This window comes from Olea europaea, unplaced genomic scaffold, assembly GCF_002742605.1.
Source record: "Olea europaea var. sylvestris unplaced genomic scaffold, O_europaea_v1 scaffold93, whole genome shotgun sequence".
NCBI classification, from domain to species: domain Eukaryota; kingdom Viridiplantae; phylum Streptophyta; class Magnoliopsida; order Lamiales; family Oleaceae; genus Olea; species Olea europaea.
Genome location: NW_019267788.1, coordinates 663,498 through 735,586, shown reverse-complemented (window position 1 = coordinate 735,586; position 72,089 = coordinate 663,498).

Here is a 72,089-nt window from a genome sequence, read left to right as displayed (position 1 = left end):
TCTTCCTCTTCGCCCAAGGAAAGCTGGCCAATCGGTCAAATAAAGCTCAATCCCAACAGAGGTAATGTGTTACGGTCTCACTACTTCTAGAATCTAGAGGTAGTCAAGATGGTACTAAGTAGAAAGAAGCAACTTCAAGGTAGGGGCCTTCACAGCTTGATGTGTTACAGGCCTTGGAAATGACATTCTCAATGATTATGAGTTGTTCCCATTTTTCAAAGAAAAGGATTAGGAAAGGATGAATGACTTTAGCGGCTTGTCTCATTCCGCATCCGTGCTTGACTTATGTAGTTCACAATGTAGAGAAAGTAAAAGCATTGAACTATTTTTGAGCCAGCCAAAAGTACTGGCAGGAACTGCCATTCTAACTCTTCTTGGGGGATTCCATCCACAAACATAAACTTTATAGCTGACCCAGCATCGAAGGTGTGTAGCGCACTATTCTCTTTCAGTAAAGTAGTGTACACCGCCAACAAAGACAAGCAATACTGGGTCTTCAAGGAAGAAGTTCAGTCCCTTCACCTCCGTACAAGTTCCGGCTAGGATGATTGGGAAAGATCAAACCAATTTGAACCGCTCACATCACAAACCTTCTCCATAGTCTAATTCTTGCCCACCGTCTTGTGCTATTAGATGAAGAGAGGTATGATTTCAGGGACCATCTTCTGACCCTACCCTAGCCCAGCGCCGAATCCTTACTTCTTCTTGCTAGAAAATGGGAAGACTACTTCTTGGACTGTGGTCGACACCAGAGAAAACGGCGTATCATCAGTGGTCTATTAATATAGATGTAGTCGATAATGAAGAGTAGAAAGTGATACCTGAAACCCAGTCTCAGAAGGTTCAATCCTATGATCTTGGCTCGAGCCTTTCCGCTCCAACATAGCATACGGGGGGATGAAATCAATACAAGTAGTGGGGATGCCAGCCAATCAACCCCCTTTTCATCGATCTTTCTCATTCTCCTGCCTTTAGGTAAGTACTTAACCCTTCGAACTATTAGGACGGATTGGCGAACTCGATCTTGAAATGTATCTGCTAAGGCGTTTTTGGTGATCTCGACCGGGGACGACTAGATCGAAGGAGGAGAGGGGGAATACTTGATCGCATTAAATGAAACCTAACTCACAAGAACAGAGGCCAAGTCTCTAGAAGCTAATCCCGCTACCCCCTTCTGTAACCAAGAAGCCTTCTCTCATTGACAACCCTGATACTACACATGTGTCATAGTCCATAAATTTTGGGTCCCAGTTAGTAGTTCTCCCTTAAGCTTAAGACAAACTTTTGGCATGAAGCCCTTCATAGAATTTCTTATATGATTACATCATTACTAAGAAAGGTTCTTTCGTTATGATATATGTGGAATCATTAAGATTGTATATGGATTACTTATGAATTAGAATGTGATATGTGATATTGAGATCAACCATAAAGTACCCATGATTATATACTTCTTCTAGTTTACAGAGGGTCGTTGACCGTGTTTTATCCTACACGAAGGGGTCTTGACCTGACATTGGTCTTGACCGTGTACATATAGTTCACAGAAGGACCTTGACCGTGTTCTAAAATTGATTACCAGAGGTTTTGAGACAGACTTTTGTTCACGGAGGGTGCCAAAGGCCCGAGGCGAAAGTGCTCAGCCCTTCAGGGCGGATTACATATTTTAGTCAGAGAGTACATTTTTGGTGGACTACGTGTAATGTGATGAGATGATGATATGGATTTTAGTTGATTAGAATATCATTACTATTAGGTGATATCTTTTAGCATTATGAGGTGTCTCATATCTTGATTATTATTACCTATTGCTATACTTTGAACTGCTAAATGATATGAATTCGACTTTCGATAGATATGTATAAATGATGAAGGACAACTATTTTAGAAATTTTCCACTCACTGAGTTATCGACTCATATATTTTTTTTTATCAGGTAGCAATCGAGTTTGGGAAACTTTGAAGAGCCTGTTGATTTAAGAGTCATCACCACATGACCTTTTTAGATTAGTTGTGTTCATTGAGTTGAGCATTAGAAAATATTATTTCTTGCCCATTGTATTAATCTTTTTTCATAAGTATCTTATCTTGGATCATAATTAGTAGTGACTCATAGTCAGCCTTAGTGATGGATTTGACATCTAGTCGGCATCTATCATTCGCGTGCGTCACGTATCGAATCCACTTGGGTGATTCGTGACTCGCCCAGCATAAGAGTTCAATTCTTAGTATGAGTTTGAACTCTTAATGGGGGTTCAACCAAGCTATTACCTAGGTAGAATGATGTAGAGTGATGGGCTAGGTTTGCTTGCTGTGTAAAAATATTTGGAACCTTGTTGGATAAGGCTGTACGACGAACTTCGTGTATTAAAATACAAAAATCATAACAAAGTGTATTTTGATAAAAGACAAGTGATGTTGACCTTCTTGTAATTGTAAATTGTAAAAATTCTCTGATTAATGATCTGAACATTTGAAGACGAGGAGCCACATGGCTTGAATTCTGGTTTTCGAGAATTTGATTTGTTGAGGCTTGACTTGTTCGGTACTTGAACTTCAAGGTTTAAACTTGAACTTAATTTGATTCAAAGAAGACTTTAATCTTTTTGGATTTGGCTTGAACCCGTTTGATTCGAAGAAGATTTTTATCTTCTTTGGTTTTATTGGATTTAGGTTTGAGAGGATTTCTTCCCTTCTTCCGGCTTTGGAATTTCTTTAACACTTCGTGATTGTGTTCTTTGCTTCTTGCTTTCACCTCCTCCCTTATAGACCATTGGTTTTGTTTTCTTGGGGAAAATTCGTACTAATATTGGTAATCACTCAATTAAAATGAATAATTGAGTAATTATGATTTTATTTATTTATTTATTTAAAATGTGATATGGGCCTTTGAGTTTTATAGATATTAGTAGACTTAAAATTTAATTTGATTAATTGTTTAAATCGATTAAATTCATTTTATTTATTTATTATTTTTTTATGCCTATAAATGCTCCCTCAAGATTTATTTATTCATTATGAAATAAATTAATAAATCTTATTTTCTAATTTCTTGGTTTTTTTTTAATTTAGGATTTGATTCGAATTCAAACTTTTCGTTAGTAAATTAATACAGATGAAATATTTGAAAACAAAATGTGAATTTGATGAAATTCTTATCCTTCAAATTTTAGAATAAGAATTATTTTATGTCGAATTTCGCTTATTTATTTATTTTATATGACACATAACAAATTTGATTTGAATATTCTTTTTACGTTTCATGGTAAATTAGGCTTGAGTAAAGTCCAATACTTGCTTATTTATATGATTGAATTATGAGATTTGGAAATAAGTCTATTAAATCTTGTAAACAGAGATAAACATTTTTTTTAATTTATTATTATTATTTTTTCATTTCTCTCTCTCTCTCTCTCTCTCTCTCTAATTTTATTTTAATAACAGTTTCGGTCGCCAAGCGAAATTCGTTGGTAGAAACAATAATTAATTGTTTCTATTGGCAGAAATGATTTCTGCCATGCGTTTATATATATATTATTTTATTTTTAATTCTCCTTGGTTTTTGCACCAAAAGGGAAACCATACCAAACAATTGTTTGGTCTCTTTGGTTTCTGCCAAGACCAAATTATATATGTACTTTTTTGTGTCTTTTATTTATTTATTTTTTTTTTTTTTTACAAAACCAAATAGATTTGTTAAATTTGTGTTTGGTTTCTCTCAAATTGGGACTTTTTTTTTTTTTTTTATGTCTTGGTTTTCACAAAACCAAATAGAGTCAGAATTGCAGAGACCAAACAAATATGTGTTTTGTTTTTGTTTTTGTCAATCAGCAGAAACCTATTTTTTTTTTTTTTTTTTTTTACACGTGACTTTATCTTCTGTTTTTTTTTTCCTTTGCCTTTTTTTTTTCTGGTTCCTTTTTCTTTTAATTGTCTTTTTATTTCGATCCATTTTTTGTTGATTATTGTCGTTTTGACAAAGTTGAAACTAACATTTTTCATTTTTTTTTCAGGGATTCAAATTTTTGGAACGAATCAAGGATTTTGACATTCGAGATTTCCTTTGTGTAGAGGTTAAATTTTTGTGCCGCAATTATTTCAAAATTGCAGAACTTTTTGCGCACATTGAGGACCAAAGGCTGCCACTTTCACTGTCCAATGCATTTTTGTTGGTGACCAAGGACCTGTTCCTTTGACCGTTCAAGGTATTTTGTGTTAAGGACCAAGGACCTGTTCCTTTGATCGTCCTGAAAGCCTAAGGATAACTAACCAAGAGGGGGGGGGGGGGGAAATGGTTATATAAACTTTTTCGAAAATTAATTCTAGATTTCAACCAATACAAAAGTAAATGAATCAATTAATTAAATAGCCATAAACACGATAAAAAGCGAAGAACTATATAAGGATTTGAGTAATAAACAAATGTAAAAACTATAAGTAAAAGGGAAGAGAAGCCAAACAATATGTTGTGGAGGTTCGATCCAATGCAATGATCTACGTCCCTCGTTACAAAGCTGTCCGACACGAGCAAGGTCTTTTTCACTATATTGATTGACATAACGTTGAACTTTATGAGACCCACATAAGGAGCATTGATCCTTTATAACGTTGAACTTTCCGGGACCTTAACACGACCTACACTATTGAGCTTTATGAGACTTCAATATGACCCACATAATGACTTACAATAAGGAGCACCAATCGTTATACAACGTTGAGCTTTATGGGACCTCAACACGACCTACAACCAGAAACAAGAGAATGAAATGTTACATGTGGAAAACTTCTCTCTTAATAAATGATATTAACCCTGTCGACTTTCTTTTTTTCTTTTTTCGGAATCATGGTCTAAGTTCAAATATGACTTTTTCAAAAATCAAACTTATTTTCTTTTGTTTAAAACATTTATGCAAGTGGTAGTGAAAATAATTTTTTTTTTCACAAAATGATTTTGCATCATGAAAATGTTTCCGTGCATATTAAATGTTTGAGCTATAATAGATGCGAAATATAAAAGTGTCTTACCTTTACATTTGAGTTCAAAAACACATCTATATCTAATGTCTTCAATTTCTTCTTCCAACGTGATTTTTGATGCAAATATTCGATTTCCATCACCATGTTCGTCAATCTCCAGTTTGCTTCCATGTTGATTTTCAAGCGCCATAATCGTTTGTCCATGTGCGTGATTCTTGATCTTGATTCTTGTGCCTTCATTCGTTACTAATTCCGCGATAATTACTATCAACACTCAAATTCAACTTGTTAGAATTAAAAACAATTTGTTTGTGATAATCAAAAAGAGAAGTCAACCATTAGGTCAACAATCTCTCCCCTTTTTGATTATGACAAACAAGATGATTTACAATACAAATATTAAACAAATTGAATTGGGCAAAGAACATAAAGTTTGAATATTGCAAGTATATTCCTCCTATTGATTTCACTTATGTTCTCCCTATCAACATGCATATAAGTTTTCCCTTACAATGTTCCCCCCTATTTTGCATAATAGTCTAACTATCTTCCAGCTTTTGGCATAAGCAAAAAGGATATAACATTTAAGATCAAAACCATGACAATAGGAAACATTTAGATATCACATACATTCCCCCTATCCTTTAAACATGTATTTTCCCTATCTTTTATAAGAGAAGTAATGCTTTTCAAATTTTATCTTAAAAGGGTAGCATATAGGGAGTATGTTATATACGATCAAAACTTTAAGTCAACAATTAGAAAATAGTATAATATTCCCCCTAAATTAATCACAAGGTGCCAAATATTTGCAAGTTAAAATAAGAGGATAATCATCACTTTATAGTAAAAATATGAGTGACGGCATTAGTGATGAAATGACGAAAGTATAATCATTTGGATAAAATTTTTGCACATAGAGTCAATCATACAAAAACATTTAGTATCAATTTAGCCACATACTTCAAATTCATTGATAATTCCCAAATTTAGTGTTTAAGAATTTGCAACCAAACAATTTTAAGTAAGCAATTTCCATTTAGCATAATTCTAATCATTTCTTGCAATTTGTGATTCTTCCTTTCTACAACACCATCTTGTCAAGGAGTTCTAGGAGCCAAGAAGTAATGTTTATGGCCATAAAATTTGCAAAAATTACCAAAATCAATATTATCAAAATTCTTCACCATGATCACTTCAAACATATAGTAGTGCATCCCTTTCCATTTTGAACCTTTTTTATAAATATATTTAAATGATTCAAAGTTTCATGCTTTAGGTTCAAAAATAAGATTCAAGAAATCTAGAATAGATTTGAGTTTGTGATTCTAGATTGTCCAAAATGATTCATGTGAAGAAATTGAACATGTTTTATAGTCGAAGATTATTGCTTAAATTAGAAGAAACTCTCACTTGTTTGACATGCCACAAATTTTCTTTTTCTCAAATTATAAATATGGCATATCTTTAATAAAAACAATTTTTGGAAATATTTGAAAATTGGTCCATGACCCAATCTTATGCCACAGTCAATTATCTTTTAAATTTGATAAACATTTTTTCACTTTCAAATTACATAAACATCCTTATTTTAGCTTCCTATAAACATTAGCATCCTCAATAAGCATTTGGAAGAATCAAGTTTTGATATGATAAAATTTATCACACAACTGACTAAAAATTAAAAGGATTATGTTTAATGTTATCTACTAAGGGGACATTTTTCAATAAAGGTAGATAGGTGATGACATATAATTTCAATTTTGCTATTATAGAGACAAAAAGAAACACTTTATCAACACATAAACATATAGCCACATATTTCAAATTAACCAAAAATTTTCTAACCTCTTTGAACATGTGGAGATCTATCAAAAGCTAGAGGCTTAGTAAAACTATTGGTCAATTGATTTTCCACAAGCTAGTAAATTAAGGTGGGTGCATTCGGATGCCAAAGACCTAATGTCCTAGTGACACTAAGTATCCAAAAATCCATTTTTGGTACAAATATGCTATGCTTTATCGGGTCATTTAGAGTGTTTATTCACTCCAATTCTTTCATTTTGAGAATATAGCATGTTCCCAATCATGTGTTCAAACATCCACTAGCTTAAGACGGTTTGCTCTATATTTTCTTGGTACCTACAAAACATAATTCATTTTTTTTGTTCTTTGGTACCCATATAACTTTGGGTCTTTGATTGTTAGTGTTTGTGGACTTTTGAATCCACTTGTAGTTGCCTTCAAAATGCAACCTCTTTTTAAATAAGAAATTAAAAGATATATGTCCATTTTTATTGCAAAAATTACATGTCACATTTGAAATAGGAAAAGTAGAAGCTTTAACAAAGAAATTTTCAAAGGACTTTTGTTTTAAATATGGTTTGTATCCAATTCCTCCTTCATCAAAAACACATTTCTGTTCACCAAGCATTAAATTAAAAATTTTCTTGCCTCGAGTAAATTTGTGAACAATTTGAGTCAAATCTAAAATCTTTTCATTTAAAGAAGAATTTTCCTTAATTAATGAATCCCAATTGACTTTTTCTTTTTAAAAATTATTTTGAGTTTCTAAAAGTTTCTTTACCTCTTTTTCCAATAAAGAGTTTTTCTTTTTGAGAGTAGAGTGTTTGAGAACAACTTTTTCAAATTCTTCAACAAGTTCATCAAATGAGGTAGATAATTCATCATATAAAGAATTGTCATTTGTGTTTACCTCATTTTCGATGGCCATAGAGCACATGTTGGCAACTTCTTCTTGATTATCATTTTCTTTGAAATCATCATCATCGCTCTCATCCCATGTTGCTTCAAGTGCTTTCTTTTTGATAAATATATTCTTTTCGTCACCCTTTTCTTCTTTCTTTTTGAATTGACGATTGTTGTAAAAACTTTCCTTGACAAAAAGAACTAGATCATCAAGTTCTTCATCATTTATATTTTCGCTTGAAGTGCCTTTATCAACTATGGATTTGAAAGCAACTTGGCACCTTTCCTCTTCTTTGCTTTTCATAGTTTTCTCCTTGGTTTCGGCATTGTTGAGCTCATAGATCATCAATGTTCCATATAGTTCTTCCAAATGATATGTGTTGATATCTTTTATCCTCTTCATTATATTCCTCTCTAGGTTTCGAAATTATTTGATCCGGTATACCATCAACTTTAATAATTCTTTTAGGCACATAAGGACCAAATTCAATAACTTCTCAAATATTATAATCTATTGACTGAATAAATATAGTTATTCTAGTCTTTCAATAAAATATAATTAGTACCATAAAAAAGAGGAGGATGATTTGTAGATTTCCCCTGAAGATTTTGAAAAATGTGGTTAGCCATTACTTAAGATTGTTAAATCTTTAATTTCGAAGTGAGTACCTTGCTCTGATACCAATTGAAAGCCCAAGGATAGTTAACCAAGAGAGGGCTGAATTTGTTATATAAACTATTTCGAAAATTAATTCTAGATTTCAACCAATACAAAATTAAATGAATCAATTAATCAAATAGCCACAAACACGATAACAAGCAAAGAAAAGCATAAGGATTTGAGTAATAAACAAATGTATTAATTATAAGTAAAAGGGAAGAGAAGCCACACGATATGTTGTGGAGGTTCGATCCAATGCAATAATATATGTCCCCCGTTATCAATCTCTCCGACACTAGCAATGTTTTTTTCACTATATTGATTGATTTATGGTGCAATCCAACCTTCTACAAAGCTTTTGATGACTTACAAACAAGGAGCATCGATCATTTACAACATTGAGCTTTTCGGGACCTCAACACGACCCAAACTATTGAGCTTTGCGGGACCTCAATATGACCCACACGGTGACTTACAACAAGGAGCATCAATCCTTATACAACGTTGAGCTTTACAGGACCTCAACACGATCCACAACCAAAAACAAGAGAGTGAAATATTACAAGTGAAAAACTTCTCTCTTAATAAATGATATTGACACAATTAAGTATCAAGAGAGAAGTAGGCTCAATGCTTCAATAAATTGCAAAGAGTATATCTCAAGTGTGGGTTGAAAACCTTTGATGAATATGATAATTAAAAGTTAGATTCAATCAATCAAAGTTTTCAATAAGAAGATTATGAAGAAATAAATGTAATGTAAATTCAAATAATCTTCTTCAAGAAATATATCTTTTTCAATGAATAATTGTAACAAGTTAAGTATTATGAGAGAGATAAGAAAATTTGATGAATATGAAGATTATACAAATTTGATTCAATTCAATCAAAGTTGTTAATATGAAGAAGTAGAGAATTTATGCAATATAAGTACAAAGCCTTCTTTACAAATACCTTCTTCCAGTAGATATCTCTCTTTGAAGATTAGTATAAATAAGTTAAGCACAAAGAGATATGGAAAAACTTTGATGAAAGGATGACTCAATAAATTTAATTTAATAATCAAAGTTTTTGTTGTGAAGAAATAAATGAAATGAAAATAAAAGTTAAGCTTCAAAGAAAATTTTTCAGAATTATAACTCATAAGAAAACTCTCTTCATTGTTGTTAAAATGAATACAAAATGAAGTGGTATTTATAGGAATCAAAAAGCTTTCCAAAGATTAAAAATTTGTCCTTCCGGACGCATCTTACCGGATGACCAACTAGCCGTTGTGCGTAACACTAAAAAATCTGATCGTTGGCATACTGAACCATCCGATAGGGTCAACCGGACGCCCAGTTGACCATTGAAATTTTTTATTTTTTTTATTTTTAGAATCATGGTCTAAGTTCAAATATGACTTTTTCAAAAATCAAATTTATTTTCTTTTATTAAAAACATTTTATGCAAGTGGTAGTGAAACTAATTTTTTGTGGAAAAAATGATTTTGTATCATGAAAATGTTTTCGTGCATAAAAATTGTTTGAACTATAATCGATGTGAAATATAAAAGTATTTTACCTTTACATTTGAGTTCAAAAATGCATCTATATCTAATGTCTTCAATTTCTCTTCCAACGTGATTTTTGACGCGAATGCTCAATTTCCACCACCATGTTCGTCAATCTCCAATGTGCTTCTATGTTGATATTCAAGCGCCAAAATTGTTTGTCCATGTGCATGATTCTTGATCTCGATTCTCGTGCCTCATTCGTTGTTAATTCCACGATAATTACTATCAACACTCAAATTCAATTTGTTAGAATTAAATGCAATTTGTTTGTGATAATCAAAAAGAGAAGTCAACCATTAGGTCAACACATCCAAGGCATTTTGTGTTAAGGACCAAGGATATGTTCCTTCGACCATCCGAAACACTTTGTGTTTTGGACCAAGGAGTGGCTCCTTTAACTATCCAAGGCACCTTGTGTTGAGGATCAAAGGCTGGCTCCTTCGACTTTTTGTGCACATTGAGGACTAAAGACTGCCACTTCCATCATCTAATGGACATTGTAGGAGACCAAGGGCCTGTTCTTTTGACTGTCCAAGATACTTTGTGTTGAGGATCAATGAATTGCTCATTCGATCGTCTAAGGCATTTTGTGTTAAAGACCAAGGACCTGTTCCTTCGGCCATCCAAGGCAGTTTGTGTTTGGGATCAAGGACTGGCTCCTTCGACTGTCCAAGGCATTTTGTGTTAAGGACCAAGGGTTGGCTCCTTCGACCGTCCAAGGAACATTGTGTTAAGGACCAAGGACTGGTTCCTTCGACTGTCCAAGGCACTTTGTGTTAAGGAATAAGGACTGGCTCCCTTGGTTTCCAAGGTATTTTTTTTGTAGAGGCCGCTTACGTATTTGGGAGACTTGTGATTTTAGACGATTAACCAATTTAAGAGATTTACTATTCCCTTTTTAGCTAATTTTTTTTTTTTGCAGGCATGGTTGGAACAGGTTCTAATGATAAAATGTACTCTGATAAACACAAAATTGTTGAGCTTAAAAATCAAGGCAAAAGTTATCTGTGTTTCAAAAATACTAATGTGAGATACCATGCCCAGATTGGCCTATATGGTGAACTTAAGTTTAGCATCCATAAGCCAACAATAGGTCCTTCTCCTAACCTTCTGGAGCCATTACGGGAGTTTCATATGCCCACCATTAGTGAATGTTACGAGAGTTTGGACACTGGCAAGTCTAACTACTCTAGTAGTCATCTTCCCTTTCTGTATCTTCCGCCTCATCATTCCCAGAGCACGGAGTACATCTCAAAGGCTATAATTTGTGAGAGGATTGACAATAAAGAAATACGATGGAAAAGTATGCTAGCCAATCGAGGATAGATTTCTTTTCTTCCAAAATTCTAGGAGTGGTCTTTACGGGTCCAAAAACTTTTGCTCAGGAGGAATTTTTGCGAGTTAGCTTTTGCAGTCGATTCTGTTACAAAATATTACCATGGCCCAAACTCTATCTATAGAGCTCTTTGTAAGGTTTGGTGTCTGGAGACCAATACCTTTGTGACTGCTAATGGTGAAAATTTTCATTTCTCTTTGGGACATCCACGATCTAAGTGGGCTTTCGATCATGGGTCATTACTATGAGGAAGTAGTCCCATGCCTTTCAGAGTTGATGGATCATCTTCCCAAGTTTTTTCTGTATCTCTTTAATGTTTTCGGATTGATCGCCAATGCGAATGAATTAGATTGGGTTACTCATGAAAATTGGATTGATTTTTGGTTTCACGAGAATGGTTGTGTCCAAAGTCCTTGACAACAAAAAAAATTATAAGAGTACTACTAATTTAAATCCATTCAAGAGGCATCATCAAAGAGCGTCGAAGGAAATTTGAAGGCCTATGGTGGTAGACAAGCCGAGAGACATTAGTCGTAGGGATCAACGTCATTGGAGCAATTTGTCAGTATATTTGTCTATGGAAGAAGAAGAGGAATTCGAGATAGCAACTTATCTCTTAGCTTTGTTATTTTGTTCTTCTACCTAGGGATGAATATATAAGAGTTGGGACTTTTAAAGCATCTTCCAGGATGGCAAGCGGGAACACTTATAGCCTGGTTCTACCTATATTAGCGACCATTTATAGTGGACTTACACGAACATCTAACTATCAAACAAACTCGGACCTAGGCTCAATTTAACATTAATTTCTTGGACATTTTCTTTATGCTTGTGCGACAACTTATTTTATCCAAGGTGTTTATGCTCATGTGGACAAGAGTTATTCTTGTTCTATAATTCAAAAATATTATGCCACTCTGAATGCTTTTCAATCTTGGGAGAAAAATGTTGTTGATTGTCGGGATCTTATCTGTGGAACGATAGACACCAATGACTTTTGCTGGAGTCCCTTACCCTCATCGTCTCATCCTGATGTACATGTGGATGACCAATCGAGATCTGTGGATACTTCAGAATTCATGATGAGTATTTGATCTGAATTTATTTCTTATCACTATGAAAATTCATCTTTCATTCTTGAGGCATATAATCCTCATAGGTTTGCAAGACAATTTAGCTTTAGACAGAAACTTTTTGGCTCACCAAGAAAGTTGGACATTATCCCCAATGTAGGTGACATGTATCACATTTGATTTTCTTTGACTCGAACGAAAAGTGGCATTGTATTTCATATTCCAGAGTATGTGAGTGATACATATCAAAATGTTGATTTGAGTACCAGGCTTGGTAGAATAGCCAAGTGTTGCCACTTTTGACCATAGTCCAAGTGCAGCTCTTATTTTCTAGTGAGAGTTGTGACTTTGTTCTTGGCCCGAGTCCGAACAAGGTTACAGCTGGATGGTTAGACCCTCCAAATGTTGCTCCTGAAAAGGTGTCTCGAAAAAGGGAACCGAACCATCAAAATGAAAGAGGTATTAAGAGAATTAAAATTATAATTTTCTCAGCAAAGATTGCGGCCACATCTAAGCCTGCTGATAAGATGCTTGAAGCGATTTTGATTCCAAATCATGGTAGTCCTGGAGATTGAGCATCTCAAGTACTAGGAAAAACTTTAACTCTAGAATATGAAAGTTCTAGAGATCAGTTATAGTTGTTTTTTCTTTCTTTTAACGTAATGCATGTATTTGATTTCCTATCACAATCTTCAATTTCAGGCTCCTCTATCTCAAATATGCAAATCAAAAGACCGATAGAACCAAGACCGCTTCAAGCTATTCCGAGTCCTTCAAAAGGTATAGTTGGAGCTTTTCACATTAATATCAGCCTCGAGAACACACCATTAGATGGTGGATTTTTAGACGTGTCGCCTAGGACACGAAATCCAAGTATGTTCTTTGTTTTCATTTGCTGCACTCTTTTTTCACTTTTTTTTTAATCATAGTTCATTTTTTGTAGGTTTTCCGAGCATACCAGAAGGACTAAATTTCTCCATTAATCCAAACTTTTTACAAGTTCAGACTGGCGAGAATGATGGGTGAATTGATGCACTTCAAGGAATAGATGATATTCATGATTCTCATGACCCTCCTTACAAATATCTGAGCACCATCAAGGAAGGTACTTTGGTGCTTATCATGGATAATTTTAATACTGAAGATGAAGTGAATTTAGGGATTGTGAGAGCTAACATTTCAGAGATGAATTAAGGAGTCCCTATCATTCCATCTTCGTTAGCTTTAGTCAGTATCTCGCCTTCACAGGCAAATAATCATCAAGCCACCTGAGTCTGTTCTTTCATGTATGGTTCTCCGTCTAAAATTATCCAAAAGTCTCCTTATCGGAAGGCTGCTCTGTAAGAAGCCATAACTAATTACCTTCAAAAATGTTTTAAGGACGTCTTAAAGTATGAATTCTCCAACATTCGATCTTGTGGGATGAAAATAATTTAATTCTTCAAAATGTGATTACCAACTTATTCCAGATAGACCTAGGGCCTTTGATGAAGTGCATGGATGTGTTTCTGAAAGAAGCTGACTCTTACTTATCTGAAAGAAAGAAACACTTGGATTGTCCAACCGTTGAAGAACAGGCTGAGTAGTTGAAACTTTTGGAACATTCAACTGGAAGTAGAGGATTCCACGTGTTCTTCGTTGGAAGAAAAAATTAGTCAGTTATCCTTTGAGCTAGATAGACTCCGTGATGAACTTCAAGCCCATCAAGAATAAAAGAGTATGCTTGGAACTACAAAGGTTGCATTGGAAAATTACAGACAAAAGATGTCACTAGCATAGCATCCATTGACCATAAAAGGTTGACATTTAAAGATAGTTTCCCGCAAGTGATCAATGGCGAGTGATCTTATGAAGTCAAGACTTTCTGATTTTTTTTTAAAACCATATTTTATGAATTTTACCTTGCTATTTTTGTTTTGGATGAACTTTTCTTTTTCATGTTTTTTTTTTTTTTGCAGAAAGTGGTAAACAAATTGAATGAATTTATTAGTTGTGACTGAACTTGAATTTATAAATTATTCAAGTTGCCTACGTATCCAACGGATCAAGTCGAACGTAGTTCATTACAATATCACAATTTTTTTACAAAGAAAAATTTTAAAAAATAAAGAATTTCAGGCGTAAAAATACTTAAGAAAAATTTCATTGATATGCTCGATTTGCAATCCATCTTTATCGATATCTTGTATGCTCCATTAGTGAATGCATGAGTAACAAGAAAATGAACCATCCCATTTAGGCTGAAACTTGCCCCCTATTTTTCTTGTGATTATGATCGGCTTGCGCACAGAAAGTATCAGATCTCCAACCTGAAATGATCTTGGTTGCACTTTTTTGTTGAAGGGCTTCGTCATTCGAGCTTGATAGCACTCCAGGTGCATTTTTGCTTCTAAACTCTTTTCATTCAAAGTTTCTAGCTCTTCCAATCAAAGACAGTCATTTTCTTTAGTTGCAAACCTTCTTGGATGGTAATTTGAAGTGACAGGATTTGACACTCCAAAGGAAGTACATCTTTCACCTTGTATACAAAAGCATTAGAAGTTACTTGTGTTGGAATATTATAAGTAGTTCGATAAGCCCATAAAACTTCATCGATTCTCTCATGTAAATCTTTTTTTAATTTGGAGACAACCTTTTTTAACAGACAGCATAGTGTTTTGTTGAACGTCTCTATGAATCGGTTAGTTACTACATTGTACATGGACGAGTTGTACTGTTTGAACCCAAACTTTGCACATAAATTGTCTATGTGACTATTGCAGAATGGTTTACCATTATTAGTTATGATGTGCTGTGGAACACCATATCAATAAATGATTTGGATACGGATGAAATCAAGGAAATTTTCTTTCTTTACTTCCTTCAATGGTATGACTTTGGCCCATTTAGAGAAATAGGTAATCCCGATGAGAATGTATGCATGCCCTACTGAAAACTTTGGAGTTATAGGTCCAATTACATCAAGACCCATGTATCAAATGGCCATGATGGTTTTAGAGGTTGATGGATGAAATTCGCATGGACTTGGCAAGCTTCACAATTTCTTGCATAATCCATGGTGCCTTGTACCACAGTTGGCCAGTAATACCCCATCTTCTTTATTCAAAAATGGAGTTTGGTTCTAGACTAATGGGCACCACAAATTCTAGAGTAGGCTTCTTCCACGACATGTGCTGCTTTATCATTACTTAAGCTTCGAAGGAAAATTTCATCAAATGATTATTGATAAAGTGTTCCCTTATAAAAGACAAAGCGGAAGGCATGCCTCTTAATTTTAGTTTTCCGCCGTGGATTATCTAGTAGCTTTTGATGTTGAAGGAAATTGATTATTAGCTGTCTCCAATCTTCTCTTTCCTTATCTTTGACTGTTTCGACACTATTCTTCTCTTTCGAATTACTGGATAGTAACGACGGAAGTACCCATCTTCGAGCAATAGATATAGAGTGGGAGAAATCTTCATCTGACCTAGCTAAAAAAGAGGCCAAATTAGCTAAGGCATTAGATTCCATTTTTTCATATCTCGGGACGAATTTAATTTTTACCAAATCAAATCGTCTCATAAGCATTGAGGCATATTCATGATGTGGCTTCAAGTGTGAATTACAGACTTCATACTCAGTTAAAAGGTCGTTGATTATAAATTTAGAATCTCCAAAGACTTTCAGCTGGTAGATATCAATATCTAACGCTATCTCTAAGCCAAGGATAAGGGCTTGATATTCCGCCATTTTGTTTGAACATTTCTCTGTTAAGGTAAAAGAGTAGGGCATGACGAGATCATGGAAAGTGACAAAGACTACTCTTACTCTAGCACTATAACTTCGGGCTGCCCCGTCAAAGTATAGCATTTATGATGGTATGACTTCGACGAATAGAACTTCTTCATTGGGAAGATCTTCCTGAAGTTTCCATTCAATAGGAATTGGATGGTCAGCAAGGAAATCTGCTAAAACTTATCATTTAATGACCTTTTATGGAATGAATTTGATATCGAACTCAGAAAACAGGCAGTGCCCATTTTCTAATCCTTCCAAAAAGAATTGGCCTGGACATTTTGTACTTCAATGGATCAATATTTGAAATAAGATTGATTGTGTATGATAGTATATAATGTCTTAACTTTTTAGCTGTGAATATTAATGCAAGACTATTTTTTCAATAGGTGAATAATTCATTTCAGTGCCTACCAGTGTCCGGTTTAAGTAATAGAGCACATTTTATTTTCTTTCATCGTTGATTTGGATAAGAAGTGCTCCTAGAGAATATTCTTGTGTTGCAACATAAAGAGTCAACGACTTCCCTGAGACTGGAGCTGTGAGTATCAGTAGACGAGACAAATATTGTTTAATGCTTTGAAAAGCATTTCAACAAGTGTCGTCCCACTCAAATTGTACATTTTTCTTCACAAATTTGTTGAATAGATGATAGCGTCCGACAATGTTAGAGATAAATCTTCGAATGTATATAAGTTTTCCTTGAAGTCTTTTCAACTCACGTACATTTCTTGACTCTGGCATGTTGATTATGACGTCAATTTTTTATTAATCTATTTAAATGCCCTAGTGTCGAACAACAAAGTCAAGATATTTTTTAGAGGTGACTCCAACTGCACATTTCAACGGATTCATCTTTAGTTGATGTCTTCGAAGTCTTTTGAAAACATCTTGTAAATCTTGTAAACGATCGTCACGTCTCTTTGTTTTAACAACAAGGTATCAATATAGCATTCCATGTTCTTATGCAGCACGTTATAAAAAATCTTTTGCATTATCCGCTGGTAGGTTCCTCACATCTTTTAATCCAAAAGGCATAACTTTATAACAATATATGCCTTTAGGAGTACGAAATGATGTAAGCTCCTCATCTTTTGGCTATATCCAGAAAATTCGTCCATAAAAGATAAGACTTCATAGCGGTAGTTGCATCCACCATCAACTCTATTATCGGAAGTGAAAAATCATCTTTAAGGCATGCTTGATTCAGATCCTGAAAATTAAAGCAAATTTGTAATTGCCCATTTTCTTTTTGATAGGAACAATGTTCACGATCCACGTTCGGTATATCACTTCGCGTATAAATCCAACTTTAATAAGTTTGTTGACTTCCACTTCAATTTGAGGGATTAGTTTCAGTCGAAATCTTCTCTGAGGCTGCTTGATTGGTTGAACTCCATGTCTTATTGCAAGACAATGCACCGCAACCCTAGGATCTAATCCCGACATTTTCTTGTAAGACCATGCAAACATGTCTTTGTATTCTTGAAGCAAATTAATGTACTTGGATTCCTCTTTTTGATTGAGGAGGGCATTTACAAATATTGATCTTAAGTCTTTTTGGGTCCCCAAATTCAATTCTTTCAAATCATTTACAGTGGCTTGCTCCCTTCTTCAAATATAGGTCGGGCAGGTTCAGGTTCAGGTTCATCAGTTGTGGCAGGACTTTCGAACTCGGAGTCTGAGTCGGGAGCTACATCAAAGCCTATGTGATTGACAGAGACTTCTTCCTTATGTTCATTACCCTTTAGGGATAAGCGAACTTTTTGATGTCTTTGTCTTCTTCTTGACCGTTGTAGTTTTGAAATTGGATTAGAAGTTTTAATTCCAAGTCGAGAAAATGCAGATTATTTTTGGGATGACATCTGGGGAGCTTGTGCATTCCTATCAATTTGGGTAGAAGAAAAAGGATCTTTACCTAACCTTTGGAAGATAAAGGCTTTACCTTTTATGTCGATCGTTGTGGAGGGTTCTCCTTTTAACCTTTTAAACACCGAAACTCTGGCATTTTCAATTTCAATTCGATCGAACACTGAAGGTCTCGACTGGTCTGATTTTTGATTTACAACTTCATAAATTTGAATCATGATGAGGTTTAAGGAAACCTTCTTGACATTAATCTTTCTAGGTAGATTGGGATTATATCCCAAACCATACTTGGGTTGGGACACCAGGGCTCCATCAAAATTAGATGGGACATGTCCTCTTGAAAGGACAGCATCAAGATCACCTAATTTTCGAGGCTCTTCCTTTTCAAATCAGGCATTTTCAAACAACTTTTTGACTTGAGGATTGTACATCCTTTGAAAGTCTATTTTGATTCAGTAGCATCTTCTTGTTTGGACGAGCTAGAAATATAAAGCTTTGATATATCTGGAATGGATGTCAAAGCTTTTGATGTAGGATTATGTTCCATCGGGACCGCCATGAGTTGATGTGGCCGAAGCAATTTTGGAATACTAGGTATTAGAGAAGTTAAACTTTTTTCAATACCTCAATATCGGTTAATTCTATTTGAGTTTTTTTGTCTCTAAAAAATCCTTCGAATATAAATTTTGACTTGCCTTTGACAAGTTGATGAGATTGAGAGGCACTAGACATATCATGATCATCTACAACTTCTTTGACTTTGAATCCAGACATGGTCAACCCTGGAGAATTACACTCTTCATCTTCCATGTAAAATTTGGCATTAATGAAATGAGATTCTTCTTCAAGGAATGATTTAGACTCAGCTACCAAGCATTTGACTTCTTCGTCTCGGCTATATTAAAGCATTGGTGCCAAGTGAAAAGTACCACTCCAGTTTCATGTAGCCAAACACATCTAAAGGGTAACTCGTATGATGTTTTAGCATCAATGACATAGAAGAAAGATGAAGAAATTAACTGCTTTAGATGAATCATGTCAATGGCTCGCTAACCTTTTTGATTGAATCATTGAATCGTGATTTTACTTCTGGACAGATCACCAACATTAATTTTAATTTTCTTCATTATTTTGACAGGCATAATTTTCACAACAGATCCACAATTGATCATTACGCGATTTATCCTACATTCTCGATTGTAACCACTAACATATAGTGGTCTATTACGTAGATAAGAACCCAGCTGTAAATCTTCATCGTCGAATGTTATGCCGGCCATACAATTTTGAGGAGTTGTGGATCCAATATGTTCTAAGACTTTGCCTTCGTATTCTTCCAGATTGATTAATACTGCGATCAAAACCATTCAATCATCGAAAGGAAGGCTAAGCAACTCTGCCAAACTCGTGTTGGCTGGAATACTCTTGAGTCGTGAGATAGTATTTTTCTATTTTGAACTCTGTCTTGATGCATTCTTCATCTCATTTTTCTTCTCCACATCGATAACATTGGAGGTAAAAAATATCTTGTTAAAGAAACCCTTGGGAAAATAATCTCCCAAGGTTGGCAGTTTGAAAGGAATGCATGAAGTAGCTCCTACCGGATTGATTTAGTGAATCCTCTTGACTTGACTTCATACTTTCTTTTTTGGTTGTTCTTTGGTCTTGATTTCTTGTTATAAATATTAGAACTTGGGGTTTGTGGAGCCTTTCGACGACATTTTTTCACAACGGTCCATACTCCCTGATCTTCTTCTAGCATTTCTTCCTTATTGAGTTGAATTTTTGAAAAGGCATAGAACGTGACATTTTACCTATTTTGTTTGACATTCTGTATTTCTCTTAGTTATGAAGGTGAACCAGTCATCACTGATTTCATCTTTAGGCTCTGAATTAGAATCCTAAACATCCAAGTCACCTATCATAATTTCATAAAAGGTTGGACGATTGGGTGCATTTGGTCCATCCATCCCTGGATAGACATGACTGATGATGATTTCTTTGTCTACCTTAAACTCCACTGGGATGGTTCATTCTAGACGCTGAGGTCTAGATTCCTCAATCGAGGATTTATAGGCTTCATGTATATAAAAAAATGTTTCTTTCTTCCTTACAATGGAAATTGGATCAAATGATCCAAGTGAAACCATCGAGTAGACGGCTATTGGATTTTTTCTGGTTTCAAGTTTGATCTTATTTTCTTTGTCTAGTTGAACAATAAGATCTTTCAACACACAGCATTTTTTCACTGGGTGGCTAATGATTCTGTGAAATTTATAGTATTTAGGATGATCGATGTTACCAGCTTCCTCGTGTCTTTTTGGTACTGAAAGTTCAATTATCTTCTGTTCAAGGAGCTAATCTAGAATTTCAGAAACTTCATAATCTGAGAATAGGCGCTCTTTTCCTTCAAGTTCTTTCAAAGTCACATGACCTTTGCTTTGGACTTGTCCTTTGTTAGGTCTAAATTCTAGCTTTGGTTTTGGGTTCGAGCTCGATCCCTGGAAGACTATCTTTGCAGGAATAATAGAAATTGCCATAGCCTCTTTATTTTGACTTGCCTTGATGTCCTTCTTTATTTCCTTCATAAGATTTTTCTTGTCACGTGGATCACTTGACAAGTAACTCCCATGCCTTGCAATTTGGAACTTCAGATCATGAACACATGTCACTAATTCTTCAAATGAGTGAAGCATATTTGCCTGAAGATTATAGAGCAATCCCCAATGCATGCCTTGTACACATATGTTGATGGATGATGCCTTGCTTATTCATTCTTTGCAATTAAGCATGAGGTTCCTCTAATGTTCAAAGCACTCCACAACAGACTCTTCCTTACTCTGCTTTGTTCGAGCAAGCTCTGAAAGGCCGACTATTCGTCGAGTACTATAGAAGCATCCCAACTATCAATTGATCGCGCTGGTAAGCCTATGTACCATTCAAACATGAAAACCTTGAGCGAGCATACAAATTGCTTCACCATAGTGTCATTTTAAGTGCCTGCATTGTTATACATCTCAATAAAATGAGCAGCATGTTGCTTTGGATTGCTTTTTCCATCAAAACACTAAAATTTTGGAGGTTAGTAATCGAGTGGCATCTTCAGTTCGTTGATTCAATGACTATAGGGCTTGGCATACACCAGTGAAGATTGAAACAAACTACCATACTAATCATGAATGGTGTCCGCAATCATATGTTGAAGTTGTTGAATAGATAGATAGCCAACGGAGAGTTGAGTGGTGTCATGCAACACGTTTTGAACAACTGTCCGATCATACATATCTTGTTTCTATTGGTGCTCTTGGACTTCTAACTCTTTGGCTTTAGAAGACCCTAAATTTTTCTGGTCTTCTTTAACCGGCAAATTTTGCAACTCTAGCCTGTGCATGAGCTCAACAATCTATGCATCTTTGTCTTCTAATGACTTTGTTAATTTTTCAATGGCTAAAGCCATTTGTTGGATTCAATCATCAGAGCTCGATGCCTCTTCTGTGACTATCACTGGCTCAAGTGATTCTTCATATGAAGTATTATCTTCCCACCTTTGCTGAGAAGTGGCGCAAGAGGATCCATACAAGGATCTAGCATTGGAAATGGAGCCGAACGAGAATTTTTTGCTGAATTCATGGTCTTTTCTATCGAATGAGAGTTTGGCTTTTTGAAGACAATTTTCATTTTGCCTTTGTTGGAGAATTTCTTTAATGGTGGGACCAGCTGAGTTTTCTTAGTTTTTGTTTGGGGCCTGATCGCATAGAAAAGTTCGGTAAGTGTCTCTTTAAGATTAGTCATAGTTTGTTTCGCTTTTTCGCTTGCCATTGCTGACGTAAAGTTGAAACTTGAAGATTTTGAGATCAAACGATGGGAGGACAAGAAGGTCCCATTAGGCGTGCCAAGAAATTTGTACGATAAATTTCATGTATTAAAATACAGAAATCGTTACAAATTGTATTTTGATAAAATACAAGTGATGTTGACCTTCTTGTGATTGCAAAATTGTAAAAATCCTCGGATTAAGGATCTAAATATTTCAATACGAGGGGCCACATGGCTTGAATCCTGATTTTCGAGAATTTGATTTGTTGAGGCTTGACTTGCTCAGTACTTGAATTTCGAGGCGTGAACTTGAACTTAATTTGATTTAAAGAAGACTTTAATCTTCTTAGACTTAGCTTGAATCCGTTTAACTCTAAGAAAATTTTGATCTTCTTGGGGTTCACCGAATCTAGGTTTGAGAGGATTCTTCCCTTTTTACGACCATGAAATTTTTTCAACACTTCGTGATTGCGTTCTCTGCTTTTTTCTTGCTTCTTGCTTTCATCCCTCCTTTATGGACCATTGGTCCTATTTATAGGGGAAAATTCGTACTAATTTTGGTAATCACTCAATTAAAATGAATAATTGAGTAATTATGATTTTATTCATTTAAAATGTGATATGGGCCTTTGGGTTTTATGGACCTTAGTAGGCTTAAAAATTAATTGAAATAATTGTTTAAATTGACCCAATTCATTTTATTTATTTATGTCTACAAAGGCGTAACAATCTAACATGGTAACCAGATTTAATTAGTTTTTTCTTGCCTATAAAGTGCACGAAGTACATAATAGGTGCTGCAAAAGTCGGACGCGCCTAACAAACTGATGACACTGTCGAGTTTTGTGTTGAGGGTAGTGTTAGTTAGATCTTGGCGGTATGCCTTTGCCTTTTCCACAATTTTTCTAGAGCCAAGTGATTCCCTTATTATCTCAAGGCTAAGTATGTGGGATCGCCATATAGTTGGCATGGAAGACTTGCAATTTATTAAAAAACAATCTTGATCAAATATAAATAGAAACTTAGTTTGACTTTCCTAATCTAAAAAGTTAAGCCATTTTGAGTTTTCAATAGTTAAATTAAAGAATGTTTTGAGTTTATTCTTAAAGTTTGACTCTTTAAAATATAGAGTATCTCACTTCTGATAACATTTTGAAAATGCTCTTATGGTCCATTTATTTTGTGTAATTCATTGTTCCTTTCATTAATTGGAAAATATAATGAAACCCAAACTTATGGTGCAATCCCTGCAGACTAATGCATAAAAAAATCAACCTTTTTTTTACATAAATCGTGTATTTTTTTTCTACATGATAAAGTACTCAGAATATATTAGTTTTATTCAATAAATAAATAATGATTACCAATATTTATAGTTCTTTTACCATGGCGATAGTGGTGGAACGCTTTGTTCATTCCTATAGAAATTAGTTGGATCCACCTCACTCTTGATATGAACCAATCTTTTGAAATTATTCTTGAAATACTTAAATCCCCAAACACTTGCTTGTTTGTAGCTTGGATTAACCTCATTCTTGTTCATTCCAATATCCAAATCCCTGTAATTGAAATATGCAGCTCTTGGAGATTTTGAAACATAACGAGCCATAAAACTGTAAAGCCCCCGGATCCAGCTTATATGCCTTACTGAGTCTGCATTCTCTTCTTTACTCCAGACTACACTATAATGGATCATGAATATGTTGCCTACTCGATGTGGAAAAGGAGTTTCCGATTCAGAAAAGTCGTTCATTCTCCCTCCATATGGACTGAATTGCAGTTCAGCCCTATTTGCATCTTCTTTGTTAAGGAATTTCCATATGCTTTTGAGACCATTTTCCGGAATTGGTTGCTTCACATAATCGGGTTTTCCCTTGAAAAACACCGAAACTCCAGTTCTATTCAGCAAAATGTCTAGCGATTGGCCCTGAAAACCTGCAAAAAACACTGTGGACTCTATCCACGGCATCTCTATACAATCTTGTTTCACCAAAGCTAATTCTGGAAATTTCTCTTGCATTATTGGGAGGAGATCATCAACCGGACCTAGGTACAAAGAAGTGAAAAATGCTCCTATTGTCCTCTTTCCTGAAGAGTTGATGCTTCTCAGAAAGAGCCTTAACAGAAGATTTTCATCAATATTGTCAGCAACATATTGCCATCTGTGTACTATCTGGGTTGCATTTTGTTCTAAGGTTCTTGTGACATTGAAAACAGTCACAGTTTCGGGTATAACAATTAATTTCACTTTAAATGCAACCACAAAAACGCCGGCAGTGTAAGCAAGTGTCTTGCTATTTTTAGCAATTGTGTAATAAAGTTCACCAAGTATTGCACCTGTTTGAACCCATGCAGTGTTTTTTTCTTTGTCGACGGATATTAATCTGAAGTTTCTCATATCCACAATGACAAAAGGAGTCTTAGAAATGTATGAAAGTCCTTCATAATCATGTCCGCCACTTCGCACTTTTAGCTGAATCCCAAGTTTCTTTGAGCAATAAATTGCTGCCTGAATTTCGGATTCATACTCCGGTGTAATGATCACGAGAGGTATCTGGCCGGAGATTGACTCCGGCCTTAGATTGCGTATTGTAGATTTGAGAACAGATGAATATGATACATTTTTTGGGTTGTAAATGGAATCAGTTTCTGAGTTGGATTTTCGGTACTGAAGGGTAAGGCATTCAAAAAAATCATTTTTCCACTGAGCAGAAGAAGCTCCCGAAATTAAAATGAATGCCAAAAGAAAACTGGGAATAAACTACTTGAAATCTGCATACTTATTTGCTTCTAATTTGTTACTTATTGATGTACAAGTCCGTGTATTTATAGATGTTTCTCAATGACTTTCTCTGATTGAGTGTGAAAATGAATTTTGAATTATTATAAAGCTACTCAAATGGGAAAATTGACAGGGTCTAGTGAGGTGTCTTGTGGCAGCACATGTCTGGCTGCTTTTTTTCCTTCTTTTTTTCCCCCCTAACTGTTAAATGAACAAATGACATGTGACCCCCTATTTTAAATGCTGTCATTAAATCTATTCATGTAGAATTATTATGAAAGGGTGTGAATTATTATGCATCACTAATTATATTATTTGATAGTTCAGACGTTGCAGTAAAGGAGATTCAAGCAAGCGGTCAAAACATGAAAAAATAAATAAATAAATAAATAAATAAATAAATAAACCTCAAGTTGTGCACGTTTTTTAAGTCAATCCTTGCGTAATTTCTGTAGCACAAGTTAAAAAATATTCACACACAGAAGTAGTAGTAGCAGTAGTAGTAGTAATAATAATAATAATAATAATAATAATAATAATAATAATAATCACTTTCTTGTCCAAGAAAGTTTCAACTTATTGGAACAATTAATATTCTTTGATTAGCATAAACTTTTCGTTGCATGCATGAATCATGTAAATTTTAAATCTTCAAGGATGTCAAGTAGGTAAATATAATAATTCATAGAGGGTAATGCACGAGGAGACTTCCCTTTAATTGAAAGAGCAAACAGCTAACCTATATTTTATCTTTAACTGCCCCACCATAGGGTATATTTGCTTTGTTATTTATTTTTTAATATTATGTTGATTTTTAATTAATTGTTTATTAAGAGACAATTAAGTCCTCTTGATAGTAATTAAAATCAATAATTAATTTAACCACATATTTCATGAGAATAAAAACCTTTCAACCCCACAATTAATCAATTTTTATCAAATTTAAAAAAAACCGAATTTTAATTCCCACCAAACAGCGTTTAAGTCAATTGTTCAATATAGGTTTTTTCATCGATTTTGGTATTTAGCTTCAGTTTGAGCACCATTTTCTAAAATTTATTTTTCTCCAACTCATTTTCAACTGCATATTCTTTCAATAAAATACTTTTACATGTAAACTCAATTTTTTCCTACTTTTTAACACACCAACTTCAAAAATAAATAAATTAATTAAAAACTCTTTTTGAAACACCCCCCCAACCGGCAACCCAAAAAAAGAAAAAAATGAAAAAAAGAGAGAGGCTGAAACGGAGCCTGAAAGTGCATTATAGTTGTTTCATTTCGATGGTCAGTTATTGAAAATATATAATTTCAGATTTTTCTTTATACATGGGTGCTACTTTTATCCCATGTAGGGACTCCATCAAAGTTAATTAATTTTTCTCAATTTATCGACCCATAGTCGTGGTTAATTTTGGAGGGTCTTTCAAGGTCATAATATCGGGTTATTGGTAGCATAAAATTTATACTTGCTCAAAATTGGTTACTAAAATCACCATTTTTGGAGTGATATCCATGCCACTACTTTATCTCACTTTCGATTCTCCTTCTCTACTCGAAATTTTAACCCCAAGATGTTGATGGGAAGTGCGTGTGTGTATATATATTATTCTACAAATAATTTTGGAATATAAATGTCGAATTTTCGGGGCATTATATTTCCTAGCACTTTTGCACGTTGTTGAAATGTTATATTCGTGTTCATTCATGTATTTTTCCAGCTCGAGATCAGATCATCCAAGATATTGTAGCATCTGCTACCTTGTAGGATTGATTTCTTTATTTTCTATTTGTTGAATATTTATTTAACAATATTGTTCTCTGCTTTACCTAATAGAAGTTCAGCTTATTTTCAAGCTATTCTTTAGGTATGTGTATACACTGGCGGACCTGGGGTGTTTTTATAGGGGCAATTGACCCTCTAGATTTAGGGGAAATTTTTTTTTTTCCTTAGCTTTTTTTTTTTTTTTTTTATTAAAAAAACATGTGGTTGAAAATTAGTTTGAAAAAAAAATATATATATATATAATGGTAGACAAACATAGGCTATTTAGCTCCTTAACCAACTTATAATTTTGTAAAATATTTTTTGGTTTCAATATTGATGAAATTGTCGTGAAATCATGGTGCCTTTGCAAAAATGGATTATCCATTGACAAAAGTAATAGAATTTAGACTATGGTAATTAGTAACAAAATTTTCGTTGGCAAAGGGAATAGTTCTTCACCAATGAATATTTTGTGCCCAATGTAGTCGTTTAAAATTTGAATCTTTCACTTGTGCATATTCCGTAGGTGATATAAATTAATTTTATCAAAAAAATTGATTTCAAACTTTTACTAAGGGAGATTCCATTTATGAAGATTAATTCATATTACATATGAAAAATTCGTTGTTGATATTAATTAATTTTATTAATTGAGAAAATTTAACCATTCACCTACCAAAACTTCGTTGTTGAAGGACAATCGATTTTTCAACAAAAGTTTCAATGTCTTCACCAATTGATATTCTACAGATGAAGAATAATTCATATTATATACGAAATATTCTTTCTTGATACTAATCAACTTTAGTAATTAATTAAAAAAAAAAAAAATCACGTAGCAAAAATCCATAATTGAAGGGTACTAAACTTTTTTTCTAAAAAAAAAAAATCAACGTCTTCACCAATGGATATTCCACAGGTGAAGAGTAATTAATATTACCTATGAAAAATTCGTTGCTAATATTGACCAACTTTAATAACTAATTTTTTTTTCCTTTTGATAAAAGGGGAAAAATTCAACGTCTTTACCAACGAATATTTTACATGTGGAGTAATTTATATTACCTACGGAAAATTCTGATATTAATCAATTTTAAACACAAGAATGTTTCAATCTTTTACCAATCAAAAATCCGAAATTTAAAAAACTAAAAAATGTTCCAATCATTCACATTTTTTTCAATATTTAACCCACGAAAATCCTTTGATCAAAGAAAATCAATTTTTAAAATGATAAAAGGTTTGAACTACTTGGAAGTGATTGTTAATTGCTTAAGGAATGGTTGCGAATAACATTAATTTATTTAATGTTCGAATTTTTTGCCAAAGAAGTTACTCAATTACAATTAAAAATATGAATTTAATCACGTTGTAAGTAATTAAGCTTCACGAACGAATTTTCCGTATGTGAAAAATATTGTTATTAACTATGAATTTTTGGTAGGTATTGATGCCATAATGAAAACACTTTCATCAACGAAATTGCGGTTTATCATTTGCCATCAATGATGCCTATGTAATAGATATCATGGCTTTAGGATGAAGTCACATTTTTTGTAGTATCCACAAGTACTATTTACTTATCTATCACTTATTTTTATTTATTTGTAGTTTAAAAGATTATAAACAACCCCAAATATTTCAAAATTATTTTGTGTAAGTTTGATTTTAGACGACAACACCATTCCCTATGGAAAATTTGTTTCCTTTTACAGGAGAAGGTAAAAATGGTTTCGAATTTGCAGAATGTTTCAAATTCAAGTTTATTGTTACTAAATTATGAAAATTGTGAGAATGACTCTGACTTTCATTTATTGAAAATTAAATTTAAATAAATAATAAATGTACAATTTATCTATTTCCAGTATAAGGTGGTTGAACGTTTGAAATCACATGATGTTTCAATCTTTCCTCAAAATCCAAAAGCGCACACATATGTATATATATGGAAAAGAAAATAAAAAATAAAAAATTCAATGATCGTAATTATTTGATAAACAACTTCTAAGCCGCCCATTGATTTGGATTTCTCTATGCAAGAATTCGATGAAGTAAGTTTTTATATAAAATAATCATTTTCAAGTGATTTTTACAAATTTATGAGAAAATCGTCGGATCAATTTCAACATTGGCTGCTATACTCCAAAAATCCAATTACTTATTCTTGAACCTATTTGGTTTGGCAGGAACATCCTACCAGACACATTATCAATGGAATTTCCTTTCGAACAGGCTTAAGGATTTAAATATATATTTCTTAGGTATTCAAAAAAGTCGTATTTGTCTAATGTTTCAAGTAACTTCAGTCAGTGTTTGTTTAAGAGAAATTATTTGAAGTTAAAAAAGATTTTTTTGGAGAATTTATGGTAAAAATATGAAAAAAATTATGAGTATACATACAAAATTATTTTATTGGATAAATGTACAATTGAAAATGAGTTTGAGAATATTTGATTTTAAAATAATCTATGTCAACAAATTCTAACTTATAAAAATTAATTTCATGAATCGTGTTCTCACGGTATATTTGATTTAAAATATCATTTTCAGTAAGTACAAAAAATCACAACATGTGCGACGTGTAATGCTGTAATATGTATAGCTTAAGTTAAGAACTATGAACCTAATATAATTGTGTTACGGACCTACTTTAAATTTTTTTGGTTTATTAGTTTTATTTGTAATTTTATTTTACAATCGTAATATTCTGGTTTATTTATTATTTTAATTTGAATTAGTCAAATAACTTGTGGTTGGTTGTCATATAAGATAGATGATATGAGGAACCAACGTGTTTACTGTTGGGTTGGATGTTGATATGATATATTTTGAAAAACACCTGCAATACATTATAATGTATATAATCTTTTACAAATTGATGAAGCGTAAAAAAAGTGGAGCTTTTTTTTTTTTTTTTTTTAGTTGACGAGATTTTGATCCAATCAAGACTCACCGCATCATTTGTTAGTAAACAAATCTGTAAGTTATAATGTACATATAGGACAATCAATATAGTTTATAGTGATAAAATAAAGTTTTATAATAAATCTGTTGTGATTTTATTTATGTATAAGTTTGGTGCTTCTGTGGTGAAGTACAATATTTGATATTGAATAATTTCTTTACAATTAAGCCCCTAGTTGGGATCTCTTAATATGAAATTTTGAAGAAAAATGTATTTTTGAATAGTAATTCTTTAAAAAATATGAGGTTGGAAAAAATAAAAAATTTTGGATTTACGTATAATATTATTTTATTGGAGAATGTGTGGATAAACAGATGATAGAGAAAAACGTATTTCCTAAATAATGAAGTTCAAACGAGGTTAATTTACACGGGTTGACAATTAATTCAATATTCCAATTTTTGATCTATCCTTAATATAGTAAAAATAGTTAAAGGTGACACTACATTTGGAGGGTATTTAGCGAATTACTTGTCAAATTTAATTCTATAATATGACCATGCGAGTAATTATATTCCACTTGATTGTTGGATATTTCATCTAAATATCTTGATAGAATTGTATATATCTTTCTACAACTTTGATGATTTTTTTATTTATTGGTGGGTGAGATCAATTTAATTAGTTAAATATCTCATTGAGTTGGGAGTTTGATAATAAAAGAAGTTGAGAATACGAATTCGTGTAAAAAATCATCACTTTGAGTAATGGATGGAGTGATTATTTAAATATTTTCTTTTGATCAGTTATAAACCAAAAATTAATGTTTAGTGACGGCTAGACTTTGACATTTGTGATTAATTCACATGATCATTGAAGAAATTACTACTGAAGTTAATTATAATAATAGAAGGGCTAATGAACATTTTATATTCGTATCTAATTATCGGATCTCAGATGGGAATATGATATATACATGATAGAGAAAATTATCACAAACTTGGGTGAATTTTGTGATCTTATTTATTATGAGAGTGCATAATTTGCCTTTAATAAAAAAATTTAAAACTAATAATTAGATTATGTGGTCTATGGTTTGCAAGATATGATCTAATTATTAAAATTTAGATAATATACGTTCCATCAAGTCCCTGTGATAGTTCCATAAAGTATTGGAACTTCATTACAATTACTAGAGAAGTTTTGTGATCAATTTTAACTCTATAAAAGTTTTGAACTCAATTGTAATTGTTATGAAAGTTGTAAAATTAATTGTATTTGAAATTAAATTCTAGAACTATACATGTAATTAAATAAGTAATGCATTAATTGGATTTGGAGTTCAATTAAACTTCAATTTGGATTTCATTTGGAACTCTTATTTGATCTTTATTTGAAATTATTATTGTTCATGAATTGGGAAAAGTCTGAAATTAGTTACTTGATTTAATTTAAATAAGGTGTCCACATATTGATATAATCTTTACTTTAGAATATCATATAAGACTAACTCCTTGAACCTTTCCTGTCTTTCTCGAAAGATTTCTAAATCAAATTGCGGAACAGTTAGGATGTAGTGTTTGCGCCTGGCCGTCTTGGCTGGAGGAAATTATGTAAGTGTAAATTTACCCCAAATGAAGTTACATTGTCCTCAATGTAAAAACTAAACTTAAGAAAGGATATGATTACTCCCTATTTCATATGATGCTCATCTCATTGTGGCATTACTCCAAAAACTGATTCGTGCAACACAGTTTCACCCCCAAGAATAGTGTTTTCGCACTATCAAATAAATTGTGGATATCCTATAAAAAAAAATTCATGAATCAATTGTTTTTAGGACAACAATGTACAAGATGAATTTAATCTAATTTTTTAAAATAATAATAATAATGGATAGAAAATGGGTTCTCTCTCATTAGGCACTTCTTTATAGACATTACTCCAAGGAGATGTCTAGATCATCGTAGTTGTAATTCTCCAATAATATTTTTATCATTGGCTCTATGTTTGGTGGTTCGTCTTTTTTCTTCAATTTAAATTAATGTATAACCTTAAGGATGTCATGTTCTACATCTTCAACCACAATTCTACCTTTATTAATCCTAACACCCTTGGCCGCGTATTCCATTTTCCCACTTTATCAATCCTGGAAACTTGTCTATCATTCACTTGGACAATTGACAAAGCTCCCTCAAAACCTCTTCAAATAACTTTTCTTGAATGTTTTAAAGTCACCACTTGGTAGCCTGTCAAGTAAGAAGGTAGTATCTCAATATTTTTAGAAGTACGAAGTACCTTTCTCTCATCTATATCCTCAATGTCAATAACCTTGTGAAGCATCAAAAGTAGCTAAAAAAGGATCGACAGGAGATAATAGGAGTCTCTAAATCGTCGAGGACGTCAAGAACCACAAGGTCAATGGAAAATAAGAATTTTTCCACTATCGATTACTATATCTTCTACCACTTCGTAATGACTTTTTCATTGATCATTTTTTTTCACTTGAAGATTAATATTAGCAGATTTACTTCATCAAGATCCAAATCACCTAAAATTTAAAAAGGTATTAGGTTGATACATCTACAAAGATCACACAATGCCCTGTGAATCTCTAGGCCAACAATGGTGATTTTCAGGGATAACTACAGCTATAGTCCCAAACTTTTCATTTTTCATGCATATTTTATTTGAACTTTTCATTTGTTTCACCCACAGATTCAACCCTTTCATTTCGTTGCAGCACAAGAACAACTAGACGGAATCCATCTTTAAGACCATTAGTTGACTTTAAAATTTGATTTTGATCATATTTTGACCAATTTTAAAAGACTAGAATGATAACTTAACATTTCATACATAAAAAGTAAAAAAAATTAAATCAAAAAACCCAATGAAAATAAAAAGAAAACAAAAACCTATATTCTTCCCCACCCCACCCCAAGTACTTATTTGGTAGGAATTTTGAGAATTAATTTTTTGACCGTTGGAGATAAAGTGAATTCTATCCGTTAGAGAAAAATTCAAAAACAACGGTTGAAATAGTGAAATAATAGTCAAAAAATTAATTTTAATTGACTTATAATCTAAACCAAACAAGCACTAAACCAAATCAAAACCGAAAACCATCGCCAGCCACTGCCCTCGTACACCACCAACTGCCACCACATCTCAATTGCATTTCCTCTCATGGAACCAAGATCTGTTATTTTACCTCATTCCATTTACCAAAATTATGGAACAAACGAAGAAAACATGAAAATAATTCACTCTTTTTCTTATTGCCTGATCGGACTTATATAAATTTTAAGCTACAATAATCTTATCGTGAGTAGAAATTGAATACTTGCATTTTTTGAAAAATCTTTTCGTGACACGATCACTTAAATAATGAATCGAGGATCTCCTGTTACTGAGCTAAGATCTAAACTATTATCTAAAGAAAATACTCAAGTGGACTCATTTACCTGTCGAACAAGGTGTTAGATTCCTAACGCAAATGATTGCTCACTACTTTGATTCCTATCGGCCCCAGCATACTGATATGATGATCGTAACTAATTGATCTTACTCATTGAAAAATCAAAGAACTTCAGGTTCATGAATAGCAATCACTATCCTATAGTTGATTTAGATTATTTTTTAAGCACGGCCTGCTATAAATTAATGTAACACTTCACTGTTTCAGTGTCATTACACCTGAAGGGACAATCACCACAATCAAGACAAATTGTATAACCAGTTGGTAGAGTGTGTGATCCTTTGACATAAACAAGCATATATATAATATTCATTGAAATGATCATGGATTTTATTATAAACTTGATAAATTAATTTCAAGATATAAGGCTTTCATATTAGTATGAGTTTGTTCAGAAGGACTCCCCAACCTTCCATAAAATATTCTGCTTTTTCCTTGATACTCGGGTACAAATACTCATGGATTCATTGTTTTCCTACTAACTTCATATAATTCAAAAAATCTGGTTTCTTCGAAATTTCATATTCATAACTCTCATCAAAAGGCACTATTTGACAATAATGTCTGTAAAGTAGACACTTGCTAACTCGAGCAAACATTCAAGAACGAAGAAGTAAGAAAATAAGATGACTCTTTTGAACTATATCAGATCTTACCTTCTAGACCAATCACAAGTTTTTATCTGTTCATCTCATATATCATTGTAACACCCTTAATGCTAGGTTTTGAAAAAAAAATTCATGTCATTCCCATTTAGGTCCGATCAACCTCTATAAGTGGGTCTAGGACAATTCTTCTTGATGAAAATAAGAGTTGTATCCTATGTAGTTTTTTGCTAAGTACAATACTCATAATAGCGCAGTGTGATCAATGACCTTTAGTTGCTTTCTCAAATATGCAATGAATAATTAACTCAAAGCTACCTTTGGTTGTAGTGCCACTTACAGACAACAAATTCCCGTAAACAAGGGATAAGGATGAGCCAGACCTTAAAGATATGCATACTTCGACGATTAACTTTAACGGCCTACCCTTTCAAGTTATGAGCGTTCATTTCAAAATTTTGATCATTCATCTAGTGATGTTCTAAGACTATTAGCCACCTATCAAAATACTAACTTATATTGTTGGCATTACCAACCTTATGGAGCTTTTTGTCTCTTTTTAGGTTTCATTAATTTTTTTCTTTCAAGAAATGAGTGGAGAATATATGGGTAATACTTGTAGGATCTACGAAATGTATAGTTAAAATTAATATTTGACTTTAAAAAATTTATTTTAGCAAAAAAAGTAATTAAATAGATGTATTCTTGAAATACTTATGTCCCCAACCACTTGCTTGTTAATTGCTCATGTTCCTTTTAATATTGTTCATTCCAATATCAAATTCAGATAGTTAAAATATGCACCTCTTAGTAATTCAGTGCATGTTATCACTTTGATGTATAGATTATCTATGTCACCTTAAGTCGAATTGTGAAAATTAAGGATCAAAGTATTTTTGTTGAAAGATTGAATTCAAATGGATAAATGCATTCCATCTCGAACAACTTAATGTTTCATATGAGACTGCTTCAAATAGTATTTAATTAGACAAATATTTCTAGTTCAAGTTTTGATGGAACATACTCATGTGTTTCTAATATTGTCTCCAGCATACAATGTTCTAAATGGCAAGAATATGCAGAAGCGGGAGGCTTGAGGAAAAATCATCGCAAGAATGAAGGGAAAAGGGGTTAACTCTATATTTGACTAGCTAATGAGAGTTTAGGTGACAAAATGCAGGCCTAAGTTTATGCCTTCATTTATTTAGTTTTATTATTGCCCAAATACTTTTAAAGGTTAAACATAAGATTTTCCAAATGGCAGGGATAGAAATGGCGTAAGTAGTGTGCTTGAGGAAAAGTTCTCGCATATGGAGGACTGAGAAAATGGTCAACTCTATATTTGACAGGCTAATGTGCGTTGGATTTATTAATTTGTCATGTGGACCTACATATATTATTAATTGTGTATAAGGCTATTTTAAAGATAAGATCAAAATTAAAGTGATCTAATAAAAAGTTAAGTTATTGGACTTAGGACATCTAAATAAAGTGTGAGTCGGATTATATGTGTAGAGACCCGATTCCTTTAGAATTGTAGTTTTTAATGGGCAAAATATATTTGGAAACTATATATAAGATTATGGTCTCCAATTCATTGGTGATTCTCATTCTTTTTGTCATTTCATTAACACAAGAATACAAGAGAAAACATATTGAAGATGAAGATCCAATACCTACAATCAAGAATTAAGAAGCACGAATTCAAGAATCAAATCTATGGAACAAGAAGCAACATCAAAAACAAGAATTAAAGAATCAAAAGAGGCAAAATTCAAGTATTATACATTCTCAAGTTCCTCAACTTTGCTTGAGCTAATATGGCCTTGCACTTATCATTTTTCAACAAACTTTTAAGAGAAAAACTAGCTTTCTATTGAGGTAGTACCACCTCAAAGTTAATCTAAATGAAGTCCTTCCAATATCTTTGTTATTTTTAGAGTTGCTTTACTTAGTACTAAACTTCATTAAGAGCTTAAAGCACAACCTTCATTTCATTAACAACAAGCATTATTTAATTCAGGTAGGATTATCACAAAATTTATAATGCTAAAACTATTCACATATTGAATGACTTGTTATTAGCATTTGAACATGTGGATTACTTGTTAAATAATGACAGGTAGGGTTGCCATTATTGGTGGATCTTTTAGTTTAAGAGTTTTAATACCATCCTATTTGAAGTAAATATTACTAAATCTCTAAATAATCTCTATTTAGAGATTTATTTAGTTAAAAGATCATGCTAAGTTTTCTATTCATTTAACATAATTTAGGGAAATTTTTTCACTCTCGATTAATTTCCTTATGTAGTCATGTCTAAAACTTATATGTCCAGATTTTTCATTGTATACCTCGTTGTATACTTTTGCTAGTTGCTTGACTATCATACATGATAGATATTGAAGATGTATTCTTCAATCCTAAATGTATCTTATAAAGTAGATCTTTAAGCCACTTAGCTTTTTAGTAGATTTACTTTTACCAGTGCTAGATATTCAACTAGCATCAGTAAATCCCTCTAACATAGCTAGGAATTTAGTATATTATAGACCTAAGTTCTTGGTCCTCTTTGAATAGCCAAGAACTCTTTCAATGATCTTTACTCGGATTACTAGTAAAGTTACTAAGCTTATTAATTGCAAATGTTATATCTGGTCTTGTGCATGTAACTGTATACATTAGACTCCATATAGCACTTGCATACTCCAATTGAGCAATTGCTATTCCATCATTATTTTATAAGTTTTATACTTGGATCAAGAGTGGTATTAAATTCTTTTATATTCAATTGTTTAAACTTATTTATCACATTCTCGATATAATGTGATTGACTTAAATTATAAACCCTGCTAGTTTTAGTAAAATTGATACCCAAAATGGTATCTAATTATCCAAGATCTTTCATTTTGAATGTGGAAGATAGAAACCTCTTCATTTCTTTTATACCATTCATGTAATTACTCAAAATCAATATATCATCAACATATAGGCAAATTAATATAATAATAATTATCACATAATTTGGAATACAAACATTTATCTGCACTATTTTGTTTGAAACTGAATGAAACAATAGCTAAGTCAAATTGTTCGTGCCATTTCTTAGGTGCTTGTTTTAAATCATATAATGATTTCACTAACTGTACACCAGATGGTCATATAAAGCTCTTCATCGAGATTCCCATTTAAGAGTATCGTCTTGACATTTATTTGATGAATATGTAAGTCATATAGAGAAGCAAATGCGAATAATATCATAATTGTTGTTATTCTAGCTACCATTGCATAAATATTAAAATAATTTATTCCTTCATTTTGTCAATAACCTTTGGCTATTAGCCTAGCTTTAAAAATATTAAGAGAGCCATCAATATTATATTTTCTTCTAAACCATTTACATCCAATAGATTTGGATCTAGGTGGTAAATCGACAAGCTTCCATGTATTGTCTGACATAATTGAATCATTTTATCTTTAATTATATCTTTCCAAAAAATGCCATAGCGAGAAGCTATAGCCTCTTTATAAGTTTTGGGATCAGTTTTCTCTTGTAGAACAAAATGAGTTATTTTTACAATATTCTTCTCATTTCCCTCCGTTGGGTCTAAAGGTATAATTGTCAATTCTGAGGACAAAACAAACTAAATTGTATAATTGTAAAAGTCAGGGACTTAATTGAACATTGGTATAAAAGATGGGGACTTAGGGTGCAATTTGTATAGATGAGGTAAATTAGTGTTCGAGTTGTTGAAGGAGCCCAAGAGAAGATCACACAAGATCATCGGAATGCAATTGGAAGTCTAAAGGGTATTAAAGAGCCGTACAAAATATGTTTCGAATTTTCAGTTATAACTTGCAATGCATTTTTCACATAGAAAACGTTGGAACTTAGACAAGCCTACTCCTAAAAGTGTAGCCTTTGAGTTATCTTTCTAACACAACTTGAATCACCTTAATGGGATATCGGAGGAGAAAGTTATGATGAAAATACAGAATCATTGTCGCTCGCTTCTCGCTGGCATTTCGCTCGAGTGAAAAAAAACATAATACCTCTCGCTTGATTCTCGCTGGCAATCTCGCTCGAGCGACACTCCTATACGTCAAAAACCCTATTTTGCATTTTTAAAGTATTTTAATCGGCTCATACCACCTAGATACCTTCAAATATAAATACCTAAACCCTAGCACGAATTTTCAGAGGTTGCTACATTATTCCTTCATTGCAAAAAAGATATTCATAACATCTTTGAAGAGATCAAATGTGCAATTAATTGGAGATTTCATCTACATCAATCTTGTGATCCGACAATCATTGTTTTGGGAAAAACCATTGAATCTACATAATCTAAAACACCTTACTTTCTTAATCTATTGAGGAAGGGAATCTCTTATTAGAGAAATGAGAGAGGTGGATTGATGCGCAGTTATAAGCACAAGAACGAACGGTTCTTGGTATTCCACTTGGTGATCAATCAGCTAAGAACCAGGAGGTTGTAGTGGATAGCAGATTGAGTTGTAAGAGGTAGATCAGGAAGTCTAGCAGGAGGCTAGAAGTATCTACAGTAGTAGATCGTAAGACTGGAACAACGGGTCCGATTGGGTACGGAGTTTGGTATAACTTGTACTTGCTGAATTGGTATAGTGGAGAGTTGGCTTGGTCCCAGAGTTTTACCCACGTTGGGGTTTCTCCATCATCATATTGTTTGTTATTTACTGCTTTGCATAATATACAAACTGTGACATTCCAACATAAGTTATTTGACTTGTATGATTAATTACCTTGACAACTATTTAAAGTGACTTGTTACTTTAGTTAGATTAATCCGCACGTAAGGTCAAATTGGTTAAAGTGAAATCTAGAACATAAACTTGGTAACGCATAAAATTTGAACTTGATATTGTATCATGTTAGTCGAACTTTCTAGCAAATCTAAGCATTCTAGGTGAAATTTTTTTCAAGTGGTATTAGAGCCTAAAATCGTGTCCTGACCTTAAATAATCTGGATGAGTACCTCGTTGAATGTGCCGCCCCACTTTGATGGTAGTAACTATGCATACTGGAAGGTCAGAATGAGGGCATTTTTGAAATCCATGGATGAGCGTGTCTGGCAGAGCGTAGGGAATGGTTGGTCTACCCCTAGTATCACCGTAGATGGTGTAGTAACTCCCATCCCCGTAGAAAACTGGTCTAGAGAACAATTGGATAGCTGTAACTTTAATAGCAAGGCCATACATGCATTGTTTATGGTTGTGTCCTCTGAGGAATTTAGAAGAATATCTATGTGTGAGGTAGCTAAGGATGTTTGAGACATTTTACAAACCACACATGAGGGAACCCAGGCCGTAAAAAATTCTAAGTTACAGATACCGACCAATAGGTTCGAGAAAATGAGGATGAGAGATGATGAGACATTTGATGTCTTTTATGCGAGCTTAAATGATATAGTGAATTCCTCTTTCAACTTAGGTGAGAAAATTCCCGAGCCCATGATAGTTAGAAAAATTCTTAGATCCTTACCAGAGCGTTTCAGGCCGAGAGTCATAGCTATCGAGGAAAGTAAGGACATAGACACTATCAAGGTAGAGGAGTTAGTCGGATCCCTCCATACGTATGAGTTGACCTTAGACAATCAAGTTAAGGAAAAATCCATAGCCTTAAAAAACACTAGGAATATACGGATAGAATCTTTTGATTCTGATTCACCCAATGATGAGGAGATGACCTGCCTAACTAAAAAATATTTAGGAATAAGAAGAAGCCTCAAGAGAGACAAAGAGGTGGCCTGAGTGAATCTAGGAAGAAATCTAAATCCGTGAGATGCCATAACTGTTGCGGTTTCGGTCATGTGAGGAATGAGTGCCCTAGTGTTAAGAGATTTGAAGAGAAGGCTATGAATACTACTCTCACTGATGACGAGTCTAGCTCGAAAAATTAGAGTGAGAAACCCACCTATGAGGAGAGTGGAAAATATGTGGTCTTCATTGCTAGGGGTAAAAGTGGATCCGATCAGGGGAGTGAAAGGACAGAGGTCTTAGATAGTAGTGAAGATTCTGGTGATGAGAGTAGAAGTGTGGAAGATCTAGAAATAGCCTATAATAGGATGTATAAGGAAAGCCTTAAGATCTTAGCCACTAACCAGGCAATGAGCCAGAAAGTGAAAAAGCTTAAGCTAGAGAAGGAACAGTTAGGCCCGTGTTAGTGATCTCACCAATAAGAATGAGACGCCCTCTAGGAGAGTAAGTGAGTTGACCATTGTGAATGAGACCTTAGCTATTCAAGTTAAACACCTTGAGAGTGAGCTAGAGTTGTCTAGGTCTCAGTTACTTGTCTTTTCTAGCAGTTCTGAAAGGCTAGATAATATTCTAGGAATAGGCAAGCCAGCTGGTGATAAGGGAGGTCTAGGTTTTGATCTAAATATTGCTAGTACATCACAGAACACCTTTGTTCGTGCTACTAACCAGCCAAATATTATGACTAACCCCATACCAAAATGTTGTGGGAATTTTAGGACGTAGGTCTACCAGACGTTGTAGGACCCGTCAGCCTAGGAATAGAAATCAGTGTAAGCATATCACAGGTCCTAGGCTTATCCCTACATGTTTTCACTGTGGAGAGTTAGGTCACATCCGCCCTAACTGTCATGACTACCTGAACAATAGGAAAGATTTGAGCTTGAAAAAGAACAAAAATCAAGTGTCTGTTAGCCAAATTGGATTCCTTACTGATCAAGTGAATCGTTTGACTCAATTGGTGACACAGCTATCTAAAAAAAATCCTCGCTCTAGACAGGTTTGGGTGAAGAAAAGTGATCTCTCAAATTTGGTTAGAGATCATGGTGCTCTTAAAGGAAAGAACACTTATATACCTACTTGATGCTTGGCTCTTAATTGACATATAGTTGTTGCATGCATCACATGTATATTGTTTGTTTTTGTTTTGTTGTTTTTCATGCATGTGCATTTTCACCTATGAGTTTTAGCGCATGCATGTTTATTTTTGTCCTTATGTGCTTGACTTTATTTTATTTTGTGTGTGAAGCATTCCTTTTAGAAAAAACGAAAAACACAAAAACATTGAAAAATTCAAAAAGACAAAAATATTTGGTTATGAAAATTTCTACAGCATGACACATGACTTGGAGCTTGCACGTTGTATCATATAGGAGCTGTAAAATAATTTCCATTGCTTGGTTAGGTCTAGTTGGATTAATATGTATAAGTGTCTTCATGTACCATATGCACTGCACACATTATGAATTTGTTAGTGGGACGCTACCACGTGTGTGAGATTTGGAATGGCTGTCACATATTGATGGGGTGACTTTGAACATGAATTGACCAATTTCTATAGACCTTAACCCAAAAATTTCCCCCATTTTTTAATGCTCATATCTTAATGTTTTTCTTTGGGACCTATTTAACTCGAGTAATTAAGCATGCGGGGTCTCTTAGAACTTGGTGCCTATGGTCAACTGATTTGAGTTAACCGGCCTAAAGCTCGCTACATGGGTCATCTTAGTCGTTTAATGGAGAAGAACCTGCACTTAAGATGAAGAATTAATGAGTTGGAGAAATGGGAAAAATATGATGAGCTTAAATACTTTGAAAAATTGAAAAATAAATAAGCTCATAGTAAGGGGAGATAAGTAAAAATAATAAGTCCTACTACGTGTTACATGGTTTGACTCTCATTAGTAGGAGAACATACTTATTAGTAGTGATTGGCATGTCTTTCTCACAAAATTAAGGTTTGGAGTCATGCTTGCATTGGATCCGTGACACTTTATACACACGAGTCACTTATATTATTACTCCATTATGGACTGAACTAAGTATATGGAGAGTTATACTACTTGTTGATTTTGCTTTTGCATGCTATCAATTGCATTTTTTATTATTATGTGTTATTGCTCGACTTGACCTTAATGTATGTCCCTTCAGCATTTGTGATAAAAGGGGGGAGAGAAATGTGTAACTGAGAAAAAAATGATTAAACATACACATAGAAGAGCGACTGCATATGCATGCACATGAAGTCATTGATTGTTATCACTTGCATTGCATTGCTATGTCTAGGGGTCGTTGAGGAGAGACATAGATACATTTACCTATTGCATAAAAACATGAAAGCTTGCAGTAGGGGAAGCGTTGCATTGCATTCCATATCACATCCATCTGTTTGAGTTTTGATGTTTAGTGGTGTTGGTGTCTTCGTTGGTGGTTTGGTTGGCATCAATATCAAGTCTGAAACTATTATGTTGATTTGTGATTAAGAACTTTAATTAATTTTTATATTTCCTATATCACATGCTTTTACACTGGGTATACGAGTTTGTGGATTTCAAGAAATAGGTACACGAAGGAACGCAAGACTTAGTGATTGGGTTTACTAGGTAGTTTAATTTTTTATTGTCAAGTCCTGACTTATTTTTTATTGTCCTAATTTTATTTGTAGAGTTTTGTCATAGAATGCCAAAGGGGGGTGTTTGTTAGGTCTAAAGGTGTAATTGGCGATTCTGTGGACAAAACGGACTGAATTATATAATTGTAAAAGTCATGGATTTAATTGAACATTGGTGTAAAAGTCAGGGACTTAGGGTGAAATTTGTATAGATGAGGTAAATTAGTGTTCGAGTTGTTTAAGGAGCCCAAGATGTCCAAGAAGATCACACAAGATCATCGGAATGCAATTGGAAGTCTAAAGGATATCAAAGAGCCACACAAAATATATTCTGAATTTTCAGTCATAATTTGCAATGCATTTTTTACATAGAAAACGTTGGAATTTGGACAAGGCTATTTCTAAAGAATTGTAACCCTTTAGTTTAGATTTCCAATGCAAATTGAATCACCTCAATCGGACATCGAACGAGAAAGTTATGATGAAAATACAGACGACTGTTCACTGTCACTCGCTTCTCGCTAGCATTTCGCTCGAGCTTTAGCTCGATTCTCGCTGGCATCTCGCTCGAGCGACACTCCTATGCGGAAAAAATCCTATTTTGCATTTTTGGAGTATTTTACTCGGCTCATACCACCTAGATACCTTCAAATATAAATACCCAAACCCTAGCACGAATTTTTAGAGGTTGCTACATTATTTTTTCATTGCAAAAGACATTCATAACATCTTTGAAGAGATCCAAGGTGCAATTAATTGGAGATTTCATCTACATCAATCTTGTGATCCGGCTACCATTGTTTTGAAAACAAACGTTGAATCCACATAACCCAAAACACCTTACTTCCTTAATCTATTGAGGAATTGTCTCTCTCATTGGAAGATTGAGAGAGATAGATTGAGGTGTAGTTACAATCACAAGAACGGACGGTTTTTGGTGTTCCACTTGGTGATACAATCAGCTAAGGATCAGGAGGTTGTAGTGGACAGTAGATTGGGCTGCAGGAGGTAGATCAAGAAGTCTAGCAAGAGGCTAGAAGTATCTACAGCAGTAAATCGTGAGACTGGAACAGCGGGTCTGATTGGGAACGTAGTTTGTATAACTTGTACTTGCTGAATTGGTATAGTGGAGGTAACTTGCTTGGTCCCGAAATTTTACCCACTTTGGAGTTTCTCCGTCATCATATTGTTTGTTATTTACTGCTTTACATAATATACAAATTGCGGCATTCCAACATAGGTTAATTGACTTGTATGATTAATCACCTAAACAACTAATTAAAGTGACTTGTTGCTTTAGTTAGATTAATTCCGCACGTAAGGTCAAATTGGTTAAAGTGAAATCTAGAACGTAAACTTGGTAAGACATAAAATTTGAACTTGATACTGTATCACGTTAGTTGAACTTTCTAGTATATCTAAGCGTTCTAGGTCAAATTTTTTTCATCCTCTACTAAGTAAAAAAAAAATAAGTTGAGAATTAATTTCATCCAGTCCTAAAGACTTCTCAATTTGAGTTCTCTTGCTTCTTCGAGGTTCATTAAATTCATGAACTTCTTTAAAAGATGTTTAATCTTTTGTTCTACTAAATTTCGAGATCTCTTTAAGAGTTTTCTTTAATTCATTATCTGAAGATAGTGAATTCTCAAAGAACTCTACGTCATTAGATTCAATAATCACATTGGCCTCCAAATTTAATAATCTATATGATTTGCTATTATTAGCATAATAGCAGAAGAAAATTTTATGCCTATTTGGGCCTATTAAGGTACGTGTTCTTATAATAAGCAAGATATCCCTACACTTTGAAGTATCCAAAATTAGATTTTCTTCCTTTCCACAATTCATAAGGAAAAACCTTTTTAAATATAGAAGGAACCTATTTGATATCCTATATGTACTCAACAATATTTAGCATAAGTTAACAGAACATTTACAATTTCAATTGAAGTTTTTTTTTTTTCAAACCATTTTATTTGGGAGCAAAACATTGATGAAAGTATGCCTTATTGTTGACAAAATGAATTAAAATCATAGAAAAATTGAACATTGATAAAATTATGCCTCGTTGTTCATAAAATGAATTAGAATCATATAAAAGTATTCATCTCCTCTATCACTTAAAGTTTTATTTTTTTATTTATCATTTTCAACTTCATTTTTATATACTTTAAACATATCAAAAGTTTCTTGTCTACGTTTCGTTAAATAAACATATGTACATATGGAATAATCAACTATAAAGGTAATGAAATACCTATTTTCACCTCTAGTTAACATATCATTTAATTCACATCTATCCATATGAATTAATTCTAAAATATTAAAAATCTTATTCACACTTTAATAAGGCCTTTTCATTATCTTAGATTCTACAAATGTTTTACATTTAAATGCATTATTTTCATTATATGATATTGAGTCACATTTTAACATTCTTTTCATGGTACTCTTATCTATGTGATTCAATCTAGCATTTCATAAAGTAAATGAATCAATCAAATAAGCAAACTCAACTTTATTATTAATCAACAAGTCAGTGGTATGAAGCTTGGCCATTTCTTTGCAAGAATAGCATTTTTCGACAAATTTTCTATTTAGGGATAATAAAAGCTTATCAAACTCATAAACACTTTTTATACTTGATTTTCCTAAGAAATTATCACTAATTAAGTTCCTATTTATATTAGAAACATGTAGTACATTTGTTAAGATAACAGTCCTGTCAAAAGTGAAGATGATCTCTACATTTCCTTTCACAACCACTTTGGAGCGGATTTTGTTGCTCATTTGAATCTCTTGATCTCTATCCACTTCATAATAGGTTTTGAATAAAGATTTATCGTATGATACATGTATAGTTGCCCATGTATCATACCATTAACCAATTACCTTTCTCTTGATAGCATTAATCTCATTTGTGGTAGCGACAATGTTATCATCTTTCATGGAGTTCACTTTTCATTTTGAGTTCATCTTTAATTTATTAAAGTTTTTCGAAAGCTCTCTTGTTGGATTTGTTTGAAGATTCGGTCTTTTCCACTGCGTTGGCCTTTGAAGTGGCTTCATTGTCAATATTATTTCTTGCTTTGACTTTCCCTAAATTCGAAGATGTTTCGACAATTGTTCCAAAGAATAATCTTTGAAACTATGCATGATTTTCTTCCGATATCATTTCCAAGTTCCATGGAGTTTTTAACTCATTGCTTCCACTTGGAAAGATTCAAGTATTTTAATTTTGAACGCCTTCAACTTGTTGACAAGAAACTTGCGACTCATGTACTTGGAAAAAGGGGAATGTTATCAAGGAATTTAAAAATGAAATACCTTGAAATTAAGAATTTCTTAATATCTTCTTCTTCCAATTTGTACTTGTTTTTAAAACCATTCCATATTTCTTTTGCCGATGATGTATTTGTAAATTTTGGCTCTTATGGCATCAATTTTATCCATTTATTGGTTCTGGTAATGGTGTTGATTCTAGATCAGGGATGTAGAATATCTTCAATGTTGTAAGAAAAAGCTTCAACAAGTCATGCCATCTTGTGAAATTTGTCCCATCGAATCGATCTAGACATGCAAGATCTTAATTCATCAATTCAATTGTTGTCATTATAGTTTCGTTTTCCAGTGCCGAATATCATTTGAGATTGTTGGAAGGAAAATTGTTTCCACACAAAGGGGATGAAGAAGAAACAAATAGCAAATAACAAGAAGATCGAAATAAAAGATGAAGGCTTAAACATGTAATCGTTGTCCTCAAACGATATTTGCCCCCTCCTGGATTGTATTTGGTTCTTAAAGGATCTCTTGGCAAATGGTTTACAAAATATATCAAGCCTTGAAAAGGAATAAACACTTAAACACTAGTAAAATTCCTTCAGAACTCAAGAACACAAAATAAGATTTTGAATATGAAGAGAGAAATGAAAATTCTATCATTTTGGAATGAAGATTTGATCTCAAGTACTGAGAATGTTATGTTTGATGTGATAATTAGCCATATATTTATAGACTTCAATCAACACCCCTGAAAAAGTGCCAAAATACACGAAAAGTTGCAAGATATTCTCCAAATGCCACCAAAATTCAAACAAAAAAGAGGCCTTAACGGGTAGTTTAATTATTGTATGCAACGTCATAGAACAATTCTATGCAATCGTATAGATCAATACCTTGTATGGCATATATGCCATGCATGTCACTATGCGACTACAGGCCAATTGCAGGCCCCTATGTGGCCTGCAGTCCCATAGGCTTAAAATTTGGCCATCGAATCAACTTTCATTTCAAAGTCTATTTTATTGATTTTTAAGCAATAATATCAACATTTTTAAGGTTGTTACAAATGAGAGTCATGTTTGTCTATTCTTTCATGTTAATCAACAAATGCAATTTCATGAACCATGTGCTTGCATCCGTTGACTTAATAATCACTTTTCGTGTATTGGGATATCTTAACCTAATCAATCTTGTTGAATTTAGATGAATAATATCCTCTAAGTAAAATCTTTAGGCGGTCAAATTGATACTCTTTTTTCAAACGTTTATTTTATTTATTCTCAATTTAATTTATTTCCATATTGGGATTAGATGGAGATTTTTTTTTATTGATTTTCTTAAAATTTTTCTTTGAGTAGAAGATTGAGTAAAATTTATGCACTTATATGAGTTTCTAAAGTTACTTATTTATTTCTAAATCAAGTGGATATCTACTTAATTTAGTATAAAATATGATTAGGTTTAGGTAAAATCGAAATTGTATGTAATTGGCATGAGAAAACATTGAATTGAAGATTAATTGAATTGAGGTTCATTAAATGTAAATTGAAGATTAATTGAATGTGCACATGGTCAACTAAAAGAATTAATAAAGCATTTCGAAAATTCATAAGTTTCTAGAGTTAAATTCAGTACTTAGGCTTTTCGGGATTCAATAGACACCAAAGGAGGCTCTCTGAATACAAAATACATAAAAACTTTCAAAGAAGAAGCCTACATATGAATCTTTTGATCATTAAATCCATATTCATTCCAGCTTTGAGGAAACTTTAAGTTACAAAACATCTATATAATTTCATACAACTATTTTTTTAAGTGAAAAGAAGAATAAATCAAATGAGATTGATTAAGAAGCCAATGAAGAGATTCAATAGTTCTTTCAATCTTCTTTCGAAACATTGATTTTGGTTGATGTTGTATTAATTTAAAATGTAATTTTCTAATTACTAAGATGGTTGGCTAATTGAATAGATGTTAGGATTAATGTTGTAAGGTCCTGAATTTTACATTTTTAAGTTGGCTGATATTACCCATTGAATAAATAAGCCATGGAAGCTCGCACAATTAAGATGATGAAAGCCCAAACCATAAGTTATTTAAAATTCCAACAATTTAAGCAATTTAATTTAAGTAAATTTAATTACAAAGGCTTAATGAATAACTAGGCTGTCACAATGTTCATTTGTATGATATTTCACAAAGGCAACCCAAATTTGAATCACCATATAGATGTTAAAAAAAAAAAAAATTTAAATTTTTTTGAGTTAAAAAATTCTCATTTTGCACATGAAGAACAATTATATCAAGTTAATTGAATGAAATAATTGTTTTGTTAGCGTGCATTCATCGAGGTAGATTACTAACTACATGACTAGTTCATTTTCCAATATTTTTCAATGTAAATGTTTTATAATTTTTTTTATAAGAAATATTTTTATGGCTTAAAACTCTTTAAATTCTTAATTAAAGACTCAATTTAACAAGATTAATGAAAATATAACTCTCCTATTTATTTTTTCACTAAAAATGTAGGTTACAAGAAGTTGAAAGTCACTTTTTCGTTACATCTCCCCTTAAATTCGAATTTACTCTTATTTTCTTTCAAAATACCTTTTCTGTTAAATTAAATTCAAGGAAATAGCCACGATGTGTAGGAGAAAGGCTTTTATACATTTGTTCCATTATAATTCAAGAAAAGTCAAGGTAGGTTGAGGCGCAAGTAGTTATTTCGTTTTCAAGTTATGATTTTTCGTTAAAAGTATGAACGAATTGGTTCCTTTGGGTACGATGCTTCGGTATTACTATAGTTTGAATGATCATTCGTCGGCTCTGCGTGTTATGATAATTCTATAGAAAATGGATTTTTTTGAAAATTCATCTACATGTGATGTATGAATCTATAGTTTGAGTTTTTTGATTTGATAACAAAATACATCAATGATATCTATTGTGTTTTAAACTCATGTATTAATTCCCTTCTTACATGTTATATGAGTTGCTTGGGGCATGGATGGTGGTAGATGAAGATGCATCATTTTATGGAGAAGCCGATGACTTAATGTTTACGTCTTTTTCTTTAAATAAATAGATTTCTATAAACATCATTTGTGATACTATTCTAAGAAGATTTTTATGAATTAACTATGTTTAAAAGTAGATAGTTTTACCAAAATTATTGTGAAAGTTACCGTTTAGGATTAAAGCCAAGAATAGATGTTGAGGTGGGCTAAAATTTACAAAAATAAATAAATAAAATCAATGAATTCATGCAATGAGAGATGCTTCATGCCACACCAAATATAGTTCGAAAAGCTAAACTTATGACACTGATGACAAAGTGAGTCAGATACTCAAATAAATATAACCACATTAATCTTTAAGATGTCTTACTTAATCTTCGTAGCTTTTCTTGCCAAATAAAAAATCCTAAAAACTCCCTAGAAAATATAAAAATATGCAAAAGCATGATAGACATGAACAAATAATGTATGCCCACCAACAAAAAATTAAGAGGGAAAAAAAAAAGAACAACAAGTCATTCCAGTTATTAAAAGGTTTTTGGTCAAAATATACCTTTCTGAAAATATTATCTAATATGAGCATTAGTCCTCTATATCTTCACATTTTAATTCCACCTAAAGTGGGAAAATATTGATATAGAATATCGTGAGTTCAAAGAAATTGGATTTATTTCACTTTTGTGTTTGACTCACTTCAATAATATAATTTTAATAATATTAATTTATAAATAAATAAATTTTATGAAATATTTTTTTCTATGGATAAGAGCAAGTTACCTATTTTGATAATAACATCTATTTCATTGTCAATGAGTGTTTTTTAACTTATAAGTATAATTAATAAATGAAATATGCAAAATATTAAATTTTAATCACTTTTAAGATTATCAATATTTTTATTTTTTATTTTTGTCCCTTGCCATATTTTATATGTATGGTTAGTTTCATTAGATAATTTTCTTGCTTATAAGCCTACTAACATGGATATGCTTTTCGATGTGAAGAAGTTAACACATCAATTAATCCCATTCTATCCTCTCATTGAGTTTTATTTCTTTGGACTAGTATCGCAAAAATAAGATTGATCTTTCCGTTTCACCTACCACATTAAACTTTGAAGGAAGTTCTACTATTTTGAGCAAGAGATTTTGGAAGTGAGATAATTTTAAAATTTGGTCTATTTAAGAAATTAGGTTGGAAGTGGGCAAATATTAGAGAAAGTGGAGAGTTGGCTAATTCTAAATTTGGGTCAAAATATAACTTTTTAAGAAAAAAAATTACAAAGCAAAATAGGATATGGGCCAAGGTTGTACTGGGTTGAAGCCCAGTGTAGCGTGACCCCTATCTGCTCCTATTATGAGTCATCACAAAAATATGAGCGATAAGATTTAATGTTGCTATTTTTAAAATTTCAGCTTCTGCCATTTTCTTCAGAAATTCGTAACTCAATCGTTACTTTAAATTTTTTGGAATAAACTAGTGGGATTTGATAATTTAATAGATTGGCTACTGAATAAACTTGAAATCTTTTCAATCTGATTTGTGTAGAATTTTGTATGTTATTTTAAGTAAACTATGCTGGTTTATCTTTCAAACCAAATCGCTGCAAGATTTGAAAAAAAAATTAGTGCCCTATATATCGTCGAAAGAAGTCGATTTTTGGATATGTCATATTATTAGAAATTTCCTAGATTCCCTTAAAATTTTGTTAAGTTTTGAGATTGATAACTATTTAAACGAATTTATTTTGACAATTGTCATGTGAAATAGAAAGATAAAACAGTTTAGTTTTATTTACTATTTAAAGATATGCATACATGGAAAACTTATTTAAAACCTTTTATTTAATTGGTAAACACGTGTATTCCATTGTCCATGTAATAAAATAGATAATATGCCTGAGAAAAATATATTGTTTAAAAGAAAAAAATATAATTCCTAAAAAAATTCTTAAATTTATTCTTTATGATTCTCGCTAAAAGTATAGTTAATTACTATGGATAAGGTACAATTATTCAAGTGATGTTTCGGTCGAATCGGGCTGGAGTATTGCAAATTTTTATCTCTATATTTTTATATTAAATTTTGGATCTCGATATTAAATACGTGTTCAATTTTAAATAATTATTAGGAGTTTGATGCATTTTCAATTACTTGATTGTTAATTGAATTGTTCATGATTTCTATTTTGCCGAGAAAAAGAATAGAAATTTGATAAGTAATATCAATCACTGTAAATTTAATGCATAGTTTCATGTTCACATCTTCCATATAGATATATAAGAGTCACATTGAAGATATGTTTAATTCTACTTGAACGAGATTATTAAATGTATTAGCAACATTGATCTTTATATCTAAATAGGTGTTGTGAATAAATGAAATTCGTTCAAGAATAGATAATGGAAAGGGTTTCGGACCCTTAGTATTTACAAATTGCTTGGATTTCATAACGCTTTCCATTAATTAATCAGATTAGTTGGAATACTAGTATTTAATTTCTTAGTACAAAACTCGCTTAAAATTTTGTTATTCCATTAATTCAAATCCAAATTAAATACTCAGGGTCGGATGATATGATTATGATACCATGCACTTGAGAAATTTTAATACATAATGAAGGTTTTTATTTCTTTTATTATTTTTTTTTTTTGCACCACCAAGTATTTTTTATGTTATTATGTCTCCAAATACATCATAGGATTGTTCTATGCAACTGCATAGGACTATTCTATGCGTAGCATAGAACAATTAAACCAGCCGGTAAGGCCTTTTTATTTGAATTTTCGTGGCCTTTGGAGAATGAATATCTTGCAACTTTTTGTGTATTTTGGCCCTTTTTCTTGGTTGTTGATTGAAATTTATAAATATATGATATATTATCATATCAAACATGGCATTCTCAATACTAGAGATCAAATCTTCATTCCAAAAAGATAAAATTTTCATTTCTCTCTCCATATTCAAAACCTTGTTTTGGGATATTGAGTTTTGAAAGAATTTCACTAGTATTTAAGTGTTTATTCCTTTTCAAGATTTGATAAATCTTGCAAACCATTTGTCAAGAGACCCTTTAAGTACCAAATTCAATCTGAGAGGAGGCAAATATTGTTTAAAGACAACGATTATGTGTATAAGCCTTTTATCTTCTATTTCAATCTTCTAGTTATTTGTTGTTTGTTTCTTCTCCATCCCCTTTGTGTGAAACCAATTTTCCAACAAAACATGTTTTGTACAAAGGAATTTCCATAGATAATATTTATCTATTAAGAGATCTCTTTCTTCGATAGCCGTGGAGATTATAGGCTGTGGAATTTGGCTAAAAGTAGTCCCCTACGGAGCATTGGAGCCTCCTACCTTCCTTGGGCAAAACCCTCCATCAATAGTCTTTTTATATACCATACTAAGCCCTGATGGTTATGAATAAGATCTCCAACTCCAATTTGATTTCTTCCTAAAAGTACACGAACTTCGATATCACGCTTGAACTCTCCTAGATCAGACACTATCCATTCAATAAATAGAATTGTAACATGGTCTATGCTCAACTGTTTTTTGATAAATTACTAAAGTTGGTATAATTTCTCCCAATTAATCAATCCATATTAGTATTTTGCATGAATAAACTATATTGGATTTGTATTTCATTTTACTACTTTATCAAATTGGTACCAAAGCCAACCTTCTCTCCTAATTCCATTGACAAGACCACTAACTAGTACTCATGATTCTTTTGTTGAGAAAATATGGTACTAGAAAAAGGTTACATGAGTCAGTCAACCTATTGATTTATTGATGCAACAAAAGTATGCGACACTTGTTGACCTTGATTTTTATACCTTCAATGTGACTAACAGATCTCAAGACCTCTCGTGTCCACACAAGACTGGTTACTGCAACTAGGACAAACCATTAACTACATGTGGCTTTCTCCGATGTTTAGATTGACTTATGTGCTTTGAAAACTTCTTTTAGGTTGCGAAATGGACATTATGAGTTTTTGGTGTTACCATCTAGGTTGACTAGCTCAAGCAGCATTTATGGATCTGATGAATAGGGTGTTTCACCCATATTTAGACAAAATCGTGATTATTTTTATTGATAATAAATTGGCTTATTCTCGCAGTAATGATAAGCATGTTGCACTTGAAGATTATTTTGTAGACTTTTCGAGATAAGCAATTGTATACTAAGTTCAACAAATGTGAATTTTGGTATTACACTTTATCTCAACAGAAGGTATTTATGTAGATCCTCAGAAAATTGAGGCAATAATGAAATGGGAATGCCTTATTAATGTTATAGAAGTACGGAGAATCAAGCGATAGAAAAGGCTACATGGGAGAATGAGGATTTGATGCGTGTTCAATATCCTCATCTAGTTATCAGTTGAATTTCGAGGAGGAAATTTTTTTAAGCAGGTAAAATTGTTACAACCCATTTTATTTAGTCAAAACTTGACTAGTTAAAATCAAAGTCAAATGTGGACTTTAAGGGGAATAAATTACTTTGTTGGGCTCTATTTTACAATTGACAATATATGAAGGTTTAAGATAGATACAATAAAAAGTTTGGGATCTACTTATATATTATTAGAAATTAAAGACTAAATATTATGTAAAATAGTTAAGTGGAGGACTTGATTGCAAATGTTGGTATTAGTAGAGTACAAGTGGCATTTGCATAAACATTTCCTTATTTTATATACACATACAGAAAGCTGATGAACGATACAGACGGGAAAATTGAATAAGGAAGGGAAAAAGAGAAAGATAAGAAGAAAGAAGGAAAAGAGGTAGGTTTGGCTATTCAGATTTCATTCTTCAATTTCTCTAATCTCTCCAAGAGATATAGTATAATTTATGTATAATTTTTAGGGTTTTGATCTGTTGGTGTAATTTTCAAATTAAGATATGGGAATACCATTGTTAGTTGAAGTTACTTGATTTGTTACTTTCTGATAAAAGTGTAAAATATAATATTTTTCCCTTTTTATTTATTACATTCGTGTGATTATTTGATATCAAAATGCATTCATTATACTTATATTTTGATTCAAGTTGCTTTTTGGTAGAAAGTGTGAGATTTGAGAGAAAAGAGCCGAAAATGACCAAAGTAGAGGAAAATGAAAGTTCAGGGACCAAAGTGAAAATACTCTTTAAGTTAGCTTTTCAACGTAACTTGAATCACCTGAATCGAATGTTGGTAGAGGAAGATATGTTCAAAATACTGAAAATTGTTTGGCAGAGAAAAATTTATACTATGCGTACGCATAAATCTGTAGACCTTGCATACACGAGATTCCAAAAATCCACTAGTGAGGTCTAAACAAGTCTATGGTGCATATGAACCATTAGAACTATGTGTAAAAAATGGTTCATTCTGGTACCCGAATCTTCAATTTCTTAATTTAATGCAACCACTTATGGAAATGCGTTTTCACACGATTTTAAGCCCGAATTTGAGGAAGAACACCATTCTTCTACTCGAAGGAATTTTGTGAAGTCATGAAAGAACTCAATTGGTATCGGTGATTCTAACATCCATTCATGCATGTAATTCTAATTTTCATTGTTAAATTATTTTGAGGTTTGGATTTCCCGTTTTCATGATATTGTTTTGGGATTAATTCAATTCCTATTGGATTTGTTATAGATTCAGTCAAACTTTTTCTATTAATTGATCAAAAATAATTATTAAATTGCAATCCCAAGCATTATTGAAAGATTGGTTTAATGTTTATTAGATTTCTCATAAATTCAATCATGTTTTGTCTATTGTGGAATTAAACTATTCATTGAATTTCAATTTCATGCAATCTTATTGGTGTGATTCTTTACCATTATATACTTTATGTATGTGATTGTTTTTGGATTTGATTTCAATATATTAAAGTGGGAAAGGTATTGTACGAATCTGGATTTTAGAATTACTATAGAATTAAATTGGATTTCAATGTTTTATTCTCCAATTAAAGTTTGATGACAAAATCTTTAATTGCGAACATGAATGCATAGTTGACATTGATTGATCTGAACTAATTGAGAGAATTCCGGCACTTCACTATTTTACATATTGATATTTAAACCTCATTTCGAATTGATAAATTGTTTTATAAAAACCACAATGAAAATCTCAGATTGATAAATCCTTTGAGTAACTTTCCATCTCCCTGTGGATACGACACCCCAAGGCTATACTATAATCACTGCGTTATTCTTTGGCCATAATCACTTTCCATTTACATTAAGGTAAGAAGTACAATTATCGAACAAATCCTAAACTTTTTAGTTGTGTTCTTGGCAAGTTTAGAGAAACGATAGTGTTGATGAAATATTCACTTGAAATAATTATTTTATGGAACAAGATGTAAATTAAATTGATTGCAGTGTTGGTTGCTAGTTTTCACTAGATTGAAATGGATAATTATTTTTATGCTTGAGATGAAAGTAATTTCGATAAATTAAAGTTTGATTGAATGGATTCAAATGTAGAATTTGTTCCAACTATAAAGGAAATTAAATAGTACTGAGAAATCAAATCCTAGTATGTCAAATATAAAAGTTAAGGGTACTTGGTATGGTAATTGTTGAATTTTTTATTTTGCATTGTATTTTAGGTAGTAAAGAAGATATTGGAAAAGTCTATCGGTCATCTTAGCCTATGATTTGTATTGAGTGAGTAGATATTTACTTTTTAGAAATAAGCACTTATGAAATAATGGTTCATTATATTTCTGATAGTAAGTCATAGAAGTTATAAAAGTTATTTATTTTTTTATGATTGATTTAGAAAGCATGATTTTCATAATAAAATTATTTTTCTAAAATAAGCAATTCTTCTAAAAGTTAAATTTGTTTCACTTAAACCATTTCATTGGCTATCAGAATTAAATATCTCAGCATATCTAAAGTTATTTTTTTTAAACACCAGAATGTATCAAGATGATTTTACCTAGTTTGCACTTGTGTGAATGTGTTTCCACGGTGTATGATCACATATAGTTATTTTATCTGCTCTACAGTAGTGTGAATGTGTTTTCACAATTTATGAATAATTATAGTGATTTTGCCCACTCTGCATTATTGTGAATGTGTTTTCATAGCGCATGACCATATTATAGCCTTTGGAAAGCTCTGTGCATGTACTACCAGAATTATAGAATTTCAAACCTCAGAATTTCAAATTACAAAATTTAATAGCTTTGACATTTATATCGGTATTAATCGATACATGAATAAAATTATTTCGAATACCTTTTTAGTGTGATTTTTCAGTAACTATAGCATATCAAATTACAGATTATAGAATTCAATTTATTCAGTTCATAGAATAAAGATTCCAACTTATAGTATTGAATAACAATTGTATTCAAAGATTTTCATTCATATACTTAACAGTTCTTTATTTAGAATAAAGAACAAATGGTTTTATGATTCTATCATGTTTCAACTTTTAAAAGTTATTCCAAATTTCACAATTTCTTAAAGTTGAAATAGAGTAAGTGAAGGTTCACAGTAATTATGAACAAATAGGATAAATATATTTAATTACGAATTATTCACTCATTGAACTACAAGCTCATATATTTTGTCCCCCTCTTTTTTTTGTTGTCAAGTAGTAGCTAAGTTAAGTAACATTGGAGCCTATTAATTTATCGAGTTGAGCCACACATTATCATTAGTTATATGAATCAATTTGTTAATTTACATAATTCATGTTCACAGTAATTATGAACAAATAGGATAAGTATACTTAATTACGAATTATTCGCTCACTAAGTTACAAGTTCATATGTTTTGTCCCCATTTTTCTTATTAGATAGTAACTGAATTAAGCAGCATTGGAGCCTATTAATTTATCGAATTGAGCCACACATTATCATTAGTTGTATAACTCAATTTGTTAGTTTATATAGTTCATGTTTCTTTTGGGATACATAAATCGTTTGTTAGAAAAGTTAATTTATAATTCATGTATCCATATTATGGGTTCGCTGCATATTTGGTATCTTTCGTACATTTGGGGATTTTTGTTTGTAAATAATAGTAAAGGTTGATTTGTCAATGTTGTATTATGAATAGTTTGTATTTTGAGAGGATGGTGTACCTTATTTCAAATTATATGTAAAGGTTTGAAAAATTAATTATTGTTTAGGTGGATTTAGTCCATCCTACAAAGGATACTTTGTCAAAAAATTTATAAAATATGTCACAATCAAACCAGGTCAAAATTGTCTTGGTGGTGGGTTTGACACTTGGGTATTGTCTACCATCAGCGCACGTCATGTTTCGGATCCATTAGGGTGATTCGGAATATGCCGTGTCAAATATAATACATTTTTTGGGGGTGTGAATGGAATCTGTTTCTGAGTTGGATTATTGATACTGAAGGGTAAGGCATTCAAGAAAATCATTATTCTTATGAGCAGAAGAAGCTTCCGAAATAAAAATGAATGCCAAAAGAAAAACTGGGAATATACTACTTGAAATCCGCATGCTGTAATTTTTTGCTTCTACTTCGTCACTTATTGATGTACAAGTGCATGTATTTATAATTGCTTCTCGATGACTTCTCTGGTTGAGTCTGAAAATGAATTTTGAATTATTATAAAGCTAATCAAATGGGGAAATTGATAGGGTCTGTTGACAGGCATTGTGCGGCAACACTTGTGTAACTGCTTTTTTTCAAACTGTCAAATGAATAACTGATATGTGTCCCTCTGTTTTAAATTTTATTATTGAACCTATTCATATAGCAGGGTTATTTGAATTATTACGCATAATGAATTATATAATTTGATAATTCAAACATTTCAGTAAAGGAGATTCAAGCAAGCTGTCAAAAAAAGAAAAAATTAAACTTCAAGTCGTGAAAGTTTTTGAAGGCAATCCTTGCGTAATTTCGATAGCACAAGTTGAAAAATATTAGCAGAAAGAAGTTTTAAAAAAAATAAATGATCACTTTCTTGTCCAAGGAAGTTTCGACTTATTGAATAAATTAATATTCTTTGATTAGCATATATTTTTCGTTGCATGCATGAATCATGTAAATTGTAAATCTTCAAGGATGTAACTTATGGAACAAGTCGGTAAATATAATAATTTTATATTCATAGAGGATAATGCATGAGGAGAATTCCCTTTAATTGAAAAAGCAATCATCCGACCAATCGGGTAGACTTTGGTGATTCTATGATATGATATAAAGAATGATGATATTAAGCATAATTTGTACTTAACGTCAGTATAGATGATAATGCTTGTAAAATTAAATTACAGGTTCAACTGAATATAATGCGTTTATGGCCTAAATAATAGAACCTAAAATACAGTCACCTATATTGACTTTAAATTCTACTGGTGCTAACATTTTTATTCTAATCTAAATGAGCGCAAGAAGAATACTTGCTTTGTTATTTATTTTTAATATTAAGTTGATTTTTAATTAATTGTTTTTAAGAAATTAAGTCCTGCTCAATTGTAATTAAAATCTAAATTTTAATCTACATCAAAATAAATAGAGGCAATGACTGTTACGTAGAAAAGTAAAAGGTGATATTAGAATTTAAAATAATTAATAATATTGATAATGAAAATTAATTTTATTAAACTCATAAATTTTTAACTCATCTCCAAAAATGTTTTGATTGAATTATTTTAAAATTGAAGTTGTTTGATTGGATTGGAAGTTACATTTCAAAATTATAAATATAGGTTTTAAGATGAACATGTTTTGTCTCAAGAATCATTTTCATACAAAAATCTGTTTCCTTGTTTTTATACTATCAATTCAAGTCACAATTTTAGAATTTTGGTGACAATTGAGGTAGGAATATACCGTGCAAAGTGGTAAATTCTTATTTCTAAATATTTATACAAAATTTTGGGATGAAATACTATAAGGCCTTCGAGTCAAATTCTATGTTAAATCCTTTGAGATAGACTGTTAGGTCAAGTATGTTAAATCCTACAGGATGGACATTTGGGTAAGTTATGTTAAATCTTACGGAATATGAGAATTCTTAAAAAATTTCTTGAGCTCTAAATCTAAGAATGACGGTATGTTATGTCAATTTTATATCTATATCATGTTAATAAGAGTTTGCACGTATTCTTACTTAGTGTTTTTTCAAAATTACTCATTTTTATAATAACTTTTCATATGAGAACGAGTCGTGTGGACGCGTGGAAGATTGACCGAACGATATTTATGGAGTCGCCAAGTAAGGTTTCTAGAAAATATAATTGTCAACTTTTATTTGAATAATTTTTTATGTTAATGCACGTTATTTAATATTTTCAGAGATCCAACATTCAACATTTTATGTTAAATCTTAAATTAATAGTTTGGAATGGAGTATCTCAAGAATTATATTTAATATGAAAATTTCACTCAAGTTGTTATTTTATCGTTATCGAATTATCGATCATATTTTCAAATTTCAACACTTAATAAAAGTGATATTTTTGCTTAAATTAGATGAAGAAGATTTTGGTGACGCCTCGAGTCTATTTTTGTAAAAGAATAAAATAATGAAAATAAAAAGGATATCGGGGCATTACAAAAAATGAGTAGATTACCTGAAAAAGAAAAATAACTAAACAATTATCAAACGAATCAATCTCCGACAATAGAACTAAAACTTCTTGTTGATATTTTATCATCCAACAAAGATCGATTATTATCTATAATTACATTAATATTATCACAAAATGCGCACAATTAAGATTAGGGTTTGGAGTTTGGTTTTCCTAATTAAAATCTAAACTAGTAAAATTAATAATAATGCTAGAACTTAGAAGAAAATATTTAGGTTGAGATCAATTAAGGAAATAATTATATGTCCTGATTTCACTAATTAACCATATTAATGTTCAATTTATATTTTAGCCCAATTGTTGTGCTATCGATAATTAAATTTAGGATAAATTATTAATGTTTATATCTTAAGAACTGTTAACATATCTCTAACTATCAAACTTTCCATTCTTGACTAATAGTCCGACAAAAGTAATGCATAAGAACATTGGTCAGCTAAAAATTTCTCAATTTAACAAAAAAAATCATAAAAATCGAGATTGAATATTCTAACATGCAATCTATTGAGTACCACATATCATGTAACAATCCTCAATAATAAACACGAAAATAAAGTAGTCATGCCCATTCAACACATTTTCTATAATGAAAACTCAAAATGTTGAATTAAAAAATGAGTAACAGCTTATTAGCTACATCGTTTGTCCTAACTGATAATCTAGCCAAGAAACTTGATAAAGAAATCAAGACATGAAGAATTTGAAATTGACATCACTCTTTATTTTTAAGAATAAGAATATACAATAAGTATCTCGTAAGTATACAAATCGTAATATGTAACATAGTAGAATTAAGAGTTTGGATTAGCTCCCACGAGGACTATTATCTAGTCATTGTCCTAATATTTTCTAGTATTTTTCTTTGAAGTAATATAAATCAATAATTAAAAATATTCATATAATGATTTAAATCTCAATCACCAAATTTTATATCAATTAATTGTGTATACTATGACGAAGTATTCTAAACTAATTAATTTACCTCTCTCTAGTTCAAACTAATTTTATCCAACTGAGTTAACCCCTTTTTTATGTGAATCCAAATAACCCAACCCCTAATCATGAGTATTCAATAGCCATAGAATCCATTTAACTATTACGAAAATTATATAAGCGCATCTCTATCATTTAATTCAAATTGCATATGATTACTATGTAGTGTAAATAAATAATTTGCCTCTCGACATAATTATCGTTCACAAAAATATCAATGAATTAGTGGCTAGTTGATTCATGCATTAAGAATGGAAGTAAAAACAATTCACAACACCATTTGAATATTAAGATTTTACAATTCAAATTAAGTTCAAAATTAGGATACAATTGTTTTAACTAATTAATTAATTAATTACAATAATAGGAGAAGAATAAAACAAAAATGAAGTAAAGTACATCACCAAGGTTTCAAGAAAAATTGGAAAAATATGAAGAACTTCCACCAAGAATCCGCTTTCTTCTTATAAAAAAAAAATCTTGAAATTCTAGCTTCTTGACTTTTTTTCCTCTCTTTTTGAGCTCTCTTTTCTTTTAATTAATATGACTTTTGTATAACGAGATGCTCCTTTGATTTGTGTAATATATGTATGATGAATTCCTGCAAGCCCCCTAATTGTAGGATGGAAGCACCAAATTATAGACTCCAAAATTAGTGGAAATCCTTGTTCCAATTGAATTTCAAGAAGAATTCAACTTAAAATAGAAAAATAAAATATTTATAGTCAAAGTCCATAAATATATCCTATTATTCAATTAGGTCCTTGAATTACCCTGTTATTAACCCACATCCTTCTTTAATTGCTGCATAAGTCCTTCACCTTAAAATCTTTATAATTTCCTCCTCATCATTCTGAAATTATAAAATATTGATTGATGCAGATTTCAAAAGTTTGTTATTTAGTCCCCAAACTTTTAATTGTCAAATTTACCTCCTAAATTTTATGATTGCTCAATTAGTATTTTCGATTGATTGATTGCAATTCGGATAATCTTCAATTGCTTCAAACCAACTCCAATTAATAATGAAATTACACCTTTTCATAACAATTGTATACAAGTTTGATTTTTTTTTTCCTTAACAATTAACATAATTTAATAAGAATAAAAGTCTGAATGAGTGCATAATGTACTTATAACTAAGATAATTGGTACCAAGGATGAGGCTAAATAGGTTCATGTAAAGGGGCAAACCATTATTGGAAAATCCTAGATCAGTGATAAAAGAACCTGAAACCTGTCTAAAGTTGCAATTAGAGTTTCCCTCTTATCGAATAGAACACTTAGTACCAATCAAGTAGCTAAAGGAGCTGAAATTGGAATTTAACGAAAGGATCATTGTGTCATACTTAGTTCTTTGAGAAATGAAAGGTTACAATATTATTTTTGAGATGTTTTGGGTTGTCTAAGAGTTGCTCAACCATTCAATGTTCAACAGTGATGTGATTTTTCCTTACCTAGGCAAGGAAGAATTTTGATTCTTACAAGCAAGAGTGAAGTTCTTTCTCCTGCCTTAGATTATAATTTCAGGTCCATAAGTTGCTAAGGTAATGATTAGGGTTTCTTGGTGTCAATGACAAGCAACGACAAGAAAGAAATAACCCTTAAAGGATGTTAGAGTGGTTTAAAGAAATTTTAAATGTATTTTTGTTAAGGCCTTCTAGGTACTTTGCAGGTAGACATTCTTAGTCATACCAATAATTTGGTATCAAGGATCGAATCAATTTTGAAAGTTTTCTGTTAAATGCGGTTGATTGAGTGACGAGAATTGAAGATTCAATTTAAAAAAGGGGAATTTACCAAAATGTCACTTTTTTTGAAAATGCACAAAAAACTTTGATGTGCACACAATTTGTACAAAAATGTCACTTTCTTGTTGTCAAATGTCTAAATTATCCTTAATTTGACTTTTTTTTGGAGCATTTAATACTCCTTCATGATTGTTTTTCAAAACAATTAATGTTGTGATTTGATTGATTAATTTGTATATTATAATCATTGAATATATGAATATTATATTGTAAAATACGAATTTAGTTAATAAAAAATGAATATAAAATCCTTCAAAACCCTAGTTAACATAAAAAAACAAATTTCTTGTTAAACAAACTCTTATTTCATTCATTTTCTTCTTTATCAAGAAGACATTACTTCATCCATCTTCTTCATCTATCTTGAAATGTTAGTTATTACGAATTGTTTATATTTTTATGTAATAGCTTACTCTTTATAAAATGTTAAAAACAACATGATAATCACTACTATTAATCATCATTGTCTTATTTTTTAAATATTTTTGAAGGAAAAACATACCAAAAACATTTAGGAAAATATGAAGTATTCCATATTTAATGAAACATTTAGTCATTTATTTCTGGAAATAGGTTGTGATGTTGTAGTTGTTGTAGTTGAGAAATGATTATAAGCATTAATGCTACCAAACACATTTGAAGCTTTTCGACAGTTCCTAAGTTGAACTATCGAACTCGATATTTCGAAACTGTCGGGATCGACATTTTAACTGTCGAACCCGACATTTATAAACTGTCGGGATAGTTAACTAAACTGTCGAATTGGACAATTGAAAATTCTTGACACCCTTCATTTGACCTTGTACTATTGCATAAGTTTAAATATTCGAACGTGTCACTTCCATGCTATTATATAATCGATATATTGATTGCGCATAATTCTTATCGTTGTAATCCCAACATTTCATGTATGAATAATAATTTGAGATTCATCGTGTCGCACGGGGAAAAGTTCGTTCAGGTGAATGACGAATGAAAGTGGACTGGGGACCAGACCACTTCCATTTTAGTGCCGAGCAGTATTACACTACCGGGGCTATTGTTATGGTTGAACGAGAAACTTGGTGTTCTTGATCCGCGCACAAAAATGGAATTAAAGTTCAAAGTTTCGAACATGAATATACCGCCAGCCAAAATACTCGAAGATGAAGATGTAAATTGGTACATATCAGTTCATAAGGAAACTGTCCTCTGCGTGACGACTTTGGAAATCGGCCTGCCAAGTGTTTAAATGGAGAGGGATACAAATTACAGCCAACAATTGTTCTCGTACTGCGTTGTACATTGAAATCTATTATAGTACACTTTTGATTATCATTATTGCTTGCAGTCGTTATTGATCTTTGAATTGGCATAAACATTAAGATCATCATGTTGATGACTTGCAGAACATCCCGCCAGTTCACATGTCGATCCCGCCGGTTGTCTTCTATCATTCTCGACGTAGGACTGCAAATGTCACACAACCATCGTAATAGTGAATAAACAATGCGACAGATAACAACAAAGATACATAATTGCCACGTGTAATAAGGACAAGAAAAAAGTACCTAAAATAATTTGTTATAACTCAACTTGAAGCACTCCAACTATTCTCTTGTTGCAAAAAAAATCATCGACATCATTCGAAAATTGCTATCACTCCTTGGTGTACGACATCTTTCATTACTCTCCATGAAACACCGTGTATGTTCCCCAATATTACTACGAAGCAAAGAGAACAATTAGACACTTTGACTCAATTATGCATACGAATATTAGAGATGCGAGAGTGTATTGTGTTATTTTGAAAAAACAACAATTGATCGGTTTGCCTCAAAACGTACAATATGATGAGCTAATATATTTAAAAATAGAATGTCTATTACCAAAATTCAAACCTAAAGAGTACATTTACCCTTCCAACTCTATGCCCGTGTCTAGGACAATGCTCATGAAGTAACTTGTGTGTAACTAACATATCTCTCAATGCTATTTATAACCAACTCCAAGGGAGGAAGTAATTATGGGCATTCACTACCCAACCACCAAGTCCAATCTCTAAGTAAATTTAAAAATCAATTAGTGTGATGGTTCAATAAATATCAACTTGCGGACATTAATCCCCCATTTCTTCATAAATACTAGGACATTGTGACTCTTAAATCATGTGTACAATGGCTTCTTATAGTTTCCTGCAAATCACATCTTCTCCTATGCAAGTTATTGGAAGCATGGTTATAATGCTACAGTTTCCCACTTCAATGACTCATCATTTTTACCCACATCAAGAAAAAAATATTGGAATAGACACTAACTCATTTGTAAATTAGTTGTACCATGGTTTTCATGACTTTAAAAAGAATATTGGAATACACATGAAAAAACAGATAAATCAAGTAACCAGGGCACAAATTATCAAACAATCGTGTCCACGCTACGACTAGGTTATAGAAATGTAATGTTCAACATAGAAACATAAATAGTTTGTAATCATGATAATTGACGTCTTTCACCACCCAAACAAATGTATAAACTGTCAAAAACCTTTTTATGTACACGATCTTGGCCCACGATCGAACATGATGTGACCATTACACGTATTGTAGAGTAGCTCAGGACCCAATTTAAAAAATAATCTACTACTCCTCAGTATAAACATTTTTCGTTAAAAATCACAAAAAATTCATACGTCAATGTCACATAAATTTCACCAGCGAATGCAAAATATTATACATTAAGGGAAAACGCAAAATATTATACATTAAGGGAAAACAAAATGTTCTTCCATGCAACTGCCCAGTCACTAGCTATCGTTGTAATCTAATCCTGAATGCACCATTGTAAATGTTGCTCTTTCTTTGACAACGCAATCGATTGCTTCTACCTCCCATTATTTCCATAATGTACGCACCAACACTTTCAGGAGATGTGGACCCACAACAGTGCATTCTCCAAAACAAGAGTTTCAAAATTCATGTCTCCAGTGATGAAACAAAAGTGATTAGGTTAGACCAAAATATTTCAAACACACGTGGATGTCTGGATGAAAAGAAAAAATTAACCACATATGGACAATCAATCAAAAAATTGCCCATATCATAGCATTCATACATATTAACGCGAAACATGCATGCAATGTTCAGCTGAACCAAAGTTCCACTTGTGGAACTAAGCTGAGGAAAGGAAGATTCCCGACAGTTCATCTGTCGAGAATTACTTAGGCTAACTGTCGGGAACGATAGTTCAACGCGATGACATTTCTCTACAGTAGTGAACTTTCGACGGATAAACTATCAAAAAATCTACTCTTGACCTATTATTCAATAGCTACTTAACTGCATATTCGAGTAGAGTGAAACATTAAAACTACAGGTATGCTATCAAGTGTCTATCAAGATTTTCACCCAAATACAACGAATACCACCACAATATATGGACTTGCAAGTGAAACCAACGTTATTTCTCATACACTAAGTGACACATATAGCAACTTAAACATTGCAGCAACCATTCAAGTCATGGTTCATACTTCTTATGTGCAAGGTAGACTGTATAATAAAAAGATAAGAACTTTTCGGGAGGAGGCTATTGGGAAAGGCATAATAAAAATGTATACCCCAGGGCCAACACTATACAATGAATGTAGAAAAATTTCCTCTTTTTCTGAAATAATTGCAAAAAAATAAAGAAAACACCAGCCTCAATATATCAGTTATGGTCTTCGTCGGCATTGGAGTGATTGACAACGGTCGTCGACGGCTGGGCTTTGGACGATTCGAATGCCAAGGGAATCTTGCCTTTTTTTGGTTCGTACGACGGAGGGGAGTGAGGTCGCCAAATGCTTTTGGTGTTCATCGACAGTGAAAGAAGGGAATGTGTGAGAGAGAGGATGATTCCAGTGAGAAAGGAGAATGTGTGAGAGAGAGGATTGTGTTTCAACAATGGTTTCTTCTTCTTCTTTGTGTGGGTTATTTCATGTTCTTCACTAATTTTTATTTTTATTTTTTATTTCAATCAATGCATTTAGTACACTGAAATTTCATAGTTTTGTACAATTTTGGAAACTATTAGTCAAATCTCATTTCATTAGGACATGTAGGGTATTTAAAATTAGCTTTAATGGGCAAATATGTCTAAAATTGTCCAAAATTGACATTCTTGCAATGTCAAAAAAAAGTGACATTTTTGTAAATACAAAGCAAAAAACTTGACTATTTTGATAATTTCCTCTTTAAAAAATTATTGGATAAGGATTTCTTTATACTTAATGCATGATCTACAGAGGTGCAAGTATTATTTAAAAAGAGTAAATGATGGGTTGGTGGAAGTATGGACTAACTATTGAAAATCTTCTTAGAATCGATGATCTATTTGATAAGTTACAAGGTGCTAAAGTATTCTCAAAGATTGAATAGAGATCAACTTATTGACAGTTCATGAATAAGGTAGGTGATGTTCCGAAGTAGGCGATTCAAACTCTATGGATATTGCATAGAGAAAATTACATGGAAGCCTGTTTTTTGTATTTCCAATTCAAAAATTAGAAATTATTTTTACTCATTCAAAAATCGCGTATATAATATCCCCCTACCCACCTTCCACCACCCTACATATCATTTAATCGATTTCTCTCCCAATTGAACTCACAAATCCTCAATCCAACCTCTCTCCATCTTCATCCTTTATCCATCGTCATCACTATTTTCAATGAAAATGTACCTCTCCATCTTCAAACACCATCTATCGCCACCCACCACTCCTACTCCTTTAATCACTGCTGCATTTCACTTCATCGACCTATCAATTTCATTGATATCCCACTGAATCACCAAACCATCACTAAGTTTCCAAACCCACATTATCTCTGCTCCAAGTCCGTATCCTATAGCATTTGCTCCAAGACCCCCATCTACAAGATCTGTCCACTATCGATTTTTACTATTGATTGCGCCAAATCCTCATTCGTTGGACAGAAGAAAACCATCTATTAGTCACCATTCTTTCCAAATTAAACCGCCACGAGTCCCCAATTGCATCCGTTTTCAGTTTCTTTCTCCATTTTAACTCTGCCTTTGTTGACTAGTCTCAGCCTATAGTTGTTGAGATTGGTTAATTTAGCAGGGGGGATAAAGGCAGTGATGGTGGGTTTGTGGTGATGGGTTTGGATTTGATGTAGAGGTGGTGATGTTGGTTTTGTTTGGGATTGGTGTTTTCCTATTTTGGGTTTGTTATTTGTCCTATTTGGATGTCTTGTTTGTTGTGGGTGGTTTGCCGGTAGTTTTTTTGAAACAATGTGTTGTGGTGGTGTTGGCAATGACGATAGTTATTGAAATGGTAGTGGTGCAGGTGGTGGTTGGGTTGCTGGGTTTCGATTGGGTTGGGCTTGTATAAACATGATTTGTGATCGATAAATTGGGTTAATCTGCGACCAATAAATAATTTGTAACCAATAGAATAAATAATTTGTGATATTGATGTCATTACATGTGACTTGAGCACAATGACCCGTGACACGTGAATTGATAACATGTTACATGTCTTTGTGCACTTGTTATAAGTTTTAGATCAAATAGAATTGGTCACAGATCACTCATTTATGTTATGAGTCATATTGTATAGGTCACAGATGTTTGCATGTTATAGTTTACAAGTCAATGTTAATTGTTCACAAGTTATATTATATAGGTCACATATGTTCACATATCATAAGTTACAGTTCATAGGTCAATATTCACATGTCATATTGTATAGGTCACAGATGTTTGCATGTTATAGTTTACAAGTCAATGTTAATTGTTCACAAGTTATATTATATAGGTCACATATGTTCACATATCATAAGTTACAGTTCATAGGTCAATATTCACATGTCATATTGTATAGGTCACAGATGTTCACAGGTCAGTGGTTATAGTTCACAGGTCACCATTCATAGGTAACAGATCGATATCTACTGGTCACATATCTAAGAGAGTTGGTCACAGGTTATTGGAACAATATCACATGCAACATATCAAAGTAAACTCAAGAGATTTAGTCACATGCCATTGATTTTTCTGAACTGCTCACAAATTCAATTAGCCAAATTTTGACAATGAGAACTGAAGTTATTTGATTCAATGAGTACTATGTAATCTATACCAGGGGCTGTTTTTCAATTTTCAAATAGATTTAAATTACACCAGCATTGCTCAATCGTTGTTGAAGAAGATAATTAGTCTACAATGATGTTCAATTGATGTTCTTCAAAAATCGTTATGTTTCTCCATCTCTCTACTATCAGATTCAACGATGCTCGATCGTTATTGAATGACGATCAATTCACCATTGAAGAAGATGCTCAATCACCAACAATCTCTATAGATTCTATCTTTCCTCCAATGAAGTAGTTTGGACATTGGTGACTGTGAGAGTGGTTGCCGACATGTGGATACCAACAATTGTAAAAGGGGATGGTGACAGGCAAATGCCGATGACTGTGGCCCGGACCGAATAGAGATTGGTATTATTTTATGTATAATTATTTATTTAATTAATAGAATTTAATTATCATCCGAGTATTGAAAATGTAAACTAGTTACCTTAAAATTGAATTGGTCTAAACGTAAGGCCTTAGATATGATTTTTTTTCTCTATTGCATATTTCTATTGTGCAATTCGGGCTGAATAATGCGCCAATAGTTCTCATGGATATCATGCATAGAGCATTCCATAGTTATTTAAAAGTATTTGTCCTCGTCTTTATGGATGATATCCCTAGTCTATTTTAAGAAAAAAGAAGCGAAACAACTGAAGGTTTTTTTGGAGATCATGAAACAATTTTATGCCAAATTCAAGAGAGTAAGAGTTTGAATTTAGCTGTATCAAGTTTGATTTTTAGGGTATATAAGTCCACTGAATAGAAATTGAGGTAATTACCAATTAATCGACGAAAAGATATTGGATAAGTTTTTTATTTGGGTTTGCAAGATATTTAGATATTCTAACTAGGAATTTCAAAGATTTCTATTCTAATAACTCAGTTAAAGAGAAAAAATGCATTTCACCGGTGTAACTAGTGTGGATTTAGTTCCTAGGAACTAAAATAGAAAGTTGTCATAAGTTTGGAATTGGTTATTTTGATAATGATTAGATAACTTTGTCATTTCTAGTTATCCATTCAACCAAAAACTTAGTTATGAAGCATGGTGTGGTAGTTGCTTATGTTTCAAGACAAGTGAAACCTTATATCTAAAATGTAAAATTTCAAAAATCTGATCATTAGTGAAGGCTCTAATTAGATATCGAGAGCATTTAAAATGTATATATATATACACACTCCCAATGTATGATGTAAAATTTTGATTCATTCTGATTTAGCTTCCTAAACGACTGGAAATGTTGCAATCAACATTCTCGCTTTAGCTTCATCTACCACTGCTCGTGTGGTGGCTTCTTTCTAAAGTTGAACACTTCCCTACCAATGTATTTTTACATCCCACAACTTCAGAAAGTTGCTTATGTAACGATCCAACTTCTGTATCCAAGCCGTTAACTTACAACTGTTTGCTATGTGAGAGCTCCAGCCCATTGTATCCCATGCTGTTTTCTATCAAATCCCCAAGATTCAAACCGATGACCTCCTCTTAGTAGAAAGTTAAGTCGAAGAAGAGGTCATGTGTTCGAATACTAAGACGCGATTGTGCGGGGTAAAAATGGGCTTGGGCTCTTCTAGAGCGGAAGGTACGTAAAAGAACGATCGAGCACTAGGCCTGGATCATTAACTTACATATAGTCCGCCTTAGGAGAGCCTAAGCCCATGTTTCTCTTCATGGATTTTTATCACGTACTCAGGATTCAAGCCATTGAACTTTTTCTTAAGAATGACTTAAGTTGAATCCTAATACCAATCGCACAAGTTGCCCAATTTGTATCAGGATTCAACTTAAATCTCTCTTAAGAGGAGGTCATGTATTCGAATCCAGAGGAACACGATATAAAGCAGAGTAGATGCCCTCCCAAAATAGTGAGTACTTAAATTAGCGATATTGGCACAGATACCTAGGTTGTTACTTTTGTAATGATCTATCCTCGATGCCTAAGTCATTAACTTATGTACTGTTCACTTTAAAAGAGTCTAAGCCCATTTTACCACTCACAAATTTTTATCGCGTCTTCAGGATTCGAACCTTTGACCTTTCCCTAACGAATAACTTAAGTTGGATCCTAGTACAAATTTTTTAATGACGAAGGCCTTGTGCTCAATCGTTATCTTAAGTACTGTCCATTTGTGAGGGCTATGACCCTCTTATCCCTCAAGACTTTTTGTCACATTTTCCAAGATCTAAACACAAGATCTCACCTTAAGAGATCAGAATTCAACTTAAATCTCTCATTAGGTAGAGGTCTTGGATTTGAATCTTGGAAAATGCGATCGACATCTGTGAGGGGGAAAGTAGCCGATACTCATTCAAATCGGATAGTACGTATGATATAATGATTTGGGCATAGTAGTAGGGTCGTTACAAAAATATTAGTACTTGTCCTTCTCTCCATAAGTCGTCTTCTCAAATCATCTTGCCTTCATTAACTGAAAATAGGTAGGGATAATGTGGAATGAGGTAATGCTTAGTAAGCAAACTTTCATACATATGATGCATACTTACGATATGCATATGAATTACTTTTAAAATGAAAAGAATTTTGAATATATATTCACTTTTATTTTTTTTTTTAAGCTCTCCCAGAGTTGGCGGTATGTAAGTTAACGATTTGGATACAAAGGTTAGGTTGTTACATAAGCAATTTGTCGAAACAATTTGTGCCCAAAGCATTAATTTACGTACTGTTCGCTTTAGGAGAGTTTGGGCCCATCTTAAGTCCTCACTGACCATTCAAGAACCTAGCCATTGTGACTTTCCAATTTTCCTCCACATTCGCTCTAATCATTAACATCTCCATCTCTTTATGGTAGTCATCCACACTTCTAAACCCTTGGTATAGACTTTGTAACTTTTTTATGGAGCTCCTAGTAATAGTGACTAAGCTCGAATCTCTTCCGCATAATTACCATCAAATTATCTCATGTATTGATAGGTCATTCCTGATTTCTCCACTTCGATGTAACCACTTGATCCCACCAAGTTATGGCATAATTAATGAATTCAAGAACAACAATTTTCACCTTCTTTTCCTCCGAATAATTATGGCAATCAAAAATCAACTCTATCTTCTTCTCCCACTCTAAGTAAGCCTCCAGATCACTTCTCCCCTTAAACGGTGGAATTGAAATTTTTATATTGCCCATACTCTCGTCAAACCTAGCTCGTCTATTTCTCAACCTTCCAATCTCAACCTCGACTATATTATCCTCATTTATGTCACTATCATCTCTAAAGTCTTCACGAAATTTCACCCTAGGTAAGGATAGCACTGGAGCGGGCACCCCAGCCCCGTCCCGCCTCACCCATGTGGGCGGGGATAGGGCAGCGACTTGCCCCATTTGCTGCCCTATTTAATTTTTTTATTTTTTTTTACATTTTCAAAATTTCATGTTATGCTATTATTAGAGAATAAAATACAAATTCTTTTAATTTCATCAAAAGAGTTTGATACTTGGTACATGTTCAGAAATCATAAATTCTCCCACATTTCTTGGAAGTTTTGAACTTGGCCAGATTGCTTGGTATTGTTTTTTTGCAACAATCAAGTGTTTGGTTCAAAAGATTTTCATGTTGAAACTGCACCACCACAGCAGGTAACTAAATTTAGAAAGTCTATTAAATGAGTTGACATTATTTCATGAATCTTTTAATAAAATTTCAGAATTTTTAATTTTTCCACTCCACCCCGCCAACCCATTCAGGGCTGGTTTTTTTGCCCCATCTGGGGCGAGGGCGGATTTTTTTGCCATCACTAACCCTAGGCTCTCTTCTACTCGGTCTCCTTGCATTGGATGTCCCTCATTGTAAATTTGCAAGCATTATGTCTTGTCTTTCCATCCAAGCCTCTTGCCAATCCATACTCTCTCATGTCCCCAAACAACCTCTCAAATCGTCGTATCACATCGTCGGACATGTTGACTTGGTTGTTGTTCCTGCTTGAATTTGACCATTCCCTATTAGACATCCTATAACTAAAGTATTTTCTACCTCACGTGTATTTTCTCTTGTAGATCACTCAATATGGCTTTTATCCTTCATTAGTCTTACAACTCTGTCTTTTTCAACTCAAGCTTTTGTCCCAGTACTTCAAAGAACAAATTGAACTCAACCAGGAACTATTCTCGTGAATTCCTAACTGGAGGTAAGTGAGAACTATGACCTTAAAGGACTCAAAAAATTTGAATAAGATCTTCGAATGGAAATAAAGGAGATTTTAAGAAGTGATTGAAAACAAAATTCGAGTTGGACTGGACGGAATAAAATTGATTCAACAATGAAGTAAATGCTAGCAATTTCCCAAAAATCAAAATAATAATATTTATTTTTAATTCAACTTTTTTTTTTTTTTGGGAAATTCGACTATGATACCAACAAGACAAATGAAAGTTGATTTGAATGCTAAATTAGCCCAAAAACAAACTTTGAAATTTTTTACGGAACTTTACAGATCAAAACTCAAAACAACAGGAAGACGAAACTAAGAACGGGAAAACAAAAGACTCAACAAAGAAGAAAATAAAAGCTATAAACTTGATTATTTTG